Source organism: Anas platyrhynchos, chromosome 3, assembly GCF_047663525.1.
Source record: "Anas platyrhynchos isolate ZD024472 breed Pekin duck chromosome 3, IASCAAS_PekinDuck_T2T, whole genome shotgun sequence".
Lineage (NCBI taxonomy): Eukaryota > Metazoa > Chordata > Aves > Anseriformes > Anatidae > Anas > Anas platyrhynchos.
Genome location: NC_092589.1, coordinates 24,430,971 through 24,489,525, shown reverse-complemented (window position 1 = coordinate 24,489,525; position 58,555 = coordinate 24,430,971). Strand labels below are relative to the sequence as shown.

The 58,555-nt window shown below is 41.4% G+C and overlaps 2 protein-coding genes and 1 long non-coding RNA gene across 7 annotated transcripts in view; 2 read left to right on the top strand and 1 right to left on the bottom strand.

Moving 5' to 3' along the window:
• LOC106015715 (uncharacterized) overlaps window positions 1-888 on the top strand; it is a 906-nt gene extending 18 nt beyond the window's left edge. The window contains exons 1-3 of the long non-coding RNA XR_001187926.5: window positions 1-239; window positions 493-564; window positions 643-888. The exon at window positions 1-239 is cut by the window's left edge and continues 18 nt beyond it. This is a non-coding gene — a long non-coding RNA (uncharacterized lncRNA). The remainder of the gene's footprint in view (window positions 240-492; window positions 565-642) is intronic.
• A 13,578-nt stretch (window positions 889-14,466) lies between these two features.
• Window positions 14,467-29,374, bottom strand: BROX (BRO1 domain and CAAX motif containing). The gene is made up of 13 exons (XM_027453087.3): window positions 29,229-29,374; window positions 28,143-28,298; window positions 27,263-27,369; window positions 25,595-25,691; window positions 24,130-24,225; window positions 23,375-23,447; window positions 22,915-23,020; window positions 22,279-22,368; window positions 21,527-21,612; window positions 20,108-20,189; window positions 18,752-18,902; window positions 17,458-17,617; window positions 14,467-16,978 (listed from the first exon to the last, which is right to left on the bottom strand). The coding sequence occupies exons 2-13, from the start codon at window positions 28,241-28,243 to the stop codon at window positions 16,892-16,894; spliced, it is 1,236 nt and encodes a 411-aa protein (XP_027308888.1). The 5' UTR covers window positions 28,244-28,298; window positions 29,229-29,374; the 3' UTR covers window positions 14,467-16,891.
• Window positions 29,375-29,400: 26 nt separating this feature from the next.
• Window positions 29,401-58,333, top strand: AIDA (axin interactor, dorsalization associated). Of its 5 annotated transcripts, XM_038177619.2 has the most exons (12): window positions 29,596-29,666; window positions 32,837-32,906; window positions 39,360-39,413; window positions 39,494-39,573; window positions 40,212-40,266; window positions 45,170-45,233; window positions 45,668-45,774; window positions 47,510-47,521; window positions 50,263-50,385; window positions 53,927-54,049; window positions 54,523-54,640; window positions 55,476-58,333. In XM_038177619.2, exons 3-12 carry the CDS (start codon window positions 39,383-39,385, stop codon window positions 55,570-55,572), a joined length of 810 nt encoding a protein of 269 aa, XP_038033547.1. In that variant the 5' UTR covers window positions 29,596-29,666; window positions 32,837-32,906; window positions 39,360-39,382; the 3' UTR covers window positions 55,573-58,333. The 5 variants fall into 5 exon arrangements, with proteins under 5 accessions (XP_071891639.1, XP_038033548.1, XP_027308894.1 ...); XM_027453093.3 differs by lacking the exon at window positions 39,494-39,573 and having other exon boundaries at window positions 29,403-29,666; XM_072035538.1 differs by lacking the exons at window positions 39,494-39,573; window positions 55,476-58,333 and having other exon boundaries at window positions 29,401-29,666; window positions 54,523-54,644.
• Window positions 58,334-58,555: the final 222 nt, after the last annotated feature.

The window sequence follows — 58,555 nt, the reverse complement described above, 5'->3', positions numbered from 1 at the left end:
AGGAATTAGCATTGACTGACATCAGCATCAAAGCTCATTTATTCACCCGCCCACATCCTACCAGCCCTTCTGAGCCTGTCTGTTTATTTAGTGCTTTAATAACACCACAGTAAATAAGATTTCATTTCAGAGTCTTCATGTCTTTTTGTCAAAGCACTTAGCATAGGCTCCTTATAACATCGTGTTAGAACCCATCTTTGCAGAAAGATGAAAGAGCAGCAAGCTGTTTCCCTGAACAGGTATTTTAAATGGTTAGCAAAAGAACAAGGATGTAGACTGGGATCCCAAAATTCTTAATTTTTTTGGCAGCAACTAGAAAATCTCACTCTTTTAGCAATGTTGGGCGGGGGGGGGGGGGAATGCTAGAAATGATCTCTCACTGCTTAAGTGTAAAGATAGCTAGGTCACTAGGGTTTTGAACATGAGGGATTGTTGGAAGCTGTGGTGCACAAGACTCAGCTCTCTGTTTCATGGCTGCTGTGTCCTTGCCAGCTCATCTGGAGGCATGAACGCTGCCACACCACTTACAGGGCATGACCTTTTCTCATCTCCTATGAGCTACAGGTAGGTTCCTACTGGCAAACTATCTTTTATTTGATATTTGTGCCGCACCTCACAAAACAAAACTTGATTCCCAATTAGAGCTGCCAGAACACAGGAACGAGGTGGATGCATCATAGCTCTGCTGCCTCTTCTGGAGGCATGTACAGAATTGCCACCACATCAGACAAGACACCAGATACATCAACAACATCGATCTGCTGCCTACACTTCAACCTCAACCCGCGAGTGTTGAAAACAAGTAGTTATATTGGGGGTCCATGATTTTATTCTACAATTATCAGCAGTATGACTTGCCCATAGTCATGATCGCTCATAGATTGCCAAGAAAATACAAGAAATGATGCTACAAAAGAAGAAGCACCTTTTGATTGCTTTCATAAAAGTAGTAAAGCAAACAACTCTATTTTTCAACAAGTGGAAACCAATTGAGTTGATGTCCCATCTTCATGGGTGTGCCCCTCTCCTAAAGATTCCCTGCAGATCTCAGCCACCAGTTTCCTCTTTCTCATCCTTACCCCTACTTTGCCAATATAGATACCATCAGGTACAAACTAGAAACAGCAAAAAGAGGCAACCTGCCAAAAGCCAGAGAGGGTGGAAATGGAGCCTCCTGTGTGTATTATCCAGGCAGAAATAGCTGACTGCAATGGCTTCCTTTGTTATGCTCCCCTTACTCATGAAATCACGAGAAAGCCTTTGCTCTCTGAGCAAAGATGTGGTGTGGGCGTCTTCTGCCTTACGGTGAAACATCAGAACTGATGGTGGAAATGGCTGTTCCTTCCCCAAGGCTTATTGGACTAGTCTCCCCTAGACAGTGTTATAGGCATTGGCACCAGCTGAAAGAAAAAAGAAAAAAAAAGAAAAAAAGAAAAAAAAGAACACCTAATTTAAAAAGGTAACTGAACTTGAACAAGGAACAGCAGAGCTATATATTTTCTCTTTAGTGAGAATATTATTCTGAAAAGAAGTTAAATACATTCAGTTTAGACTGAAACACAAGTATAAATTCAATTTACTGAGTATTGACTCAAATCCTTGGTGATTATCCCTTTTATCTTCAATATGGGAGTCATGCTTTGCTATATCTGCACTGAAAGCAAAGCAAAAATCCTATAGAGAGAGCCTCTAATCATTGCCAAACCATTACTACACTTCCCAGAGCTGTGCAGGGAAGCAGACATCCACCTAAGAGGAATCTCCTGTACCAGTCTGTCAATGCCTGCCTATGGTCCAGAGGGATATTCTATGATTTGTATTAAAATAAATAAATGGTGTATAGAGGACTTACTTAAGGCACAAAGCTCTTTGCAGATGCTGAATGGGAAATGTAAATTCATAACCCACCTAATCCTTCCTCAGTTCTCCCCACAAATAGAGAGGGTACCTCTTAGCCCGTTCTGCGTTCAGTTATTCCCATATTTGTTTCACCTCTTTTCCAGAGATGCTCTGAGGAGTACTGGGGACAAGTCGCTTATGGATGCCTGCCTGGATTTTGTCTGGCAATGTTTTATCCCACTCTTCCCTCTAAAAAAAAAGTTCTACATTTGATACCAGAGGGTTTTTTTTCCTCTGCTTTGTCACTGCTGGAGTTCATGGTGTGGTGTGTGCTGGTATATTTTAGTAAGGCTGGCTGTCTTTTATGGGCAGCTTTTGCTGCTCAGCTGCTGAACCTCTGTGCAGCAAGGACAACCCAGAGGAGGGTGGACCTGCAGCTGGGGGCAGGAACCCTCCCAGCCATCCTCGTCTGTGGTCAGGCATTCCCACAAGTCCAAGGCTAAGGCACAGGATACAGGACTGAAGGGATATCCCTTGCTCTTGCATCAGGCTCAGCAAAGCCATGGGAACAGATTAACTTCATTAGCACAATTGGCTATATCTGAAGTTTAGTAAAAAGGCAAAAAAATCCTTCATGAACAGGTTCCTCTGTCATTTTCAAGGCTTGCTCTATTAGAAGCAAACACCTCCACCCCTCAAAAACAAAACAAAACTAAGAAAAAAAACAATGGGTGAGAGAACGACTGGTGGGAATAAATTCTACTGATTTGACCTTTATATTAAAATACAATATCCTGAGATCTGATACGCAGTAAAGTTATCAGAAAACAACAGAAATGTGTAATGGAAATCGTTTAGATTTCAACATTTCCTCCAGTTGCACTGACAAGCCTGCGGAGTGTGCCATTTTACCCGAGATGTTTACTGAGGCTGGTTTATAGGGCAGGAGTTGAAAGGTGAGGAATTCAACTCTCCAATTCTGAGACTGGAAAGAAACAGAAATGCCAAGGAAACAAGATACTCATCAGCCTGTGAGAAAGTGATGGAAAATTCATCGCTTTCAGTCACACACGGCACTTGTTATGCAGAAATAAGCCGAACTCTTCAGTTTTGCTCGGAGGCTGTGTCACTTCCAATCTTCCCTGTGCGACTCAAGCATGGTTTACCGTGGCAATTTGCATGCAGATGAATTAAACTTCTGCTTTCAGTGACTGTGTTTCTGATACTTAGTTTTGACTAGCTCAGAAAGAAAACAGCTTCCATGGAGGGGAATGTTATACTTATAAAAACCTTCATGCTGTAAACCATTGCGCTCAGTCTGAGCCTTTTAAAACAAATGAGAATTAAAAGGTTGGCAGGTACAACAGAGCAGCACTGATTTTCATTCTCAGCTGACAACCCAGCAACTGGTGAATTTTATATTATGTGTAGCCAGCCAGAAACCACACAGGCCCATGCAGAACCAAACTTTGTCTCAAACGCCATGAATATGTCAGGGAAAAACATAATTTAGAAATCTACTCAAAGTATTGCCCAGAAAACTCATCCTGCAGAGCGCTTTACATAATTCACTCTTCCAGATGTGCTTCTCACTTTCTTAACACATGAGAGTCATTGAAAAAGTTCAAGGCAGAGTAGCTCAGGACAATACTCCCTCCATATCTCATAAGGAGCTGAGTGAAGCAGCACATCAGCTAGAATAAGGATATTCTTTTATTAGGTTGGTTGACCTATAAAGCCAATTCCTTATGAATACCGACTGAGGTTTTAGCTTCTAGAGAAAATACGGAAGCAAGAATTCATGAAATCATGATCATTACTGTTTAACCACTTCCTTTACTGAATATTTTAGAAGGTAAATTTTACATGTTTTCAGTCAGCTAAAGGTTTCGTTGTTTTGTTTTGTTTTTCATTCTGTTACTCTGATGAATGAGAAAAAATCTTCAGCAGCCCAGAACCAAGCAGGATGGACTTTGCAGGCTGATTTAGGTGTACCAGGATATTGAAATGCACCGTACTGTCCCACGGAGTAAGTTTTCCATATTCACAAGTATCAACTAATGACAGGTCCAAGATCAGTTAAATAGGAAGCAAATGGCCAAGGGAGGAGATGTGTTATGCCACGGCCTGCTAATGATTCATTATTAGCCTGTACATTTCTTTAATCAGAGACATGTTATAATGGCAACGTTCGATATTTAGTAGTCAAGAAACTTCACAGGTCATGTTCTGAAACCTCATCAACATTTGCAAAAGCACTTTGAGCAAAATCCACTGTATCCTTAACTGACCCATATTCAACACCCTGCACCCAAGGTGGCTTTTTTCACCATGTCATTTCTCTCACAAGTCTCTCCACTATATCTGTGTTCCTGAAGATAAAAGAGTAAAACATTCATTAGATAAAAGGTAATTAGCTTTGGTATCTTATATCTGGAGCACTGACTGATGCTAGCTGTCTCCGTGCTTCCAGTTACCTTGAGAGCAGAGGCTCGACTACGTACATACATATTGCAGCTGATTTAAGGCTGTAGCTCACATGGTGAAGTAACACCGAGACATTTGCAATGCCAGAAGCTGCAAAAAGTATTTAAAACAAACCTTGAAAAGCAACAATATGAAAACATCAACTGCTAATCTGCTATTAGGTTTTAGAAATGGATTTATTTATTTTTTTCAGCAGCAAAAAATTGCAAGAAATCAATGGCAGAGATGGAGTCTCCTACGGAGACCTGGATTCTCCTCTGGCTCAGGTTTCTCTCAGGCTAGAGGTTTCTGCAAAGCCTTCTCTGTTGCCTTTCTGCTCTCAGGTTACTCCCTTCCCTATCCAAGCCTGATAAAAGGTAATTTAATACATTTGTGTATCAAATATTAAAATTAAAGACAGTCACAGAGAACTTAGAGTAGCATTTGATTAATGAGTATCAAACTCAAGCGGAAGATCACAGGAAGTATTAGTGGAGCTGAGATCTCCTTTTAAAATTCTGCTATATCACACCCAAAATTTGGAAAAGCACATTGCCTTTTTTTACAGTTTCCCCTTTTCAAAGCAGACATTCATTTTAAAAGAACAAACTGGCACAAGCTGGCAATTCAGACCTCAGGGGAAGCTGTGTTGCCCCTAAAGTGCAAGAGCTCATGCCTAATTCATTTCCAAAATTAAAATCCAGCCCTCAGCAATGCAAAACAATCTTAAAATGACAAAGCCATAAGCTTCTATTCCCCCGTGTTAAAACAAACCTGTCTCTTGTACAGAATGTTACTGTTGGAAAAACTCAACTCCATCACGATTTTCATCCATCCTTAGAGACAATTTTTCACCTGGATGATCAACTGCACAGCATTTCCTTAAGAAACACTGGGACAGGTCTTTGATGAACTAAATGTGCAGTAATATCACCATTAGCATGGCAGTCAATAACCAGTCTCTCAGCATAACAAAGCAGGGCAGGTTATTTTGTTCCTGGCAAGAATTAGTGAAGGGATAATTAGCGTTGTGGTACTTTATTCAGCTGGATTATCCAAGAGCCAAAAGCACTAACAGAACCAGGAGTGTTGGAGTGTTACAACAGAGCTATCACACTCACAGAGGCTTTCCGTGAGTTGGTGACAGCAAAAGAAAAACATTTTGTAATTTACTTTTTTAGGGGAGTGTTTTTGTATCGCCCACATTCCCAAGAGACCTTTCTGCTTAGACCAAGTTTTCTAAGGTGCTTCTCTATTTCTTTAGATTTTTCCTCATGAGATACTGCTAACACAATACCCTGACTCTAGTCCCAAAAATAGGGCCAATATTTTTCCCCAAAGCTCAGAGCAGTGTTGATTTCTGATTCTGCTACCAGAAAGTGACACTAAAATGAACAATGTGACTACACACCAGCATCACTTTTGCCATACACCCCTGCCTCATCGATCTGGGGAATAAAACCCCCTAAGGCTGTGTTGACTTCTTACTCATTCAATGTCATGTATCATTTACAGTCAAAATCAAGTATAAATACAGTAACTGCAGAGCATACCATATGAGAGGATCGGTGCATGTCATAGGACACAAACTAATAATCATGCTCAAGACTCTCCTAAAGCTTTCAAAGAGCTTTAAGTGAAAGAGTGAAAAGTTTTACAGAACCAAATTTGCTCCAACAGTAAATTGTTTAGGGCTGAAACCACTTTTTAATATCTCATGTGGCATAAATCATAGGAGTAAAGTAAAGTGCATCCTCTCCATCCTCCTGAGATACAGGTCTCATTTACCTCCTTCAGGCCCTGTAGTGTTCCGCTATTGTTGCAGATTTGTATTTAGGTTCATTGAATCCAAATAGCATGGCAAGCATTCCTCCAAGCAAACCACAAGCTGAAAAGACACACAAAAGAAATAACAACTGGAACATCATCTTCATACTCAAGGGCTTTTGGCAATGGGCATTTCATCTGATGGCAGTTAATGATACGAAGCAATCATCCATATGAGCATAAAGGATCAGCAGACAAGCTGACACAGGGCACAGTTCATTTACTTAGTGGAAACCTCCTCCTTGACTGCTTGAGAGTCTCCCCCTTACTTATCTCCTTCATAACCCAGCCCTTAAAGTTTTTTTCCAAATGGCTGGCCAGCGTTTCTGGGAGAGCCATATCTCACTTACTCCGTTTGCTGTCTAAAAAATTTCTTCCACACCATGTTTCAATTAAACTCATCTCAGTTTAATTCATTACAGGACCTTGGTACAACCTCAGAGCAATTAACCACTTCTACCTCCTTACATACATCCGCCTTCCTCTGCGGAGGGGATAAAAAATTGAACTGACATCTTTAATGTTTCTGGAAGCTGCTGATCTCCAAAGAAAATGAACTCCTTGCAACTGCTTCCAGGCCCCACCTTGTCAGGCGCAGCGCTGCCCTGCCTGCAGCGAGCTGACAAACACAGCCTGGAATAAACCTCTGGCAGCACTGCTTCGTTGTCCGGGTGCCAGCTCTCTGAGACAATGTTCTTGGCAGCAGTTGTTATTATGACCCATTTTATTTTACTTTATGCCCTCGGTTCCTGGCCCTGGGCCGGTTTCTCCTGTTTCACTGCTCCTTGCACCTTTTTTGTATTTGCACCCTGTTCTCCATCCAGTTATCTCGGTCCAGTCTCAAATGCTCAATTGCTTTTTGTAAACCTGCAGCAGAGTTAGCTCAAACCCAACTGGCTGACTACCTCCTAATTAATATACCCCATAGGTCACACTGATTGCAATACAGTAATTAATGTCACGTACTTATCAGAAACTTTATTTCCAGTCGCTGATAATCTGTTGTTAGTGCTGATGTATTTTGTGCCACATGGAGAAGAAAGGGACTTCCAAATGTTTGAAAACACGGGTAGGAGTGAAATAATGGTTTTTCTCTAGTCCATGTTAAAACGATTCTTTGTTTGTTTCACTGCTATAAACCACAGAGGAACTAGAGTGTTTCAGAGCCTTGAGATTGAACAGAGAGGGTCATAGATCCAGCTTTTGCTGTTCCTGGGAATGTTTGCCCAGGATCCAAACACGCAAAGCTGTAGAGAAGATTCATGTGTGGAAGGGACATAGGGCAATCCATAGAAGTACTTTTTCCTTTTCTTTTTTTTTTTTTTTTTTCTTTCTATTTCTATTTCTTCTTTATTTTTTCCTTCTTTTTTTTTTCTTTCTTTCTCTTTTTCCTTTTTTTAATTTTCTTCTCTTCTTCTTCTTCTTTCTCCTCTTCTTTTATTTTTTCAGTATACTTAAACTATGTGAAAGTACAACCTTAGAGTGAACTTAGTTAAAAGAAAGACGAGTGGCAGAGTTCAAATTTAGGACAAGTTTCAGAGTTTCTTTTCATTGCATTTTTTCATTAAATCCCCTACTTACATTGACTAATGGAAAAGGAGCTGTGTATCCTGTGATCATGCATCATTTTCCCCCATGAGTCACGCCTCCTTATCAGTTGGAGTTAGCAGAACCTGCCTTTGGAGCGGGTCAGCACTGCGGGGTGAGTAATGATGCTGTCCATAGGAACCCCACCCTTGATCATGGAGAGCCTAGAAGACGTGAATGAAACAGAAGACAGAGGAGCAAGGAGGAAGAAAAGATGTTTTTATAGCAGAGGCAGCTTGCGGGTGACACAGTGAGTCAGACACGATGGCAGCCTCCCATTTAATCCCCACGTCAACTTTGACAGTTCATAGTTTGCTTGATGTGTGCCTGCCAGGCTCTGGCTTGACATAATTGTAGTCCTTTGGCAGCAGTGTTGACCCTTCATAGCCACTACAGAAGCACACAATAGGAATATAATCCACGGTGCAAAATACTAAATGTCCCATGATATTTCTAGCCGGGTACTCTGAGTTAGCTGACTATGGACAATTTTGACTTCTGTGTTTGTACTGTAAAATGTACATTTGCAGAGAATGCAGTTACTTATGTGCCACTGCTCCTTGAGAACCCCAGGGGAGATGGACAGGTCCCTATTCTGTACAGCATTTCAGCATTACACAGCAAATAAAAGAGGTCTGCACAGATGTGTAAAAGACACTTAAAATACACCACGCTCTCGAGCGGGTAACTATTAGCTGCAAAAAGTCAGGCAGTGGTCCTCTGGAAAAAAAGTGGAGTATGAATTAAAGCCTGTTATGCTGCATAAGGCCAGAGGACTGAATTCAGGGTCCATACAGCTATTCATACTTCTTTGCATGACTTATTTTGCCATTTTAAGCTGCTTTATGCTGTTTAACTGTAATGTAAATCATTTTAATTTATAATTAATGCATTAAATAGTAATAAACAATAATTTATCTATGCAGCTGTCATAATGCTATATTTAGCAATGTGGTGCTTATTTAAAAAATCACTATAGCACAAAGTGTATTGAACATTAGAGGAAGGAACAGCAGTAAATAGCTTCATGTTGCTTCGAATAAAAAAGGTCAGCCATGGGTCTGATTTTTCCTAGAAAAGTTGCTTTGCAGTGAAAGAGCATACAGGGATTAGTTACCAATATTTCACTGCCAGCACAGAGGGACAGACAGCAAGGCTCTGACTATACTTAGTACATCCATTAGTGGATGGTTTGATGTAATGGATATATCTATGAATATATGAATATATTTTTGCAAACAATTGAGAGCATTGTGGAAAATAGGAATACAATGCAAAAGAATATCTGCAAAATATACTGGGAAGAAAAAAAAAACGCCACAGGATGTAAGGAAATTATTTCAGGGTTCTGCACTCAGACAAGATGGGAAACAGCTGCTTAGGTAGCAGTTATGTACTACTCCGTCTTGGTGAGCCCCAGCTGGAGGCTTCTGTTCTGTTTGGGGCATGACAACACTTGAAAAGCACGTGGACAAATTAGAGAAAGTCCAGAGGACAGCAGTAAGAATGAGTAAATATCTCTGGAAATAAAACCAAGGCAGAAAGATGCAAAGGCATGGTGTTGTTTAGTCTACAGATCGAAAAGGAGGCATGGTAACAGTCAAATACGGGAAAAGATCCTGAAAGACAAAAGGATAATTTGTTGATAGGGCAAGAGAGAAACTTGAAATGCAGATGGCATAGTCTACATTGCATGAGGAAAGAATTTTAATGAAATAATTTAAAACCACTAGAATCAATTACCTAGGGAGCTGATGCAGTAACCATGACTAGAAGTCTCTGAGAATAAATTTGACAAGCCTGTCAAGAATGACTCCATCTGTTTTGGGGCAAGAGCCAGACAAAATGGCCCATCCTTAATTAGAATCAACCCGTTCTGGTTCTTCTGCAAGTCCTTTCTGCCACATTGTTCTAATTGGCACAAAATTCACAGCATACTTAATGTACTGTATTCTGGTTGTTACCTACCTGTGTGATAATCAGTTTCTGCCATTATTTTCAAATTGCTCTTTTACTTGCACTAAGGCTGCCTCTAGGTTCCCCAAAACAGGGACAGCTCCTTTCCGGCTACTGTAAAATGTGTCCTTCTGAAAAGACCAATACGTTGATACCAAGCAATCTGGTCTGAATATTTCATTGTCAATAGTTTATATAATCTGACTGAAACAAAATAATTTTAAAAACCTTCAAGCATTTAAAACTCTGGTGATAATCCCTTGAGATAATACCAATAATCACAGTCAAGTGATGAAGAGAAGAGAAGAGAAGAGAAGAGAAGAGAAGAGAAGAGAAGAGAAGAGAAGAGAAGAGAAGAGAAGAGAAGAGAAGAGAAGAGAAGAGAAGAGAAGAGAAGAGAAGAGAAGAGAAGAGAAGAGAAGAGAAGAGAAGAGAAGAGAAGAGAAGAGAAGAGATAACATACTAGGAAATTAAGCAGTTGCAATTCAAACTGCCCAAAACTGGAGATACAGCCCCCAGGAGAACATGAAATACAGAGCAGAAACAAGAATAAATCTTTCATTTTAAACCTAAAGACAAGCTCATCCATGAAGTTGCACTAAACATTGTCTTGTACCACTCAGATTTTAATATGAAGTAATGTGCCACTTTGCAAAGAAAGCCTGTTAATGTGATAATTGATTTGAAAAACCTCACAAGCCATTATCCATGGCTAGATTCAGCTAGAAAATTATTTGCTTCACAGAATTCCACCATGAAAAGTAGATTTCATTAGGATAGTCGAGATATGCAACAGCCACCTGGAGAAAATAGCTACTTGGAAAGATTTGTCTCAGAGATGCATCACTTGGAGGCTCTTGCAGGAGTAAAGCTGCTTGAATCACTTCCAAGACCAGGACAAAACGTGAAAGTTCTGAATATACAGATGTAGATAGATAGTTGGTGAGTCTTTGGAAAGTGTTTCATCCAAGCTGCGTTGCCTTCTTCCTGTTTTTCCTGCTGGAGCCCCAAAGAAAAATAACGAGCTCATCATGTCAACAGGCTTACTGCTGCTCCTCTTCTTCCTCTTCCATGCTGTACTCTTCCATGGTATCACTATTTGCAAAATAAATGATCCTCCTTGGAGATTTTGCTTCTTTGAGGTCTTAATTGTCTCCATCTTCGTTGTTCCTCTAATTGTTTTGTAAGGTAATATCCTTCTCCTGCTCACCAAAAGATAGCCATCACGAGCACTGTTCTAGTACAGTAGATACGGAAGGTACAAGTCTCTCTCTTCTCGATGCCACCTTCCCTCGAAATTACACAGCATCCCAGGCAAAGCAGTCTTGAAAATGAAGACTCAAAGAGCTCAAGACTAACACTAGACGGGCAGGAACAATCTTGTGTACAGCTGCTTTTGAGCAGCTCTAATGATCTACATCACCTACAGGCTCCTGCATTGCTTGAGAGACTCAGCTTTTTTTTTTTTTCCCCTTTTTTTTCCTTCATTTAAGGTGAGTCAGATGAATTTCAAAATAAGAACGTTCTAAAAAAATCAAGAAGACCAAACTCTGAATCATAGAGACAAGTCAGAATCTCAGAAAATGTAATTTCACTGCCCTTCAAAAGGGCAGAGAAAGGGTGACAAACACAGCTGACAGGCATCAGAAGATCTTAACATTGATTTGTTTAAGAACATGCTTCTTTTGGTCTATTTGTTATATATATTTTTACTAATTTTGGTTGTCTAGAGACTTGAGCAAGGGCTATCAAGAGGGATTTCAGTGCTTTGGGACAATTGGTTAAAGGCAGAGGTAGTATTTGCCTCTGTCCTTCCAGTAGCAGGGAACAACATTGAAAGGCACGGGCAGCCCCCGCTGATCGACACGGGGCTGCAGGGCTGGTGCCACCAGCAGAAGTTTGGGTTCTCAGTCATGGGATGGTTTACACAACACCAGGCCTGCTGGTACCTGATAGGTTGCACCTTTCTCAGACGGGAAAAAGGATTTTTGCGTAGGAGTTCGCAAGGCTGAAGGGTAGAGATTTTTTAAAGGAGGGAAGGGATAAAGCGAGGCCCACCGGTGATCGGCTATGGGACAGCACACAGAAATCTGAGGGAACATGTGCCATTGAAATCCTTCAGTCTGCGCCATGAAGTGCAACAAAGCATATTTCAAATATTGCTACACCACTGCATGCAGTATCAGGAACAAGCAAGAGCAGCTTGAAGCCTTGACTCAGTCCCAGAGCTGTGTCACCATTGGCATAAGCGAAACCTAATGGGACGAGTCTTGTGGTGGTGTCACGATGGGTGGCTACGGGCTCTTCAGCAGGGTTGGGCTGCATGGAGCTGGCAGTTGGCAACGACACAGCTGAGAGCCTCTGGGTAGGGATTAAGGGACAAGCAAATAAAGGGGATGGTGTTGTGGGAGTCTGCTGTAGGCCATCCAGCCAGGATGATGACACTGATGAAATATTTCAAGGGATCATCCACCCTTGTCATTAGAGGTGGCTTCAAGTTGCCAGACACGAACTGGAAATTCCACACAGATGATACAAACAGCTCCAGGAGATTCCTAAAACACCTCAATGGTAACTTGTTGGTACAGGTACAGGATCTCTTCTCTCCAGGGAAAGAGGCAGGACCTGAGGGAACAGCATGGAGCTGGGACAGGGGAGGGTCAGGCTGGGGGTTAGGGAAAGGTTCTGCACCTAGAGGGTGGTCGGGCACTGGGACAGGCTGCCCAAGGCAGTGGTCACAGCCTGAAGCCTGCTGGAGTTCAAGAAGCCTTTGGACAACGCTCTCAGACACAGGGTCTGATTTTGGGGCAGTCCTGTGTGGAATCAGGAGTTGGACTTGATGATCATTACAGGTTCTTTCCAACTGAGGATATGAACAGTCATTCTATGAACATAGGAAAGCTCAGATCACATGGAACTACACATCAAAACTAGGAAATGCTTGAGAAAAGAGTATAGCATCACTGATGTTCTTGAACACGGGCGCACTCACTTTTGTGCAGTTATTATTTATTTACATTTCTCTGTCTGTAAGCCAGCTAGGGATAAAAATGTATTTTTCACTGCTTATACATGCAACTTGTTTACTGGAGGGAAGGTGAAGAAGGAAAAGTACAAAATTTACAATAAACAGATTAGGCAATGATGTTGATACTGCTGTGCTTTTTACAAGAGTAATGTCCCAGATCTCTTTACACTAACAATTCAGTGTTGAGTCACTTTATGAAGCTTCAAAAGCTACAAAAGGTCAAACATGCATTTCTGAAAAATACTTAGCATCAACAAATTAAAAAGGAAACTCACCTGTAAAAATTTGTGGGGACACCCCATGACATAAAAATAGATGCAGGAGAGTAGTATTTCCCAGGACAAATAAACGAGAGACGCTAGATTCAGTATATTTAGCGTTTTCACACAGAATCTACTCATTTAAAAACCTGCCTTGAAGCACTAGCAGCAGTACAGAGCCAGCGGGAAATCAGGAAACCCAACCCTAAAGCTACAGGATGCAAGAACTGCTTGTATTTGAACTGTGGGCAGGTCCTGCCTATTTGCAAACTTTGCATGAAGTTAAGAACAGGTAAAATGGAGAGCAGACCAAGGGGGTGGGTAGGACTAGAAATAAATAAATAAATAAATAGAGCACAAAGGCGTATGTAAATCGCTACTCTTGAAAAAATGTGGTGAGAGTTGTACTTGCAGGTTTTCAAGTATGCCACACTTGGAAGAAATAGTTAGCATTTTACCACCTTAGGCTATGGTTTTCTTCTAGAAGCTGAGCTATTTTTGTCTTCTAGAAGCTGAGCTATTTTTTAATTCCAGAAGCTGAGCTAGATCCTCAGTGGCTAAAGGGCATTAGCATGTATTTACACCAGGAAATGAAAGAGCCAGCCCTGCCTCTGAGAATGAAAAAATCTGTTCCTTATAAATTTATTTGCCACCTGCTGGCAATGTAAAGTATTGTCCAGCAATCTGCACATATGAAACTTCCTTCACATAGCATATACTATATCCTACAACATCACATACCTTTGCGAGCACTATAACTTTTTATAGGCATACCAAATCATGCCTAATGACTTACTTAATATTTTAAGTGATGAAACAACTGACACATTCAGCTTATCTTAAATGATATTCTGAAACTTGTGTTTATATATAAATTCTCCAACTATGAAGGTTAAGATTGCATGGTGACCATCTTCATAAAACAGGACTGCTTGGGCAACCTCATCATACCTGATTCCACTGAAGTTTAATCAGAGTACAGGCTTGCTTCAGACAGGCTGCAATCCACGAAGACACCAACGCCAACGAACGAAGGACTTGATACGTGAAAAGCTGATCAAGGGGCCCTCAGCTGCCATGTGACACTTGTTCGATTTGAGAGCATCGCCAGCAGAAAATGATCTGAACAAATCCAAACGTCAATGTGGAAAGGTGAACATGCTGCACACTCAAAATCTGGAGACAGATACCCACTACAGGGCCTTTTCTGTGCCAGACAAATGGTACTGCGTTTTACTCCTCACTCAACTGGGCTATACTTAAAAACAACAATAAAACCCACCAGCTCCTACTGCAGCAATAATTTGGCAATGACCTTTAAAAGATATTTTTTTTTCCTGTTTGTTTGTTTCAGGAATAAATAATGGGAACGAACAAAATTTATGTTAATGCTGAAACTTCAATTTAGATACTAGGTGCAGAGTAAAACGCATCATTCCTCAGCCAATACTGAGAAACTTAACTTCTCTGAACTCACATGGAAAACAGACAAATTACTGCCTCTTCTCATGTCCTCCAAACAGAATGGCTTCATGAGTTTATTTTATTCATAGACAATTTAAAATACATATTAGTAATGTTTCTCATAAAAATCTTACCAATAGCACAATAATGAAATCAGTGCAACCAAACTAAAAGGACAGAAAGAAATATTTACAATCATATTGTATGAAAATTGCAAGACTGGAAATTCTCAAGTGCAAAGGAGGCTGCATCCTACACAGATACAGGTATGTTTTCTTGCTTATACTATGAACCAGTACCATCATTACAGGCACGCCACACATTCATGCTAAATAGTCAGGTGACCAAATATTATCCTTAGGCTGACAGGCAAAGCTCCTCTACCAAATCCAGTGGGAGGCAGGCATCAGCATCCAAGAGCCAAACTTAGTCCTTCAGTTCCAGGAGTGTCACGTGCTGGGTGGAGATTAACTACTGTAAACCCAGAAACATGAAACATGGAAGAAGCGTATTAAAAGTATTTAAATACAAATTTTACAAAGAACTTAATAGTTTGCTTTATAGAAGATTAAAGACTATTGGTACATTTTAAAAGCACAAAATAGAGGGCCTAGTGCTCACTATTTAGCCTGAGCACAAGTTTTCAAAAGACTATTTACACCAACAACATTTGCAGATTCAGCCATGAGAGCCTCTAAAACCAGTGCCAGAAAAAACAGGCTCTTGCAGCAAAAGAATATTAAAAAGTCACCATTCAAAATACGTCATTCTTAAAAACTACAAGAAGAAATCATAATGGAAGGAACGTGGTTGTTAGGCTTCCAGATTAACCAAAACTCCCAGTCAATTCATCTATATTCTTGAGCATATTGGAAAGGCAATCTCAATAATATTTACAGTAATTCTTGCCACTACCCATCAAAACCAAAGAGAGAACTGTTCATTGACTGACAGCACTCAATGCTTCGCACACAAACAGTCTCCAGTTTCTTGGGCAAAACAATCCAGTGTTTGCCATAGGATTTTAACTACGAGTAAACAAAGTTTGACTTGAAAAGCAACACATGTTAAGTGAATTAGTTTGTTCCATTAGTCTATTTTTAAACTACTACATCATATTTACCGAAACAGCTATGGCATAAGAGGTTACACAGCTAGGCTTAAGTAATACCGCAATCTGACACAATCCACTTGGTTATGCCCTGAACTATTTACAGTGAACTTGATTCAACCAAACCGCTTGGTTCATTAAAACGTCCAAAGAATGAAGAATACAAGTCCATAAAAGAACCTTTCCTAAGAAGATTTTTTGGGAATGATTTAGTCATGGTCTGCTTAATTTAAGATATTTATATACTGAAATACACCCACAGCCAAAAGCCTCACTGGAAACAAGTCCCAGAATCTACATGTGCATTAGCAAACAAAGGTCAGCCTGTGCCTTTGGACATAGCAGATGGAAGGGAAAGTGAGGGGAGAAGGAAAGATGGAATCTAGTTGTGTAGAAAGAAAATCAATTGAGTTGAGATGTATTGACATATGCATGCAAATTCTGAAGAACAATGAGCAACTGAAAAAATCATGATTATGAACTGGAGTTAACTTTAGCTTGATCCTTAAAGGGGGCAGGCTAAGCAAATGCAGATGACTACAGCTGCAATACGTTTTTTAAGAGAATTAAAAGTCTGTATTGGCAAAATAGCTCCACATTCCATTTTGGAAAGAACTATGCTAAAACTAAAACTTTCAAGCACTTACATATTACCTGCTGCATCACTTCCATATACAATTTAATACTAAGGGATTTTAACTTAAGGACATACAAGATAAAGTACTTTACTCAATACAAATGCTCATACAGGGACCTTGATCTAGAAAGGAAAGAACAGAGGCTACGAGTTTCAGAAGAATATAAATTGTGTTCCATTTATGCAGAACTCAGGATTTTCCAAGTTCTGTGAAAGTGCTGTTAAATACCATAGGATTGTTAAATACCAAACCCAGATTTTCTTCACCCGCTACATTGAAGTGAATCAGAACATGACAGGATGCTAAGCCTGTATGACAAATGTGAATAAATATAACTGTTCCTGCAAACTTTGGTTTGCAGAATGTGACATCATAAGCATATATTTTACTGGGAAATCTTTAAAAATTACAATCATGATACTTCCGTTGCTATTTGTGGGCAGAAACTAAACCCACAAAAAGAAACTCTCTAGAGGCACAATATGAACATTTAAGCCCAATCATTCTATGATATCCCACTAAACCCAAAAATAAGTCAGATATAAACTCCTAGAAATCCATCACATGCTCAAGCAAGATAGATGCATACTAACAAAAGTAAACTAAATTAGTCTTCTAAATTAACAAAGAAGAATCAGAAAAAGGGAGATCGGAACTAAAAGCCCCAGAGTCCAATTAATACAGTTTTAAAGCGAGTTCAAAGCACTTATGACACTTAAGAAATCTGGCATCCACTGTCTTTTTGAGGCTTTATATCTGGTTCCTTCAGAGGCTTTACTTCTTCATCTGGTTTTGGTTTAGCCTGTGAACAAGAAAAAAAAAATAAATACCCCAAGTACAAACCACTGTGTCTGCACAGTATTTATGTACGGCTAACTTTACATATCCTAAACTAGCAGTCCTTTCTCTTTTCAAAGCTGTAGCCTTTGACCAAAGAGGAAGGAAAAAAGCTGAATGTTGACTATTTCAGCATCCGTAAATGAATCATTTTCTTAAAAGGATTTTTCTATAGCATTCACTCCTGTACCATCTCAGCATCTTATACACATCAGAGAACTTCCTCCTATTCAAGATTTGGAAAAGCATTACTCCTAATTTCTAGATTCCAACAGTGTGGCAGAGATTAATTGACTTGCCTCCTTGCACAGGAGAAATGTGAGCTCAGGTGGTAGCCTTGTGTTTATGCCCTTCACTGAGGTGGGAAGCATTACAAAAGAATAAAACGTTTATTAAAGACAGAATAAAGCTAATGGGAAAGAAAAACGTGTAAGGTTATCTTACAGTGTCATCCTTTGGCCTCTTGGTGAGATCAAATGCATTAAGTGTTTCAGGAGTCCAGTGTGCATTCAGTGCAGGAAATTCAAAAGGAACAGGCTCTACTAGGCCATAGTTTGCTTTTAGTTCCAGCTGGGGAGCCTCTGCTGGCACCTTCTGAAAATAGCTGTAATAGAATACAGCAGTATATTGAAAACACAATGAACTCTCTCTGCAAGTCTCGTTTGCAATTCTAAAGAAAAACAATCTGGGCTTTTACAGTGGCTACCATTGCTGCTCTCATTCCATTTCATTAAGGCACCATCCAGAATGCATTCTCTCAGCAAGATTTGAAACAAAAGCAATTCCTTCTTGGTATTGTTCATACCCAGTTAGGTGGGTTCTTTCCTACTTGGTAACCATTATTCCCAAGGCTTCAATGAGAAGACCACCTCTTGTGGTCTTGTCTAGAAAGATGTTTAGAGAAACAGACAAACCCCAAAATATGTCCCAAGAAAAAGGATACAGACAGTGCTTTGCTTTGCTACTGCATGATCAATCTTAATGCGCCACACTGCGTAATAGAGATGACATTGCAACACCCACAAAGTCTTGCTCCAACACAATCCTTTGTGTTTAGTCAATTCTCCTACTACACAGGTCTTCAAATATTATACAAATGGGAAATAAACGTATTATGGAATACTAAGTCATGAGGAGAAGGGAGAAGGGAATCAGCAAAGGATTTCTAAAGACAAAATAATCTTGCTATTTCAAACCTTTTTGAAACTCTTTTTTGGAAAGGACAGTAACGGAAATCCCTACTCTTAGCATTAATTATATGTAGACTGGTAAAGCTCTTAGCACCCTAAGCATGTTATTCACAGAAGGCATGACTTTAGATTTCTCTGGTAGCAAAGCAGAACCAGCTATCAGTCTTCTCCGTTTCCCCTCCATCCTCTTTTGTCTACTACATCCCAGCAGCAGGGAAAAGGTCATTAATGCAACCCAGCAGCCTCTGCAGGACTTTCTCTTGTGTAGAAGAGAAAATAGCTGAGGAACGAGGGAAGGAAACAGCTTAAGCTCTCCAGCACATCACTCCAACCTACACAGCTGAACTGGCATAGAACAGAGGGTGACAGCACAGACCCACAGCAAATCTGATAAGAGAAAAAACAAAGCCATTTGTAATTCCAAGTTACATCTCATACCCTAAAGAAATACAAGAACTGAAGAATAATTTACCATCCCACCCTGAAATAAAAGCAAATGAGGTATTAACAGTCCACACAGAGTACTGCACCAACCCCAAATTACTTACATGAACCCATTCTCTCTCTGGCATTTTTCTAGTGTGTTCTTGATCAAAGTTCCTAGTTTCCTAAAGAAGAGATGTCCAGAAGGTTTGGCAGTAGTCCCAGGCCCTTTGGTTTCTCCATATTCTTTGCACAATGCTTCAGCCTTGGCAAAAACTTTGCAAGAAAGGAACGTAATAAAAATCAGTTACATGAGTCTGTTAAAGGACAGTTCTGATCTACAGCCTGAGCTATAAGAGACATCAGAATCCATTCAGGCTTCTTACTTCTTAGAAACAAAAATAAACTAGCTAAAAGGCAGCAGCACTTCCAGCCAAGATTTTCTGCATCCAAAAAGTAGACTAGGAACAGGAAGAAAAAAAAAAAAAAAGATCGCTTTCTGAGCAGAGAGAATCACAAAAGCATTCTTACTATGGGGGCAAAATGCAACAGTAAGCCTGAAAACTGTGCAGCACAATAGGGAACAAGAATGGGTATGAAGGTATCCATGCAGAGCTGCTGTACAAAAATAAACAGCACTTAATATGGAGTGGGAAAACAAGCACTCTTCTTTGAACAGCAGGCATAGTAAAAAACACAATATTTGTTTTACTGCAAGTAATCCAATTTAGTTTGTTCCTACTTAATTCTTTTCAGATATTTTTAAAATTATAAATTTCAAATAAGATGATTTGAGCATTTTTACACGTTGTGGTAAAGTTACGCAGTGCGAGCCACCGGGGTAAAACAGAAAACGCTGCCTGTCTTTACACAATACAGTAGGAACAATATATTTCCACATGAGCAATAGTTTTGAAGGAGAAGGCTATTCAGAAGTCCTTGAACTACTCCAAACATATACATAGCTCTGCTAATCTACCTTTCAAACTAATAGGAAGGAAATGAACTACTGAAATCTGTTAAAAAAAAATGAACAAAACCAAAACAAAACTTTGAGACATGAGTGATAGTCCAGATTTACTGTTTAATCTAAGACAAAGCCAACTCCAAAGCAGAAAATATTGCAGTAACTTAACACACAGACCAGAAAATATGCTGACCAATCAGTTCATTTTTTTTTTTATGTGTATTGTAGGCAGTTCGGAGCCAGCCTTTAACAGGCTGAGAAATGAAGAAGAAATTTTCTGCAGTCCCTTTATGAAAGACAGCCTTTGGGATGACAGATCCTTCCCTCCCTCCTCCTCCCTCCCCCCGCAAAAAATAAAAAAATAAAAAGTATTCTGTCTATTTAAAAGTGTACTGGATTATTACCAGGCGAGAGATAAAAATCTTCAGTTTGTAAGAGACAAATAAACACAACACAACAAAATAGAACAGGTATGTCATCATCAGATACATAATCCCATCTCAGTCACACTTACATTTCTCTGATTCTTGGAGAGATCTAATTGCTTCCCCACATTTATCACTGGCCAGCAAAGTTTGACCATGGTAACAGTACGCCTAATGAGAGAGGACAAAATCATTACCATTATCAGTGGGTACTTCCCACGTCAACTCATTTCGCTCTTCCTTACATCAGCTGTCTTTGAAGCTGCCATTCTCTGCAGATGGCTGACAATTCGGGAATGGAAGTCAAAGCAGCACACACTGACAACAAAGGTACATTTATTCTGAACAATGAAGTTCAACACAAACACTTGAGCTGGGTCTAAAGCAATCTGCCTCAAGTCTAGCCAAGAGTAACTTGGAGCTTCATGAAGGCTTTTGCACCAAAAGCATCAGTACATAGTCCAGTTCCAACCTCTGTCTCACAGTCTCAGTGTGCAGCATTAAACCCTATCATAGAATGACAATGAACATCTGTCAAAGCAAAGCAAAGACTAAAAACTAAACCACCTTAACACTCAAAAACTGAGCCTGCAACAAACATCACAGAATCCAGAAGAGAGACCAATTCTACTGCCTGAGATATCTTGCTGTGGTCTAACAACTTTTCCTCTCCAAGAAGCCCCATTCCTGCACACTTATGCTCAAAGACAGTACTGTATTGCAGTGAGAACTGAGGCCTTTTTGCTATTAATCAGGAGACATTGAGTTTGAATACTTAGCTACTACATACTGTAAGTTAAGGAAGAAGGTCATGAACTAATGTATACCTTGCATATCTTCCTCTAATATCCTATCTCACAGTATATCAAGCATCAATCTTCATTGCCCATATTACAGAAATTAAAAAGTAAAAGACAGTCAACTACTACAGCTCTGACCACCTCTTACTCTGAAGCTTGCTAATAAGACTTGAAGCTTTTAATTACAGGTTTAAAGTAAGAGAAAGACAACTGTTTTAACTGTGTAGTTTGGGCCCTTTTTTTTCCCCACTATGAAATAACCACATCACATACTGTGACAGGATACAAGAAGTAACCAGCAATCAGCAAACAGAGCAGCTGATAATCCCAAGAGTGCCATTGCACCAGAGATCAGTCATGAAAAAAGGGACAGGACTTGGAATTGCACTTAACATTTGATGCAGCTTCACTCAAGGCTTTCATAAAAAAGATGAGCAGCTCTGAATTATGCCTAGAATCAGACTTTGATAAAGATAATGGAAAACAAGTATTACGCTCAACCTGATTGGCTTCACTTAAAGATAGGTGATCACAGTAAATTCCACACTGCAGAAATTTCACCTGGCTCAACAAAAACACCTCAAATACCCTGATATTGCAGTGTCTCTTCACAGCATGGAAAGAAAGTCAAGGCAATACATAACTCCCATTCCCTATGCAGCCTTAGATAACATTAAGAATTGTGACTGTTATTAATCAAGTACTTACATAGGCCATATAGAAACAGGTCTTCAAGTTTAAATACTTCCTCCATTTACCTGCATAGGCTGGATCCAAACTGGATAACGTTTGATCTGTGAATACATCTAATGTTACTCTTCAAGACTTTTTGAAAAAGAAAATCCCCCACACACACACTCAAAGACTAGAATTATTAAACTTAACATGGGATCTTAACTACAAAGTAGCTAGAAACAAGTGACATAAATTACTCCTGCAAATAGGTAAAGAAACCATGAGAAAACCAAAAATATGCAGCTTATTGAGCTGTTGTGCAGTTGTTCCTAGAATCCCTGAAAGAGCTGACCACTACATTTGGAAGGCTAATTTTCCTAAGTGTTTTTAGGCAGCATTTCAAAGTTGGATCCTAGCTTAATTTCAAGCAGCAACTTATGAAAATACTATGCCTGTTACCATATTATCTCTCATATTTATTCACGTACTTGTGCACTTTTCCCACTTGCCTTTGCAAAGCTACAGATCAGCTTGCCCAGCTGTGAGGACACAGAGAATTAAACTACTGCACAGCTTACTTGTCTGCATCACACTGCTGCCCAAAGACAGCCAAACACACTCCACTTATACCAACCACGTCTGTTGCGGTTGCTCATTACTGTCTTGTCTTCTCTCACCAGCATTTCCTACCACTAACTACCCACTGAGAAGCAGCATTAATATTGCAGTGAAGTATGTCTGCTGGTAATAAACAGGTCACTGAGGATAAAAAACAAGACACTCACCAGCTTTTTGGTAAAAGTTAGCTGTTTCATAAGCAAGAGCAGCTATTAGACCTGGATTGTGTTTCAGCTCAATAGCCCGAGCAATTGTCACTGAAAAACAAAACAAAACAAAACACTTTCCACACCACAGTACTAAAGCTTAATTGAAAACGTCACACTAAATTAGCAGAGACATTTTAAAACCTTTACATTAGCAGAAAACAAATATGTTCTCACAAGTCAAGCAAACTGCAGAATGAAGACAGACTGTTTCTTGAATAATTTCAAATTAATAGGAAAGCTGAAAGACTGTTAGTCTGAAGAGTAAGCAGTACACAGAAGCTGCAAATATTTTAAAGGAAAGGAACTGGGAATTTACGTTAGGCAAGTATGGAATATATTGATATTTACTGCATGAAAGTAAAGAAGAGGACACATATTTCTCCAAAGTAGTTAAATTTATAGTATCAGACTGATTTGGGGCATTTTTCTCCTAAAATTTTAACTTAGGTTTCATTAAAAGCAACCATCTCCACCAAGCCACAGTACTTCAGAAGAAAAAGCTGGCATTGCTGCAAAGCAGACTTCACAAGACACCACAGAAGTGACAAAGACTAGCATTTCCCAGCCCCAACAAACGGGTAGATTTGAGGATACCTTCTTGAGCTTCTGCTTGGCACTGTATGATGTAAGAGTCTATAAGTCGAGCTTCCAAATCTCTTCCTTTTTCTACAGGTGTAATCAATTTTGGAATATGGCTTTCCTAAGCATAAAGCAAGTCTGAAGTCAGTTTAGGTTTAATATCACCGTCACCAATGCAAAACACATCCCTTATTCCTAAATGGATGGAACACTCAGTGAAGGTCCCAAGACAGCTGGCCACACTGTTGCAGGTACTAGTAGGTAGACAGACTGATTACTCTTCCACTGCCAGTGAGAAAAACGGATCACATGGTTAACAACATATATATATAACAATACTCCTCTTCCCTGTATCACTCAGGTAGTCTAAAGCATTGTTTTATTCTGTGATCTCATCAGGAAAGCAAAGGCTTTTCTAAGACAAAAAGTCAAGTACTCAGAGACAAATACCAGACAGCAAAGACAGTTTTACTACCTTCAAATGTTTAAAGATCCCAGCTGCTATCTTCAGACTTCTGTGAACATCTTTTGCTTCATCTTCTGTTATACTAAGGAAGGACAGAATATGGAGTGAATCACAGAAATTTTTGTTGGAAAGGACCTCTAAGTGTCATTTACTGAAACATCCAGCTTTGGAGCAGGACCAAGGCCAACAGTTGATCAGGTCAGTTATGGCTTTGTCTAGCTGAATCTTGAAATCCTTCAAGAATGGAGATACCCCCCCCTCTCTCTCTCCCTCTCTAAGTAATCTGTCCCAGTTCTGTGCTACCTTCATAGTAAAAACTTTCTTGTCATGTTCAATCATTAAATAATCAAATAGAACTCACTTGAAAAACGAAACACAAGACCTTGTAATGACTTTTAAGTAAATAGGACCCTCGATGTTAAAAGTCAAAGCTTTAGAAATCTGCAGGGATAAACATCAGCAGAATTGTGATTTTAAGAATCTGAACTTTGTACTTAAGATGTCTAGAGCAGGAAATAGGAAGGCTTTACTCACAACTGACACTTTCTCTATACCATAGCCAGATGGTATCAGTACTCTTCTTTCACAAACAGAAGAGGGGACTGAAGTGCACTTGCACATTAAAAACATAAATGAAGGCCAACTGCTCCCTTGAACATCTAATGTCTCAGATGGACATGAACTATAGCAGTCAAAATTCAGAACCTATGATTTTTGGTGGAATATTGCTGCAAAGGAATTACTATGAAAATAAAAATACTTACTCTTCTTTTCCAGCAAGTCTTGATGCATATTTTGTGTACCACAGAGCTACATTAAAACCCATGGAAACCAGTTCAAATACTGCATCCTGCTGGGCACTAAAGAAAAACAAACAAAAAAACACCACCCTAAACAATTTAGTATTTTCAGTTTTGTTCTGACAAACTCTCTGCTGATAGTTCTGCAGCATAAGCAGGCATTTCTCTTCATAAGGCACTTTTCTTGAACAAGTCAACAATTCCCAATTCAAACATTCTTCCTTGCGGAACTGACTAAAAGATTTCTGTTTTTACTTATTCCCTTTAAGAGTTCATAATTTTAATTTCCCACATTCAAATGCCTACCCTTCCCATTTGGGAACTTTTATTTTAAAACAGTAACTTGAGATTTGTTTAGCTTTGGGTGTGGCTGACATTTTTCCATTTTTTTTTTTTTTTAAATTGCACATTTTGTGGAAAGCCTTGCTCTGGAACGTCTGCTTTAAAAGTTGTAGCTGTTAAGTTAGTAAGTCAGAGCCTATTACATCTCCCTCAAATGAATGCTATTGCAAGTATTTATATAACTGCAGTCAAATGGCATGGGCAAATAGCAGGAAGTTTCCTAAGCTAAAAACATGCCTTTTGAAAAGACTGCAACTCATAAGGACAAGTTCAGTATAGCCTAGCAGCTCATTATCTTTAAAAAGAACGGCGTGAGAGTGAGGAGAATAATGCTGGCACCAGAACAAATGTTCACACCCATGACAAAATCAGAAGAGAGTCCTAATCAGCAGGTCATCTTCTAAGGGGAATAAAAGCTTTGAGGAAGTCGAGCCCTGCTTCTAGATTAAGTATGCTAAATGTGTAAGCATGGTTATACAACGCAGTTACCTACAATATAAAGAGACAATTGAATAATCCAGAAGGTTCCCTTCAGAGCTGTACTCCTACATAAAGCAGAAGCTTTGTTTGTTTGTACTAGGAGTGCACATAGTAGGAGTTTCAGAAGAAATCAACAAAATCAGACCTTGAGAAACATCTGGACTTCAAAAAAGAAGTCAGAAGGTAGTATTGCCAAAAGGGAAAGTTTTAAAATGCAGTAATCTATGCTTTCACATTCAATTCACAAATGTTCTCTAGGTTCTTTTTTGCACTGTTCTAGCCAACTGTAGGTCTAGCTTGTAGATCAACTTAAAAACAATGAGTCCTCCTACCACTAACATGCATTACCACCTCTTTTTATATAAATGTGGCACATGCTTCAGTACGTACACCTTAGTACATGTCAGTACACCTAACACAGTATGGCAACTATCAAAAACACAATGCAACAAATTTTTGAAAACTACTCCATGTGTAACATTTGCTGTATACTTTGTAGCGTTTGCTACATTTTCAAGTTTTCCTTCACATGTTCATTCCATATATGCACAGGTGACAGCACAAAAGGGAACAGCTGCATACCCTATAATCATAAAAGCATGCATACCTTGGAACATGCCCTTGTAATGTATCTGTCCACTTAAAGTTCTGAATATATCGCAACTTGCATTCTTGGGAAGAGCCATCCAGTGAGAGGATAAAACCTACGGAACAAGGAAAATAAAAAGTCCTGCCAGACAATATCAAAGAAAGGAATGGAAACTAGTAACAAATAAATGGGGATCAATGAGAATACAAATAAAGAAATGTTTCTTGTTGTACCACTCAAAAATCCATGTTACTTTCTGGGACTTTTATTCCTCAGTATCTTGAGAGGAAGACTTGCAAAAAGACAAACTGGCTGTGATTAAAAACAAAGTGTGATTAAAAACGAAGTGTACCACTGTGGAGTGGTAGCCCAGCAGGCTTTTCCCTGACTATGGCAGGCCCCTTCCAATCCTAGCCACTCTACGATTTTAAGTCTTGATTGCTTAAGGAAAACCTTGCAGCTGTCTCCCTGTCTCATGTGGTGACTAGCTGGGAGTTTGACAGAGTTGGGTACAGGATGGCTGTGGCTGCTCACAAGGAGTGCCTGTCCCTGCTACTGTAACGATGATAGGGAAATTCCAGGGAAAGCTGCCTGGTCAACAGGAAGAAGAAAAAAGGCTTACACGCATGGACTCAGCTAGTCGTCAGGGCTACGCTACAGGAAATTGCTTCTGCATGTCCAGCTGCCCAGAAAGCAGCAGTCAGTAGGATGGAGCTCATGCTATGGAATGTTCAAATGTCAGCATATGCAAGGCTAAGAAAGATTTTTTCAGGGAGGAAGAAGACTGGTTTGGGCCTAGTCAGGTCTTACAGACTTCAAGAACTTGAGACTTGCAACACCATCTATTTGGGCTACAGTTTTCATTTCTGACACATTTATAAAACATTTATAAAGACAGAAAATACTTGTTTCTTTCACGTGCAAGAGATTTTAGTGACCAAACACAGTGCTTTCCTGAAGAAACTCTCCAACTCTTATCTGGAGTAACTTTGACTGTTATCTTATTTTTCTAAAATGTTTCATTAGCTTACACCCCTGCAAAGACTGAGGGAACTACATCAACTTGAGCTGCTTCACTTTCCGGACTGAAGGGTAACATATTTTTCATCAGTCATCTGATTCCTGTAAACCTGATCCTCAGTAACTTGTCTGAGCATCTGACTGCTACAGAGAGAGTCATAAAAATATCGTCAGAAGGAAGATTTCAAGGGAATGCTCCTGCACCTGCTGAAAATACAGATGCTACACTAATGAGAAACTGTATATACCCAAGCAGCAGAAGTGTAAACTTGCAGTAAGTTCTATTATCTAGTAATAGACAAACCAGGAGTTTACACTGAAGAGGGACTCCTAACAACTACGTAACAGATTCAGTTTATACCTGAGCAATTCACCACAATGGTAAGAGACAGTTCTCCTCCTCCAGCAAGGAGAATGAGGTTAAAAGCAAGAGGGCAAGACTGCCAACGCTTTCTGCTATCAGGTCACAAAGGACACTGAAACTTGCAGAAAGGGCCTCACAAGTGCCCATGACTGGTATCAAGCACAAAAGCCATGAAGATACCTGGCTTCCTGAGAACTGCAGAGCTTCTTACAATAAGGTTAGCTCAACGGACAATCTGAGAAGTGTCATTAAAACACAAACTATATACTTCTTGTTTTATTAGCAGTTTTGTGTGTTCTTACCTTGTAAGAGTGAGAAGTACAAATCAGTTGCGTTCTTCATCATTTCTGGATTACAACTCGAGTCTGTAAATAGCTCCAATAGTCGCGTTCGAGACAATCGCAGATCACTGTATGGGGTGGAGAAAAAGAAAAAAAATATAGAAAACCACTAAGTTTAACCTGAAAACATTAAAAAAACCATTAAACTCACCCATGTCTACCACCACTCTTCTGGCTAAGGAAGCTAAGCATGCAATTTAGCTACCTTAACACAAGGAAAGCTGCTTTGAAAGAAAGATGCCAATCAATACAGAAAAATCTTCCTTTCACCTCTGGATACAAAAGGTAGATTTTCTTAGTTTAAAGTGTAAACCATTGTGGACAGATAGCAATGGGTAACCAGCACTTATTATTTTAGTTTGTGATAGAACTATAGATTAATAAATGTTCCCTTATCTCCAAGAGGCTGGGGGCAAGAGAAGGAAAGAAGCATTCTTCAACATTAGAATAGGACAAGCATATGAAGAGATAAGAATAGATCTACGAAAACTGAGATCTCTTCCCATTATATTCCTAGCTACAATCGAACATTCATGTCTTACTTAGGGAAATTACTTCAACCAATCTTTTGCAGAAGAATGCACAGTCATCAGAAAGACAATGAAATGCTCAGTCTTTTGCCTCTGAATTATTGTAATAGGTCTTGCTGCGTACTAAGAAACTTTAAAACTGGATAATTCATTCTTTGTAAGTAAATGTTTGGCGTTATCACTGTTTCATTGTCTCCCAGCCCACACATTTCTAGCTATCTTCAGAACAAAAACTGAAGAATAACCATCATTTTTCAAGAGGTCCTCCAAACTGCCAGAGACAGACTCAAGCTAATGACAGGCACACTTACTTGCAGATCTTTGATGCAGCTGGAGTGGTGGCTACCCCGTAAAAATTGAAGGGGACGGGAGCTGTAGCCTTCAAAGGGTTGCGATGGAACCAGTGAGTCATTTTCGCTCTGTAGTGTTGTTTGCGTCAAGTCTGAAGTGTGGAAAGAAGAGAGTGCCTGTAGAAACAGAGACAATTGGGTGCTCCTCAGCTCACAAAAAAAAACCACCACCAACAAAAAAACAACAACAACAAAATCCAAATGTAAACAATAGGAAAAGAAATGAATGTGAGCAGTTAAATATATAATTACAGTAAATAATGTTTTCCACTTGAAACACTAAGCTTTCATGGGCCTTGTCCTCATCGTCCACATTAGTTTTAGAATTTCATTCTGTTAAAATATGTATTTTTTATGAGGTAACTATTTTAGGTGGGACAAAAAGCTCTGCCTTCTTTATTCTATGTCCCTGCACACCTCCTTACTTAAAAAAATAAATAAATAAATAAAAATTGTTCTCTCTTGTGTAAGGCTGAATATTCCTATGTCATTTACAGGCATATCTCGGTTCATTACTATCATTACATTGTGTCTGATCGATGCGTTATTAGCCGTTATTGAGGCCTATTGATACCGATGAAGGTAATTGTGTAATAACCCTTAAAAAAAACCCTGGATGTGTTTACAACAGAGCTGGAGGTGTGGTGGAGCTCGGCCAGAAGGGCCTATCCTTCCTCCTCGCCTTCAGCTCCAGGACACATAGCTACGACGGGCACCCTGACGAGGGCTTTCCACAGGCTTCCCGCAGCGATGCCCGGCTAGAGGCCGGCTTATAACAAGCCCAGGAAGCCGTGCGGGCTGTACGGAGCCACAGCAGCAGCCTCCTCGCGGCGGGGACACACAAAGGCTGCCCGGGACAAAGCCCGGAGGGGCCCGGCCCGGCCGCGGAGGCTCTGTGAGGCGGGCAGGGGCCGGCCCGGGCGCCCTCCCCCGGCCGCAGCGAGGCCGCTGCGGGACCCAGCACCGCGCCCGGCCGCAGGCAGCGCCCGCGGAGCTCCGCTGCCCCCCTCCGCCCCTCCAGACCCCCCCATGGGCAGCGCTGCTCACCTGGGGGCCCTGCGGTGGCGGGGAGGAGCGGAGCGGAGCGGTCCCCGCCCGGGCTGGGGCTGGGGCTCGGTGACGGTGGCGGCCGGGGGCGGCGCTCCCCCAGCCGCGGGCGGGCGCTGCCGCCCCGGTAGCGATGTCGCGGGCGCGGCCGGCGCAGCCGCCCTCGCTGGGCGGCGCTGGCGGGAGGCGGCCGCCGCGTTTGGTTGTCGCCGCGGCGGGGCTGGGCCGTGCCGGGCCGTGCCGGGCTGGGCTGTGCCGTGCCGGCGGTGTCGGTGCCCAGTCCCGGTGCCCCGTCCCGGGGTGAGCATGGTGCCCTAGTGCTGGGGCTATGTCGGAGGCGGCCCGGAGCCTCCTGCAGCGCTGGGGCGCCAGCTTCAGGAAGGGCACCGACTTCGACTCCTGGGGGCAGCTGGTGGAGGCCATCGACGAGTACCAGATGTGAGTGCGGGCACGCAGCGCGCGGCTCCCCGCACAGGGGCCCCGGGCCGGGGCGGGGGGGGGCAGGTGGCCGCGGGGCCTAGGCCTTGTGCCCCGGGTCCCCCCCGCTCCGGGGCTGGCCCCGGTGCCGTTATGCAACGCGGGGGGGGGCGGAGCGGGGCGCCCCGGCACCGCCGGACCCCTCCCGGGGCTGTGTGAGGGGGCGCCCGGCCGCGGCCAGCCATGGCGCCCGGCCCGCCGGGACGCAGCCGGCAGCGCAGGGCGGCGCCGGGCGGGGACCCCCGGCGGCAGCGAGGGGCCCGGCGGGCTCGGAGTTTGTCCCGGGGGCTCCCAAGGCGGCTTGTGCGGGTGGGATTGTGCTGGGGGGGGGGGCAGGGGGCTCGCACTTGTTGCCCAGAGCGTCCCGGTGCTAACGGCTGAGGTGCCGTGAGGTACCGGCAGCCCTGAGGTGCCCTCAGCCCTGAGGTGCCCGCAGCCCTGAGGTGCCCCGGCCTTGTCAGCTCGTGGTTAGGATGCTGTGGGTTCAGGGATCTGCAGTCCGCTGGTGGGATCCGTATCAGGGCCAGGCCGTTACTGCAAACCTTGCCACGGGGATCTTCTCCAGATCCGTGTCTCAGGTGACAAAAACTTCCTTTGGAAAGTAAAGGAAGGAAAAACATCCCTCAAAAAGTTTGTGTCCTTATATGCGGGCACTTACAAGGAGCGGAGTAGGATCCTAATGCTTCAGACCACCTTGGCAGTGCCAGCAGTCACTTCCATTTGACAACTTTCCCTCAGAACGGAAAGCATAAAGGCTTCTCAGTCTGAGCCTGCTTCGCTAAGAAGGGTCACTAAATGTCTGCAGGCAGCCCAGTTCAAGAGATGAAGCATGGTGTATATTGCCTGCCTCCCAGCATCACTCGTGGCTGACGAGAACTGAGGTGATCTCCGCGCCCTGGCTTTATTCTGGCTTTGTAGCAGTGTGAGATCTTTGTTAGAAAGCTCCTCTTGGTAGTCACACTGTAAGTTACTCTCGCAAGCTTGATCAGTGACTTTTGTCTGAACAGAGAAGTCAGTAGATGAACTCTGCTGCTTCCAGAGGAAGAAGAAAGGGGGGAGATCAAAGGATTGCAGGGATTTCCTGGGAAGGAGCAGAACCTTTTCAGCGTGCGTATCCACCTCCTTTAGGTACAGCAGGTGGATTCATGACCACTTCAATCTCTAGAGTAGAAGCTGCCAGCAAGCAGCACAGAGCAAGATACTTCCACATAGCTCTGGAGATATAACAGCATGGTTTTGTGCTGTCACCTTTTCAAAGGGCAACCGGAGATGGGAGTAATGAGCATGCTGGTGGGCTGGCTGGATGCTGCTGGCGTTGCCAAGGTCGGTACAGATCAGTGTAGGAAGGCTGGGCATAAACTGGTTATGATGAGCTCGCTGACACTGAAAAAGATCTTCCTGAGTTGCAGTTAGTCTCTTTCAGGGGTTTAATGGCTGCTGACTTAGAACACAGGCGTAGAACACTTGCCTCCCGTGTCCAGGGGGACCTACATCTGCTCAGGTCGATGATCTGGGAGGTTTGTTGCAAGTATCAGCCCTTACTCATTTGGGTGCTTAATTCCATGAGAGCCCCCTGAGCCCCCAGCAGCATCTTCTGTGTCAAACACTCCAGTCTGTGGAACTTGGTCTGATCCAGCTTCGAACAAGCTTGAAGTGGGACACCAGATGCATTGATGTGGATTAGGGTGTGTGGTGTTTCTTTTTTTTTTTTCCATTGGTGACAAATGGAAAGAGCATTGTGTCACTAGTGCTTGCAGAATTGTTCGTACTGTGATGCTGTCTGTTGTGGGTGGTGTATCGCTGCCATGGTGATGTGTTTTTCTTAAATTGTTGGTTTTAAATGCCCGATGTGGTGCACATACACAGCTTGCTGTTTATCACCTGCGTTATACCGCCAGGGCAGCACCGAGGGACTGACTGTGTGTTTGGGTTCCAGCATGTTTGCGCTTTGTGACTTTACTCTGCCACCGTCTTTTCCCCATTACGAACAAAGGTTATGGCACTGAGCTGTGAAGTTACGTTGTCCCCTTTGACTGCTGCTTTGCTACTGCTAGCTGAAAGCTGCAGTAGCTTCAATCCTTGTGTCTTTTTAATAGGGCTTATTTTTAGGGAAACAGCAAAGAAATAGTTGAGGTCTGGTGTCTGTTCCTGCTGCAGGCTTTGGCAGCAGCCTCTTGTTGTGTACATGTCTGTTTTAACCTTCCCTCCCCACCCCCAAACTGACTGGTGCCCACCGCACCCATGGTGAGGAGCTGAATTCCCCTAATAGTATAGCAGTACAAGGTGGAAGTACACTGGGGTGTCCCAAATGCTGCTGTTTTGCCTGAGTTTTCCCCTCAACACCCCTCTGCACTGCCTTTAAATAAATATCTATGTATACATACGTATATTTTTGCAGAGAATGACAGCAATTGCTCAGTTTTGCTTGTTTAATTTTCCCCTTCCTCCCCAAACGGAAGCCGTGACTCTTCCCATAGATTCCCTCTCTGGCTTCCTTTCGCTTTCTCCAGCTGGTTGCTGACTGTTACTTCCCAAACCCCTCGGTACTCCGGTCTCTGTGCTGGTAACGGGTGGAGGCTGGGCACTGTGTATGATGCTGATGGGGGCAGATGGGAGCTAATGCACCCTGAGGGCAGCAGCCAAGGTGCCCCCGACTCTCGTGGTGGGAGGGTGTGTGGCCAGTACCTGGGGACCAGTTCTTTATGCCTACAGCCTCTTCTCCTGGCCATCAAATTCTCTATGAGAAACACGTGGGCTTGTTTTCATAAGCAGTATACTTTATGTAAAAAAAAACACAAAACATGCAAAAAAGGGATGGAGAGAGGGAAAAAGGTCAGTGCTTATAAAAGGGGCTGTTGGTTAGAAGATCGTTCATACCTGTTCTTTCTTCATGACACATTATATATGTGGTCTTTCCTGCCTAATGTAGGTACTTACCGTGTCTGACTTGTGTTTTGTTTGTTTTGTTTTTCTGTATGGCCTGCCATACATGTGAAAAAGAAACCCTTTGGAGCAGCAGTCTGTGAACCTTTCTGCTGGCACACTTGCAGGAGATGGTGGTGGTGGTGGCGGCGGCAGGGTTCTGTGTTGTGTTGTGTTCTCACTCTTCGATTTTCTCCCCCTTTCCCCAGATTAGCGAGACATCTACAAAAGGAGGCACAGTCTCAGCACAACAACTCAGAATTCACAGAAGATCAAAAGGTAAGTGTTACCGTTTGCTCAGTCAAGGAACTTGAGTCAGGGGTGTTGATGTGGTGTATTGTTCTTTCTGTCTTGCAGACCAGAGCCTTATGACACCTTTTTTTCCTCCCATAATATGCAAAAACACAAGCAGAGCCCAGTGTGGCTGAAACAGTTGTTGTCATTAGATGTGACAGATGCCCTGCTGTGTAATACTGAAAGTCTCACGTGCCAGAGCCCTTCATAACCTGGGTGTTTCTTTTTGTGGGTGACCTTTTGATAACTTGCTTATAAAACATTAGCACAATTTATGTTGTGAAGCCTCAACACAAATTGTCTTGAGCCGCAGCCATCGAGGGTGTGTGCGGACAATCTTAGTTTAACATGTAACACCTGACTGGGAAGAGTCCTGGCAGAATACTCCCTACTAGTCTCAATGTTCCTTGTTTATAATCTTTCAAAATATTGAGCTGATTTTACTCCTTCCTCTCTCCTCTCGGATGAAAAGGCTGTTTCTTGTCTGAGCATCATATTGATGCAATTCGATGGCAGGATTTAACAAGAAAATGCTAGCTAAGGTCCAACAAACTCAAACATGTTCAGCAAAATAAAAGGAAATATTTTGGAATATGAGGTCTTGCTAAACTTTAGTACCTTGTATAAAACCATGTTTTTATTAGGAATACTGAATCAGAGAATGCCTGTATTCCCAGACTTCCAGATGATAAGATCACTTGTTTGTGCAACAGCATTGCCTGAGCAGTGACATTTCCTAGCCCAGAATCCAATGTATGGTTAAAGGGTGCTGGAGTAGTGGGATCTGTGCTTGGAAATGTTAGTCCTGACAACAGGTCTTGGCTACAGAAATTGGAGATGAACTTGATGTGTTTAAAAAAAAAACAAACACCACCTCATTTATCACAAAGAAATACAGCTTTACATAGAGTCTGTCAGTGGCTTATAAATGTTTCTTTGACATGTACCAATAAAAGAAAGCAAAGAGCTGGCCTCCATTTCTATTTACCTTCTGTGAAGAAGAGGATAAGGCTCATGCTAGTCCTAAACTGAGTCAGAATCTTGGAGAAGGGTTGGAACCACCTTTCATGATCTGAAGGATCCTTGTTAACGTTGGACAGATGTTTTTTCCTTTATCAGTTCTGCTCTGTATCCCTTGCTGGTATCTTTCTCTATTGCTCTCAGCTATAGTCGTCTTTACTGCATGTTTCCCCTTTACTACGTGTTTCCCCTCGGTGGTTGCTTTTGAAAATATGGTTATTTTGTGCAGGAGAAACTGTTAACACCACTTCAGAGGTACTATCTCCTGAGGGTATAGAGCCGTAATGACACAGGACTTTGTTTCCAGATGTTCCCTGAATTGTAGAGAAAGGACCTAATGGTGGAAATGAGTGAGATCAGCCACAAGGAAAGGCCTGAGAGGTTGAGGAGGCAGAGATAAATGACCTCAGATGCAAGTTGTACCACTGCAATCATGTTCTAAGGAAAGAGTCTTCCAAAAAGAAAAAATTAGGAGTGGCTGTTCTGAATCCTTGCACAATGATACCTGTATTTATCTCTCTGCTTTCCTCTCTTGTCATCAGCTGATGCACTTGAATTTTGAGCCTTGTTCTCAAATTGTGATGCCTATTTCATTAGCAACATGCATGTAGCCAAGTTCTCCAACATTCTGTGTAGTCTTTCAGTAAGAACATTCTCTTTTGCTCCTCTATCACAAGTGATGCTAGTCACAACAAATGAGACGGCTGCCTTCTGCTTTCCTTTAGGTATTTCATTGTCCTTCAGGCTCAATCATTTTAAGAATGGGTTTATTTTATTTTTAATAAAAAAATTACAGTAACAATTTTTAAATCACTTTAAAGTTTTTAAAAATATTTACATTTTATATTTTTAGTTATTTGTATTTATTTATTTATTTTTAATATTTATGCTATTGCTTTCAGTGAAACTCTGTACAGCAAAATCTTGTAGTCTGACAGCTCCTTGCTCTCCTGGTGTTCCCTATCTCTGCGGGAGCTTTGTTGGTATAACTTAGCGACTATGAGCAATTACTGTCATCACTGCTACCATTCACTCAGTGTCTAGGAGTAGAGTTTAGCATGCTTCTAGGCTTTCGAGCAGCTTAATTAACTAGAAGTATATCTTCTCTCTTGCCACCCCTCAAAAATGTCCATGGCTAAACAGCAAATTTTGCTGAAATGTTCCTGCTGAGGCATCCACCAGTGTGCTCTTTCTTCTGGGTTTTGGAAAGTTTCTTTTATTCCCTAATATCTTGTCTTTTCCAGGTACTGTATGTCATGTAGGAGCATGACATACATGATGTCATTTATCTGAATGCGTATCTTTATTTATCTGAAAGCATATTTGTATTCACTTCAAGGTTTATCTATCTGATCTCACAAACCCAGGCTGCAGATGGCATTTCATAGATTGGAGAAGGCGAGTTTGTGAAGCTAGTTATGACTTCCAGTTGCTTGGTCTACCCTCATTCCAATCTTTGTGTGGATTTACAGCTAGGTGTTCTTTTAAAGGACTGTAAATATTGATGAGAATTCCTGTGAGATTGTTACTGTGTCTTGTTACACGTGAAGAAGACGGATTTCAGCAGTGATTCTTCTGTACAGGGGGAAAACTACTAGCTTTGCCACTACAAGGAAAGGGCATGACTAGTTTCAAATTCTCAGTCCTGTCTGTCTGTATAAACTTTTAACGTGTTTGGGTTTACTTCATGCATCACAGGTGGTGGTACAGTGCAGCTATGGCTATGTTGTAATTGATGGCATGTTACTTGCTAACGTGATCATTCAGTCTGGTAATCTAACAGCACTTGGTAGATAGTACCAATTTATTTCTTAGATGTAGTGTGAGTCAGTTATTATTTACTTTACAGTAAATGTAGAATTTATGATAAGGATTTAGACATTTCAAGATTTGTACAGCTTGCCTTTTTGCTATCAATCCAGAATCTGTTTTGAAAGATTCCATCGTCTTGCGCCTTCATTTTGTTGAGGACTATAGAAAAATACAGTAAACAACAAATCATTGTGTTTAAATCTAGTTACTCTGCAACAGTTTTAAGGAGGCTGTGCAGCAATTTCATCACCTAGAAGCTGCGAATATGGGATATTAACATACTCTTACCGATGGACTTAACCTCAGTCTTAACATCTGCATCCTGCTGTTGTTTATTTTACCTTCATTCTCTAAAATGATGCCTTCACTCATGATTAATCACTGTGTTTTGCTACATGAGTTGATGCAGTTCGGTTTGGCCGTAGCTGTCAGCTTTTCTTCGGCTATAGCTATCGTCACCCAGTTCTCTGTGCAGTAAATTTGACCTTTAAAGCCCTCTGCTAACCGCAATTGTTGTTTCTTGTGTAGCTTTTTTTTTTTTCTTTTGTGCTAGGCTGGGTTTTGTGCAGTATTGGAAAATCATGCTTTTTGTGCAATGGTAACTTGCTGAAATACGAGCACTGTTGCACAGTCTTAGCATGATTCATTGAACTACTGGTCTCCTAACAGCCTAGACCTCTCTTTAAAGCCAAACTCTGCTCTGGCTCCGTATTTATGCAAACATCTTTGACTGCTTTACAGTTAGCACAGTCATTACTCACACAACTACACTGAAGAAACCTTGACTACGAGATCAACTGACATTTTCCTTTCTAATCACCAGTTTACATTAAACTGTTTCTTAACCACTTTAATCTAGCAAAATTAATTATGACTTCAGCCTTTCTAATGAGATGCAGAATGTTTTCTCTGCTGCAAAAATGAGCTTTTGCATGGGATAGTTGCAGCTGAAAATGATAGCAGTGTTTAGCTGCATTTTTAACTTTTGGGTTGGGTGTGGTTCCTTAAAAAAATAGTTATGAATAATGCCTGCTGGGAGCTTGCCATATTTCAATAGATTCCATATAAAACCTATTCTTTACTATTTTAAGACTCCCAAACTCTCTTCAATTAATCTGTTTCTAGGGATATTATTGCCCTTCAGCCCCCTGGAGCCAGAAGAAACACATTTTATACAGCTGTTTGTCCTGTCACGAGTTACCTAGTTCAGGCAGTTCTAAGAATATTGAGTTAAGAATCTGCAGGATTGGGAATGGTGCTGTTGCTGAGCTTATCAGTGAGCTAACTAACGAGGCTGGAGATGAGAAGTCTTTCTTGAGACCTAACTTATAGTGTGGGTTTCGTGGTCTGTGTACAAGATGGTGAGAAGGAGAGCAGTGTGAAAATCTATTCACAAGTTTTGATTCCATAGTGGGGCACTGAGACTGTGCTGACACCCTGCAAACTTACTCAAAGCTCTCCCTCTCTGGTGCATTTGGAAGGGGGTTTGATCTAACGTGGAACTGGCATGCTCTTTGCTCAGCCATGAACACTCGAGCCATAGGAACAGCTGGGTTTTTGCAAATCATGCAGTTGCAGGCAAGCCTCAGAGATTTCCCCTCCCTTCCCCAGGGAACTTCTTTGCATTCCTTTCTTTTATCCATTACTTCACACCTTCCTCTTTGAGATTGTACCTTTGCAACCATATCTTTCCAGATGTTCTCATATAAAAAGGAATTCCTTATGTTACACTGCAGCTGATGAGAAGGATGCAGTGTGTGCTCTGCCTAGGGACTGACAATCTGCTTCTGTAGTACTGCCTGATGTCCTCACACCAAGCCTGAATATGTATGTACACCTACAAAAACAGTGTGTGGACATTCATATGTGCTCCTTTCCTTTTCAGAAATCTGTTTCCCTAATCTGTGCTGGAAACGCAGCTGTAAATCTCTGTTATGTGGCAGAATTTATTTCAGAGAGGTAAAAGTTTGTTGACTGAACCTAGGCTGTGGAATTAAGCTCCACAGAAATGATGAGCCATAATACTTCTACTTTGCCATGTTGCATGCAAGCATGCAGTCAGGTTGCCCAATGTTAAAATTCCCAAACAAGACACCACTGCATATCCTAGGCAGAGGAAAGAACAATGAATGCCCCATGCTAATAATGCATGTGTCACTCGCTGCTTTCCTGGAAGGTGCTCAAAAGAACTTTTAAAGATTCTGTTACGATGGGCAGTAACATAAACTGCAAGGATGTAAAGAGCGGATTAATGCTGTGTTGTAACAGAGCACTTAGAAGAGAGAACCAGCTGGGGAGAAATGGCTTTGGAAGCTTTGAGCCCGTGGTGGCTGACAAAAATCAGCTATCTGAGGCTTTTACACAGTCCGTCTGTTGGCTCTGCCCGTGAGGTAGAGTGATGTCCGATCTGCTTACAGATCAGCTCCTTTGCTCTTTCAGCATGGCATACAGCAAACAGACACTGGAGCTGCTTAGCTGTCAGCCCAGGGTACTGAGCTGGTGGTGGCTTAGGAGCAGATTTAGAAGCAGCTGATATCCCCCTGCAGAAGTCAGGGCAAAAGTAGCTGTGAAAGCATGCCCAGTTCTTGCCTGCTGCTCCAAGTCTCTTGTAGTCCTAAAACACATCCCTAAAACATAACCCTCCTTTAAAGGGAAGTTCTGGCTTCCGACTGATACCATATAACTTGCCAGATGCTCCTGCCCTTGAAGTTCTTTGCTACAGTTGTATTCTAGGAAATCTTTGCCCCCCTCCCCCCCCCCTTGCATCTAGCTTAAGGGGAGGACTATTTTTTGATACTGTCTGATTTAAAAGGAGAGAACGAGTCTCTCGTGCATATTTCAAGTTTTATCTTACTTCTGGGGGAAAACTTTGAAAATGAACTACTTTTCTTTATAGCTTCACTGTTGCTGTTTCTCTTGTCCTATAAATGTTCCACAGACTGTTTGGAATTGTATTTTATCTCTGCATATAGACTTAGTTTTTCTTCACTAAAGTCTTTTGGTTAACGAACAAACTTGTGTGGTCAAAAACAGTAAAATAAACCACGCAGGTGTGTCCATTTGATGCCAGTTACATTGTTTGAATTCCTCTTGATGTTTTTCATCTGCTAGTAATAGAAACAAATGTGACCGCTGCTCCTCAAGCTTCTTTTTTTTGTGAAGCATAAAAGCTTCAGTAGCACTGTCTTAAAAGTCAGACTGCTAGTGAAGGATGGTTATGAAGCTCTTTCTTTCCTTCTACATTTTAAAATAAAGATGAGAAATTACTTCACAGTTTTGCTCAGAGGTATTTTAGCTGGCAAGTTTGAATCCAAGAAAGTCTATTTCATGCTTCTGTCAGACTTTAAGTGTCTTAGCAAATTACAAAAACAAAAACTCAGAAACATACTCTACCTTTATACTTCATTTTGCACCAAAACCTGCAAAAGTGGACCATGCTTTTTCAGTGCTGAGATACTGAGCATTTGTCAACTCTGAGGGGGGCTGACTTGGTCTGTTGGGATTGTACCCTACAATTCCCTAAAAGGGAAAATTTTTACAAGAAGAATTAAAGAAGAATGTGAATATGGAAGAACACAATTTCAATATTTTCTTTCTTCTTTTCAGAAAACCATAGCTAAAATTGCAACATGCTTGGAACTGAGAAGTGCAGCTTTACAGGTATAGTTCTCTTTCCCATGTGATTTCATATTTTGGTGATAGGTAATTAATGCTGGTTTTAGACAGCTTTGTGTCTTCAGGCATAGCTAAAGCTTCTGGAAACAGAACGAACAGCTCCTTGAACATTTGGACTTTCCAGGTTGTCTACACGATGCCCCAGGTGATAAAACCTTTTCTGTTGAGTTAGTAAGTTGAATAGGCTTGCTCAGAGAAGCAGATGTGCTACTAGACAGAAGAAGCTTCATCATCAGGGTTGGTAGAGATGAGAATCACTGTGGTGAACTCTTAGGCTTAACAAAATACTGACATATCCTGTATACTGTAACTTCTGCTAGTGTTAACAATGCTGGAGTTATGCCTTGAACAATGTGGGCTCCTGTGGGAGCATCACTTTTGCAGTCTTAGAGGTGATATTACTTCAGAACAACTTGACTGGGAAAGAGTTAAAGTAAGTCCCTCTGTCCAAATGTTCCTGTGCATGGTAAGTATGAAAAATCAACTAGCTCATTTAAATCTTTTTATCTTGTATTAGAACTTGGAACATGGGATACGGTTTTGTTGATAAATGAGGAGTAGCTAACTTTCTGCCTCATCTGTGAACCTAGCCTCAGTCAGGGAGGTTTTGTTTGGTTGTTTCGTTGTTGTTGTAGTTTGCTTTGTTTTTTTAAGACGTAGCTTTGAAGTAACTTGGTATGCTTGAATAAAGGGAACAGCTTGCATGCTTATTATGAGATGTGATAGCTTTGTCTGAGGGGAACGGGCATACCCAGATTTAACACTCTCTTTGTAATGTCCTAGTCCACCCAGTCGCAGGATGAATTTAAGCTTGAGGATCTGAAGAAGTTGGAACCAAGTAAGTAGTATCTTTGTATTTCAAGTGAGTGACATTCACCAGTGGAAAATATGACAGCGGGATGAATACTGACTGACCACAGTGTGGTTTGACAGTAATGTTGTTTTTAGATAGTTCTTCCAAGTATCTGTTACCACATAGGCAGAATTTGATGTGTATTAAGGAATTTAATGTGGGTACCTTCAAAGTATAGTAGCCCTAATGTTTCAGATAATGTATTAGTCTTTTTGTCTCAAGTAATTCTTTGGGTACTGCTGACTCCACACAGAATCATAATTTAGGCTATCAGTTGTGCTTTATGTAATCAGATGGAAAATTTACCTGCACATAACTTACTTGAACTGAATTTCAACACTCTGTGGTCTTCCAACTTACAGTATTGAATGTATTTTTCTTCCGAAAATATTTAACTTGTACTCATGGTAGTCGATCCCCTGCCACTTAACACAGTAATGTTATGAGGCTAACAAAATTAGGAGTCAAAGTGAGGATGAGAGTCAGTCTTTGAAGCGTTTCATGTTGTGGCTGTTTTTTTCAATCTGATCCTGGGTCAATTTTTGGTATGTCAATCCAGAAGTAACTTTTTCATGTAGGAAATATCTGTTTATCTGCTATGTTTTCCTTCCAGTAACACTGGTCGCTTTTTTCACAAAGTATCCTTATGATCAGAGCTTCCACATCTAAGCAGTGTCATCCTGGATACTGACATTTGTTGTTCTTGGGGAACAGGAGACGTGGAAGAGTTTCTTTCATGATGGGAAAAAAAGGGGGTTATTTTGCTCTTTTCACAACGGTATCATTTAGGGAGATGTTGGGGATAAAAATGATGTGCAGGCAGTGTTGCCACTTGATGAATAAGCAGTTTCTCTGTTCCCGTTCTCTAAGTAACTAACACAGCATCCTACAGAGAAGGTTGTGGAGAAGCAGGACATTGAACTGAGAGGTTCCTAAGGTCTGTACAAAAATATTGAGTCCAGATGCTTTTAAACTGTTCCCAGAAAAAAAGAAAGTGGAGGTACGCTACAGGACTGCTAGGTCCATGAAAACCATAAACTCAGGAAAGTCTTAACCATGTGTTAAAAGTATGAGTTTTTTCTCACTCTGTATATTGCATGTTTTGCCTCTGCATCGTCTGATTTGGGATTATTTCATAGGTACACATTCTGTTTACGAAGTATTTTAATTGGTGAAGTAGTTTAATGACTGTAGATCTTAGACTCCATTAGGTAAATGGCCTTTGAGTGACTAAATGATGGAAGAAGACTCATTTACAAATCCAAGGAAATGAATATTGAAGGGTAAAGCTTCCCTCGAAATGCCTCCTTTTCTTAAAAGCCAGTATTTCAGTTACAGTGCAACAGTCCCCTTCCTCAGAGAATTGATTTCTAGCTGTCAAAAAAATGTTCACCAGCATGAAGTGCATTCAACCCGCGCTTCATGCAACAAGCGACTATATTAAAACTGAAGAAGAGTGTGTGGCCATCAGTCTTCAAAGACACTGAGTTATTTTCCTTGGAGGAGAACGGGTGCTTCTGCAACAACAATTCACCATTGATGTCCTTGATGTTGCTCTCTGGCTTGGATTGTTCTTTCCTTCTGAATTGTGCCTTTGTTTTATGGTTTATAAGTATATCTTGAACAGGGTAAATCTTAATCAGGCCAACACAAGTCATTTCAAAAAACACCCCGTGAAGTGTTTTAATTTTTCTGTTGTCATTTTTTTCTTACATTCCAGAAGAAAAAGCTTTTTTAAATAAAAATAAAAGGACTGGCAATGCAAATAAGCAATTCCTTTGTTAGGTCAAAACGTTTTGTTAGGGTGGAATGAAAACAGCTATTCATACAATTTCAGTTGATTTAATTAGTTTTGTGCCTGAAGTGGTCAAAATGGCTGAGAAATTTATTTTTGGTGTTGTTCTAACAACCAGGGCCCTTAGATTTACTTTTTTTTTTTTTTTCCCTGTGTTGTCAGGTTCTAACTTTTCTTAATTGTTAAGGTTGCATTTTGCACTGAAGCTGTTGGCTGGCTTTGTTTGTAGGATTTGTCACTGAATCTCTTGTGCTAGGATAATGCTACCGGAGAGTCCATACATACAAACAGTTCTTTTGAGATTATGCTGTGTGAAATCATTGCCCACATGCTGCATCTTGCAGATCTTTTTCTGGTTAAGGCTTATGCCAGTGTTATAACATACTTTAGAATTAGACAGGCTGTGTGCCAGTACTGGCATCTGTGTGTAAATGAGATGAAGTGGATCCAGAAATGCTCTAGCTGAAAACCATGTGTTTTGGTGGGTCAGTTCGGTGACCTCCTTGGGCATGAGAGTAACACTGGCAAGAAGGTGTATTTGGGAAGGCGCAGAACAGTCTTTAAAAAAGATTTCTGTTGTAAAAGCAGCATAAATACAAGGCACGTTGCTGGGGATCTGCCCTTTAGTTACACAAACTGCGAGCTTTCTGTGAATCATTTTCTAAGCAGCAGCATTACAGAGGGGAAGTCCTCTTTACTCCAGAAGACATGCACACTTGAAAATAAATAAATAAATAAAAGTAGCTCTGAAGTGTGAGTGTCTTATGCAGTGTTGCAAAGGAGATTCCTACTCGTTATAACCTAATATATTTCCTGTTATCTGATTACTTTGATTTAAATCAACTGAAACTGTAGCTTGTGAGAGGTGTAAAGAGGATTTTCCTTTTCCTCGAAGGGTGGATGTTGCATTGCTTCTGCATATTTCATCAGACTGAGAGCTGCAGATCCGGTTCTTATCCTGATGATGTGTTTTAAAGGGGTGTGTGTAGTAAATCGCAGTATTGTGACTTTGCAAAATGACTTGCTATCAGTGGTTAGACAGAGTTGAATGCATTCTAAAAACTTGATCCTCAGTGCTCTGCTGCAAAAAGGCAAGAGATTTTGGGTGGTATTGCCAGAAGTGTTTCTGATCTGAACACTTAACATCATTTTTGTTAATACTGTCTCCAGGAATTTGGAAAGCACTGAACTGCCAGAAGCAGGTTTGATGCCAACACATGTGTAGGTGCAGCTCTGCGGTAGGAGTGTGTATGCCTACCTGTGCATTGCAGGTGCTGTAAAGCTGTTCACCTTTTTCTCATGGTGCTCATATTGCTGGAGTACTTTGTGCCCTCTAGTGATAACTGAGATTATTTCTGAGAAAGCTTTTTTAGGGGATGTTCATTTGTGTCGTGGGAGAAGCCAGTTACGGGAAGAGGGCAGAACCTAGTGCATACCAAACTTTGGAAGAGGGAAGGAGAACTACTGCAATTTCTGTCACTTCTGTATGCCGTGCCTCTGAGCTGTATGAGATACTACTTTACTGACGTTTTTCTGTTTGGGGCAGTTTCGCTTTCTGTCTTGGTATGATAGAGCTTTCCAAGAGCAGGGGAATTCAGAGGGAGATAAAATCCCTTCTTTTCCTGAACCTGAGCTGTGCTGGGAGGCTGTTGTCTGCTGATAATCAGCCACTTTCCTGTTGGGAAGCGGCTGCGATTCTTTGCCACCCTGTTGAGATCTGCCTTGCTGATCCCTCAGGGCAGACGCCTTGAGAGAAGGAGAGACTTGGTGTCAGTTTTGTCTGTCACACATCTGACAGCAGACAACTTAAAGCTCTCTCTGTATGTATGTATTGGGTCCCCCTAGAATCAGATAGCATCCACCTTCTCAGGTCATGGTAAAGAAATCAGAAAAAAATGATGAGCAAAGACTGGGAAGGTTTTTTGTTTGTCTCTGTATAGTTTACTGAGGGGTTCTTTATTCACGGTAGTGTTTGGATGTCTGGTAGCTAACGATGGAGCCCACACGGAGTGATGTGACTATGAAGAAAGACAGAGAAGCTCTCCTGCTATACTGGCTGAGTTATAACACACAGAGACAGAAAGGGCCTAGCAGTGGTTCTTTAAACATAGCTGGTGTTTAAGTACGTCTGGGATTTTGTGTTATGTTAGCACTGCTTTAACACAGTTTTGTTCTCCTCCAAAAGTTCCAAGGGGAGATTTCAAAAATGTGCTTTGAGAGGGCTTACTGCAAAGTGAGACCAGTGAGAGGACTTGTTCTTAATACCTCCTGTCTCCCCTGCCCAGGCCAGGATCCTCATTTTCTGATAGGGGACTGCCTCTCTCTGCAAGCTTTCTTCTCTTTTTAGGCCTTTTAGCCATTGTGAAATGCTTATTTCATTTATACACTTTTGGAAATACAACTTTTACTAGTTAATGCTTTCAGAAATAAAAGCTAAAGTTGTGATTATTAAAATTTGAGTAAGGTCCTAATACAAATGGCAAAGCTGTGGTATTACAGTGAATGTTGGAAGGTATAGCCAACGTTTCTGGATCTAATGCTCAGATATTGCTCTGTGTCTCTTTTGAACTTTGCAAATCTACCCTCCACATGCAGGAGGAAGTAGGAAATCTCAACTAAGTTGTGTTACCAGCATTCTTGGACTCCCACGGTGGCTCTCTGAATGTGCAGGGTAGGTACATGTATGCTTAAGCATGTCAGTTCTGGAGACTTCAGACTGTTTGGAGCCGATTCCAGTAACAACATCACCCTTGCTTCAATAGCTACCCAAGATTGCTACCATTACCTCAGGGGCCTGTAGCTTTTCCTCATGGTGCTTTTAGTTCTTGCTATGTTTATCTTCCCTGCCTGTATAAATGTGGTGATTAAGTACTGCAGTCACAGTTACCCAGTATGAAAGTTGTAGTGATATGACTCATCAGGTCTGTATTGATGTTTAAAGTATGAGAATTTTTTTTTTTGGCCATGATCTGATCCTTTTAAAATTGTATTTATTTTGTGAAGTTGCAATGAGGATGGACCTAGTTGTGCAAAGTAGTAGAATTAATACTTATTCAGGAAAATAGATTCTTACTGTTTTTTTTTTCTCTGCAGTCTTAAAGAATATCCTCACTTACAATAAGGAGTTCCCCTTTGATGTTCAGCCTGTCCCACTCAGGTAAGAGAGAGAACTGTGTTACTGTGTGTTACGCATAGGTATCTGAACGGGCATGGTCTGGGAACTGCTGTATATGAGACACACGAGAACTTCTAGAGCCATTGCTTTAGGTAAACTGGTTAAAAAGAACTTCTGAATTCAGGTTTTCTAGGTACTACTAAAACCAAAGCCCTTGCTTTTGGTAAAATCAGTATTTGGTAGGCCCTACATCTCTCTGGAATTGTCAGTATTTTCTCTTGTTTTTAGACGTTGTGCTTTATGTGTAGCAGAAAGCTTTCTACAGCAGTTAGCTAAGCTTTCTACAGTAGTAGCTAATGAGAAAAGTGAAATGACATTAAAGTGTGTGCTCCTGTTCTATACTCAGTTGCTGATGTGCAAGTTGAAAGCGAGATGATGAGTGATCTTTGGTCTCGCCCTTTTTTCATATTTCACAGGAAGATTTTAGCACCAGGAGAAGAGGAACACTTGGAGTTTGAGGAAGATGATGAGGAAGGAGGAGCTGGAGCAGGGTCTCCAGACTCGTTTCCTGCTAGAGTTCCAGGTAGGGGCACCAACTTTGCCGTACCAACCTATACAGCATGTGTAAGTTCTGTCTCTTTCTCCACCTGTGATTTTAAAAGTTTGGATGAGGAGCACCAGGCTGTATTGGAAACTCTAGTGGTGTATTGGAAAACCACAAAAGTGACCTGTGGACTTTTTTCCTCAGCAAACTATCTTCTATTCCAAATAGTTGTACCCATAATCTGTGAGGTGGTACCAGCAACTTCATATAATTTGTGCATTCCATGCACTTTCTTAACCGTATTATGTGAAGTGTTCCAAATACATACAGGTAGAAACTGTGGCAATGTTTGCTCCTTCAAGGAGCATCACATCCTGCTAGAGATGTGGGGAGTTGTTGCTGGTTAGTTTTCTGTTATGTCATCTGGTGAGACAATAGCTTGGACTAAAGTCAAGCTTGGGGAGGAGAAAGAAGAGTAGCTTTGGCTTGCTAACTTTAGTGCTTGTCCACACAAAGGCTTTTTATAAGTGGATATACCTACTGATTCTGGAGAAGGTCGTCTTGGAGCCTCAACTTTTGACAATTTAATAGGTGAAGAAGTAGAAAGTTACAACAAAAGTTTTGTTGTTGCTGTTGTTTTTTGTTATTATTTTGTTTTGTTCCTGATGTTTATTTGCAGTAAAAACAAGTTTCTGGTTTCAGAGCAGGCCAGCAACCTTCTTATTTCAAGAAGGAGATAACAACTAGGGAAACTAGAACTGGAATTATGGTTGAAAGAAATAGTATAACACCTATTGGAAAATTCACTTAAGGCTTCCTCTGAGTATGTGTTTGTGTGAATGTCAAACTCTAAAGTCTTTTTGATTATGTTAATGTGCATAATTCCATTTTTTTCCTGCATGGTATTAAGTATTAATTTTTTTTTCTTTGACAACTCTAGGTAGGTAGATAGATGTCAAGTTCAAGGAAAAGGGAGATGCATACTTCTGGTTCTGGTTCTTTTTCTGTACTTTTCAGCACACTGGTTATTTAAGGTGTAAGCTGGGGGAAAAGTGAGAGATATCTTGAGTAGCTCGTGATATGCTTGTGAATCAATCAGGTTGTGACTATTACCATAGTTACCTCTGTGCACCCTGTTGGCACTGTATGCATATAATGGATGTAGAGATGGTGTGTGTGCTTAAGAAAGAATTCTTTCTAAGCTGACTGTAGGCAGATTTTGTCTACAGTTAAATTATTCTCAAAAAGTAGGGTAACTAAATCTGAAAGAAGGGAGGTTTGAAGTATATATTTTCTCACGGAACTATTCCTTGGTAAAATCATGCTTTTAAGAAGAGTTGCTCACACCTCTTCTTACTGATGTTTTACATTGTCATCTACTTCATGAACTGTCTGTCTGACTTCTCTGAACCTTTTTGCATTAAGGTAAACCTCCCTGTAGCTATGATAATCTGAACCCCTAGGGTGTTTCTGTATGAGTTGAAAGCAGATCTTGTTTCCCTGTTGAATGTAAATTTGTGTGGCATTTCTGACCTTATGGGATGTTAGTTGGTTGCTCTTTCGGTGGGTGACGAGGTTTAAGCGAAAGCAACTTGCAGCCATCTGAGGTGAGCCTGGTAAATGGACTTTCCATATCGATTTGAGAGAAGTGTTGCACTCTTTGCTTCAATATGCCTTTAATCCGTAGTGCATAACTGTTGTCTAACTGACCATTGTCTTGTCTTCTACATGCATGGCTTCATCGTTATCACATTGCACCATTCATCTAACCCAGGAGCCAATGAAGGTATGATGATAACATTTTAGTACATACTGTTATGTCTCTGATCACGGTCATGTAGCTGTAATGTTTGTCATTCAGCTGTTGCTTCCAAAGCTCAAAATACAGCCTTCAGTAACACGGCACTAGGCATCTAGGTGTTGGTTTTATCTCCCTTCAGTTGCAGGAAAAGGGAAACTCTTATTTGGTGACAGATGTTACATTGCTCTCCAGAAGTCTTAATGTGCTAATAAAGATGTGCTGACTTGTAGAGTAGCCAAAGCAGGGGTAGCTAGATTTTCTTCAGTGGAATAAGCATTCGATGAGAAATCTTACATTTAAAAAAAAAAAAAAAAAGTAGACGTAGTTACACTTCTGTTCTGTGTGAAGATGAATTGACCAGGGTCTTGCTGTCCCTGCCAGCTGAGGTTTCCCATCTGCCTTTCTCCTGGTTATATGCTACTTTATTCCACTGCTGTGCTGACAAGAGATTCTTCTGTGGTCCATTTCTGTTTGTGAACCCAGCAGGAGACCCGTCACCTTTTCCCCTTTCTCTGAACTGGGGGCTGGGTCTGGAGAGACCGGGCACCTCTGTCTTGCTGGCAGTGAGCTATTAGGTTGGCTCACCTTCATGCATCTGAAACATACCTGTAGGAGGACACTAACAACAGATAATAAAATAACATGTAGATGCTCTCTTCCCTCTCTGGCGATGACTTCCTGCAGTTGTGCTGGAAATGGCTGGTACTATCCTCATGGAAAACCTCAGAATTAGCCTGCTGAAGACTTACGGGCTCAAGCTGTGGCAGAAGACTGGCAGTGTGATGGGTGATTGTGGCTCATGTGGGACAGGTTATAGTCAGCTGCTTTAGCCCATTGCTGGTTTAGATGTGACTCTAGCTGAGGCAGCAAGGAGAACACATTCCTTAAGGACCTTCTATCACAATGTGCCCTTACCTGCTGGAAGTGGGCTTGACTTTTTGTTCATTGCAATTCTGGAATTTCATACATTCTGGAAAGCATTTTTCAAGAACAGAAGAATTTTTCTCAAACCAGAATTTTTATAGTTAGTGCCAGAGTCTGATGCATCTCATAGATGATTTTGGTGTGTCAATTATCCCGTCACTTAGCATATTTCAGAGATGGATAGGAAAACTGGAAGTTACAGTTCGTGGCTCTTGGCAGGGCATGCTGCTTTTTGGAGACAACTGAAAGGCGGTAGACCAAAGTTTTGTGCTGAAGAGAAGGCCCTTATCTGCCTTCCATTAGATTGTAATAAAAACTTTGGCTTTTAACAGCTGTTCAAGTGATATAGCAAGATGAACTAGATTGTGTATGCTTCTTGGCAGAAAGGGATGCTGTCGAATAAATTCACTTTTCAAGATATCATATACTACGGTCAGAAGTCTGTCCCGTTACTTTAGAAGAGTGGGTCAAATTCGGCCATGATGTGTTGTAAAGTGTCCACAGAGGTGGTACCTTGGAGGTCATGGCTCTGCTGGTAGCCAAGGCAGGGAGTTACAGATACGTGGTGTCTCACAGATGGGAATTCAGACCTTGATGGTGGTCCTGAATGGGGGACTTAGTGCAGAAGTGCTCATAAGATCTTGCTGAGGCTGTAGTGCTAGAACTGGATACACTGCTCCCTCCTTTAAAGCTAGTCCCTCTAATGTGATGAAAACTCCTCAGTTCTCCAGCTCTTCAAGCCTTGATCGGGGGAAAAAAAAGGATCAAAGAAAACCCAGATTGGACTTGCCAAAGGAAACTATTACTTTGTTTAGATCTCAAGCCTTGGGATAACATTTTATTTTTTAATTAGAAAAACAAAACTTTAATTTAAACTTGCTCATGAGTCTGAGCATTTCTTGTCTTGGTGCTTATTCATCTAGTACCAGAGACAGGCCTGAAGCCTGTCAGTTTTCTTTAAAATCCACATGAAGAAGCTGTCCGTCTACTGATTGCAGAATCTCTTTATTTTTATTTTTTTTTTACAGCTTTTAGTAAGTTTGGGTAATTTTGTTTTCTTGTCATTTCCATTGTCTTCCTCAACTCTACAAGGATTCTGCTACATCGTCCACAGTGTGTGACCACAAAGATTACCTGATCCTAAATTTTCTTGATGAAGAGCTAGGAACTACTTCCTTAATGCATCAGGAAACTTGAGGGATTCAAACACTTTTTTTTTACTCCTCTGTTTAAGTACAGATCAATACAACTTGGATAATTAAGAATGTCTCTTTTGATTCCCTTGCACCCAGTGGGATTCGCAACAATGCCATTTTCTTCCTTGTTCTCCCAGACTAAATGTTCAGCATGAAGCCAAGTCATGTTCAGTGGGGTGGGTACTCTTGATTATGTGTCTGAACTTCCTGCAGCTGCAGATTGAATCCAGCTTCCCAAATTTAATCCTGAAAAACTATATAAATTGAATTCCATGCATGAGTTACTCTGCATGAGAGCAAGAAGGAACACTTTAAGCAAAGCTTTTCTCTGTTCTTAGGACATTTTTTTAGTTTTTGTTTTGTTTTACAAATTCATTTAACCTGAGGCAGTCCTGATTTTTTTTGGTTTGCTTGTTTGCTTTTTTGATGTGGACTTAGAAATATGTCATTTAATGTGTAGACACACACTGTGTGCTGGTGGGATAAGAAACCTTGGGCTTGGCACTCCTATTGGAAAACAGCCTCTTCCATGAGAGGTGATGGGGTGAGCAAGGCCTCTACTGTAAAATGACTCAAAGGATTAATGATGTGCTTTACTCTTTTCAGGTACTTTATTACCCAGATTGCCATCTGAACCCGGGATGACATTACTCACCATCAACATAGAGAAAATTGGTCTGAAAGATGCTGGGCAGTGCATTGATCCTTACATCACAGTCAGTGTAAAGGGTAATGATTTCTGTTCCTGGCTCCTCGTTTCTAGTTTGCAGAAAGTATTTTCTGAAAGTAGCATTTCTTATTTATTCAACCTGCAGGGAAAAGTGTTTGTTTGGGCTTGCATTTATTGTTGTGGTCTTAAGGCTTCTGCTTTTTTGAGGGTGGAAAAATCCTGTATTTGGGAGATACTGGGAGGTGAACCACTGCAGGAGAAGCGCTCAGCTGTGCCTTCCCCAAGCTGGCGGACGAGTATTAGTGACTTGGCAGACTGTACTTCTCTATTTCACTTTCGTTAGCTGACTCTTAAGTACAGATCTGTTTGGACTGCTTGTACTCCCCAGCGCATATTGGTCTCTGGGCTTCCTGGAGACAGCAAACCACAGCCCACTGGCTCCATTCTTGCCCTATCATTAGGCCAACTTATTAGTAAAACAAAGATCTTCTTACCAAAAGGAATGGGTATGAAGTTGAGAAGCAAAGCTTTAAAGTGCCAGCCTTGGCACCGAAATATTTCAGCCCATGTGTTGGGCTAACTGTCCCCTCCTCAAGAGTCTCCGTGAGTCTGGAAGAACCTGTGTCTCTGTCAGCTGTGGATATGTGAGGTGAGGTTTTCTCACTGTTTCAGATAACAACGTGGTTGATGGCTTTTGCTTGAGGCTGAGATTTTTGGTATTCAGTCTTTCTGGCAGGAGCATCTGTCTTGTCCCCTTTTCTTAGAAGGAAGCCACTGTAGTCAGAGTTGCGTACCTTTACCCATCCTGCTTGACTTGTGCTCATCTTTACAATCTTTTGAGGCGTATGACTTTTCTTTATCAGATAAAAACTTGCAGCTGAGCTCTGTTCTGTTGGTGGCAGCCTCTATTCAGTTGTGACAGTGACCTTCTCTATATCCTGTTTTGACATGCTATTAGTCCCAAGTGTAGGGATGCGATGCCTGCGTTACCAGGCTGCTTCACCTGCTGGATAAGTTCTGTGTCAGAAGTGGGGGTCACGGCGCTGAATCCCTGAGATGTTCTCAGATGTTACCTGCCAGCGTACATACACAGGGAGCCTTACCTAATCCTGCTTCCTGGGATCATTTTTCAGCAGTGAAGCTGGAGCATGACTCTGGCCTTCCTCAGCTGATACAACTGCCTTTTTGTGTTCTCAGTCTTAGAAATGCACAGTATTTGTGTTTATGGTGTTGCCTTAAGTTTGCAGCATTATTTTTAGCTTATGTAACTATTTGTCAGGCTCCGTTTCTCTAGTCACTTTTGGATCTTTCTTTGCCTCCGCTATGCCAGAAAGCTGAGGGACGGGTGACTTCAGTGGTGAGGCTAGCTGGATGGATGTGGGTTTAATCAAACTTAATTCTTTCATGCTGAGTTTTTCTTGGCCAACAGGGAAATACCAGTGCTAACAGGGTTCTAACGTTGGATCCTGGAACTTATCAGAATTTGTAAAGCAAACATTCGTTGTTCCTTTCCACCAAAGTGTTTGTCAGTCCTAACTTACTGCATATTGTTAAAATTGTTGCTTGCCTTCAGAGCTAGCTTTCATTTCCTTTCTGGAGCTGAGGGAGGCTGTATTTCTAGGCTTGCTTTCCCAACCACTCATTCTGTTAACGTGTGGCACTTTATTAGCAAACAGCGGCTGCCAAGTAATGATGTAGGAAACTAGGGTCAAAAGGTGTGTGTGTAGGGGGTGTATCACCTCTTCTAGTAATGGTGACCTTAAACTTTATTTTTTAAGATTTTTGTTGAGTAAAAGTGACTCAAAAAGGTCATTTTGTCCATATTATAAGGAGTCTTAGGGTGATTAGTTGTTGGTTTTCCTTGGTGTTTTTGTTTTGTTTTGGGGTGTTTTTGTTGCATGTGGGTCTGTGCGTGTGTTTTTGTTCTGTTTTGTTTTTAATTAGGCTGCTCTCCTGCAGATCAGCAGAGAGATGTTCCTGCTGCCACATTGGTGATCCCTTTCCATTCCCTGAAAGAAGTGTGTTCAGCAGTGTTTCAGGGCCCCAACCTCAGCAGAAAGAGTGTTGTCTCTGGTGGCTTGTGCCTGAGCAGCGCAACTGGTGCTGACAGCTGGGGTCCAACCTGTGGCCCCCTGTGCCTCTGACTGTAAAAAACAGGAGAGAGAATGCATGGTGACCCAAGGAATTGTGGTGAATGGAGTTAAATCCAGCTGGAGGCTGGTCACTAGTGGTATCCCCCAGGGCTCAGTACTGGGACCAGTCCTCTTTAATATCTTTATCGATGATTTGGATGAGGGGATAGAGCGCACCCTCAGTAAGTTTGCAGATGACACCAAGTTGTGTGGGAGTGTTGATCTGCTTGAGGGTAGGAGAGGGATTTGGACAGGCTGGACTGAAGGGCTGAGGACAATGGGGTGAGGTTCAACAAGGCCAAGTGCCGGGTCCTGCACTTGGGGCACAACAACCCCACGTAGTGCTGCAGGCTGGGGGAAGAGCGGCTGGAAAGCTGCCTGGCAGAAAGGGCTCTGGGTATACTGGTCGATAGCCAGCTGAACATGAGCCAGCAGTGTGCCCAGGTGGCCAAGGAGGCCAACAGCATCCTGGTTGTGTCAGGAATGGTGCAGCCAGCAGGAGCAGGGAGGTGATTGTCCCCCTGTACTCGGCTCTGGTGAGGCCGCACCTCGAGTGCTGTGTTCAGTTTTGGGTCCCTCACTACAAGAAGGGCCATGAAGATGGTGTAGGGTCTAGAGAACAAGTCATATGAGGAGCAGCTGAGGGAACTGGGGTTATTTAGCCTGGAGAAAAGGAGGCTCAGGGGAGACCTTACCACTCTCTACAGTTAAGTTACTTCTCAAAGGAAGTTGTAGCAGGGTTGGGGTCAGTCTCTTCTCCCAAGCAACAAGTGATAGGACAAGAGGAAATGGCCTCAAGTTGTGCCAGGGGAGGTTTAGTTTTGGTATTAGGAAAAAAATCTTCAAAGGGTTGTGAAGCACTGGAACAGACTGCCCAAGGAAGTAATTCAGTCACCATTCCCTGGAGGTATTCAAAAAACATGTAGAAGTGTTTCTTAGGGACAAGGTCTAGCGGTAGACTTGGCAGTGCTAGGTTAACCATTGGACTCGATGATCCTAGAGGTCTTTTCCAACCTAAATGATTCTATGATTTTGTTGCATCAAGGCAACAAAGCAGGGGGGCCTGCAGTGATTGCAGCTTGTATGAGCCGTGCCAGCTTTGACCTGCACAGAGGGGCACCTTCGGTGCATAAAACTCTCTGCTGGTTCTGCTGGCAGTTCTGAAGCCCTGCAGACATCCTGCCTGCAGAGGGAACGGAATCATTTGTTGGCAGCAGACAGAAATGTCCCCTTAAAAATGGGAATCACTCCAAATTCTCATCTTAAACTGTCAGAACTCTACCTGCTTTCACGTTGCTGTAAAAGATAAAACTCACTGACTCTGAAGGGGTATGATTACCCCTCTCCGTCCAGGTGGACATTAACTTTTTGTGAGAGTATGAGGATTGATTCATAAGCATCTTAAAGGAAGCAGAACCTTAAAGTCTGAGAAGCTTCTCCCAATTCTCGTGCCATTTCTTTCCTGCAGATTTGAATGGGATAGATCTGACTCCTGTGCAAGATACTCCTGTGGCTTTGAGGAAAGAGGACACGTATGTCCATTTTAATGTGGACATCGAGATTCAGAAACATGTTGAAAAACTAACAAAAGGTACGTGGTATGAAGTACCAGAAGCGGGGCCCAGGAGCTTTGGAAGTGTGGGTAGTAGGTTGCTCCTATCTAATGAACAGGCCATGCCCGAGCTGCTGCACGGCTCAAGATCCAGACAAGGATAAAAATAGATGTTTGTATCCTATCTTTTCCAAATTGGTCACTGTGATGACTTGCAGACAAGGGAGGAATGGATGAAAACAAAAATGCAGCAGTCTGCTCTGCAGCACAGGTATTGAGTTTCTTTGTGATGCTTTTAGTTACCTGGATGTGAATAACTGAGTGAAGAGTACAAGCTCTTGCGAGTGTGATGACGAGCATTGTAAGAACATGGTGTATCTTTTAAGTAAATTGCTAAAGTGTTGGAAATAATTTAATCCAATATATGTAGAGCATCTTAAATTGCAGATAAGTATTAGGATAACTGTTGGTCATAATTGCTAACTTTACTATTAACCCATTTTCCGTTTTAGGTGCAGCTATTTTCTTTGAATTCAAACACTACAAGCCTAAGAAAAGGTTTACTAGCACCAAGTGCTTTGCTTTCATGGAGATGGATGAAATTAAACCCGGGGCAATTGTTATAGAACTGTAAGTGACTTGCAATTATTAGATGCCGATGACAGAGGAACTGAACTATCCTTCTGTTAGGATGTGTAGCTTGTATCGTGGAAGGTTTAATGAACTCATTGGATTAAGTTACAGAAGGACTATTCTATTTTTAATAAAGAAGGGAAGATAAAATGCTTTTAGACAAACAAAATAGCTATAAATCTTTCTTTTATATATATATATATATATATATATATATCCAAATAAAATGCTGGTGTTTGTAACTGAATTTTGTATCAATTCAACAAATTCTGTAGGGGAGATTTTCATTTTGATATCCTCTTGAATGTCAGATCAGCTGTACTTAAAAAATTTTTTTTGAACTCCCATACTCCCATCATCTTCTGATACAGGACTTCTGTGCAGGAAATATGAATTGAGACATGGGATTCTGATTTGAAATAGATTTTTATGAACACTTCAAAGCAGTTAGGTGGTGTGTTTTTTTTTTCACTCTATGTAAAGAAATGGATCAGCCAGTTTTAGTGCAGTGGTTATTATGTGCATCCTAACCTTACTGCATGGGTGAAAGTCTGTCAAGTGAGGGTTTTGAGTTTTTGTTTTCTCTTTCCAGGAAGGAGTGAACCTTGCAGGTGAGGACAGTTGTAGGAAGAGTGCTTAACTTAATCTTTGCTAGCTGGAGTACTTCTTTGAGTTTCTTCCTGTAAATCCATTTATTGTTGTTCCAGTAAATCTCATCTGATGTATTTAAAGATTATGGTAATAGGATCAGGACAGGACAGGCTTCCTAGTGTGCTTTCATCTTCCTCATAGCCAGTAGGACTTGCAGTAATTTACTTTCTTGTGCTTACAGGTACAAAAAACCCACTGACTTTAAAAGGAAGAAATTACAACTGTTGACCAAGAAACCACTTTACCTTCACCTCCATCAAACGTTGCACAAGGAATGACCCTATTTGTGAGACTTCTGTGAACTGAACCACAAGTCATGGTAGCTGTGTGTAGTAGCCTTAGGCTTCAAGTGGCAGGAGAACGACTGTGTCCATGCCAGTAGGTCAAACGGGACCATCACATCCTGCACAGCACTCCTTCAGGGTCAGAGGCAAGCCTACCAGCCAAGTGCAAGTTTTTTTTTCAGTACCTTCCAGATACAGGTTTTTCTGAGAGCCCTGAAATATTTTGACTGCTTTTCCTAATTTTGCTGTTCATCACTTTTTATCGTAACCATTATTATCCTTTTGCCTCAAACTCCACCGAAGGTTGGAGACTGCCCCTTTGCCAAACCTGTAGCAATAAAGATGTGGCAGGCCTACTAACCTGTTTACACTCGCTGTGCTATTGTAGTTCCTCTCATCTGCATTTCAGAGTCCTCTGCAGGGGGCTGGGTGCCAGAAGATGGAGGGGAGGGATGAGGTGGGGTGGGAAGGAGCTTGAGCTACTGCAAGTGATTATAAGGTGAGGGAGGAGGATGTGGGGTCAAGTGGCCACGAAAGAGCTCCTCAGTCAGCTGTTCCGCTTTAGTCAGGCCAGGAGGAGGACGACTGCAGATGAGAAAACTGAACTATGATGTTAACAGCTGAATCTTAGTTCTTAGCCGTGCCTGATCCACTCTTACTGAGTTTTGGATACAATAGATATGGGTCAGTCCTTTCAATCACAAGTACTCCCTAACAGAACTAATTTTTGTGCATCTCCTCATAGAATGATTTGCGAAGATGGGTGGGGAAAGGAGAGAGGCTTTCTTCAGGGCTTCATCCTCACGGCGATGGGTATTTCACCATTTCAGTGACAGGACAGGCCCCTCCGTGTTCAACAGGATTGATTTTCCAGAGCTTTTGATACAATAGATCTGGCTAGCAGGTTGGCCCATCTTTTACAAGAAACTGCTGTTCTTATGGAAACTGATTGTATGCAGTTTTCTGCATATTTTGTGCGAGTCTGGAAACTTACTCCAAAAATGACCTTTTTATGTAAGTTGATAGGATTATCATTTTCTGTATTTTTGAGTCAGTGTATAATAAGCTGCAGGACATGGGCTTATTATGACACTCTTGCATTTACCTTTTGACCTAATAAAGGGACAGAAGTAGAACCCAGTCAAATCTTTCATATATTTAATACAATACTTTAAGGTTTGATGTATTTCTTGCATATCTAATTAGTGCCTAAATACTCTGCTATGCTAACAGAAGACCCAGCACCCAAACTAGCGTCAACTATTAAGTTTATTTTAAACAGTCTGGATGCAGATCTATCACTAGTCTTTTTTTTTTTTAATGTCATGTAGCCCCCCAGATGTTGCAGTGTGCTTTAAATGGAAAGGATGTTACGTCTTCTCATGATAGTTGTCTGCCTGTAGACAGGCATTCAACATTTTTTGTTGTACCATACTGATGAGGATAAAAAACAGCTTTGTTTTTGTTTTGTCCTCACCTTTGAATCTTCTTTTTTGTTTGTTGTTGTCTTGTCCTAGCCTTAGCACCTTTCCTCTGTTCTGGTGTAACTAGGAATAAATTTTCCTTGCTGAGTAACTAATAGGCTAATATGATAAAAGCCAGCAATGCTTCTTCCAAATTCTACCAATAATTGGAGTTTAAAAAAAAAAAAAGTACTTGAATGTGCCTGTTTACAGGTCTTTGAAGTGCATATTCCAATGGTTTGGGATGTTGACAATATCAGAATATAAAGCCCTGAAAAGATATCCCTATGAGTTACAAAAAAATACCTCTGAATGAAGCATTTTGAATAACATACAAAAAGAGGATTTCTAAATTCTAAAAAAAAAACCAAATAAATAATAATTGCTAATCCTTCAAACTCTACTAAAGGATAGAGCAAAGTGTTAGTTTAACTTCTACAGCTGCAAATAAATCTAAGCTAGGGCAACAGCTGTGTTGCCAACAGCCCTGGGCTAGCTCAGGTCTCTTTCTGACCTAGGAATCTGTAGCACCAAGCTTCTGTGCAACGTGTACAGGCTGTCGCACTCAGCAAGTGACAGTTGTGTGGCTGTCCCCACTCTGCCATCCTGCCATTGCTTTTGGGAATCAGTCAATGCCCGGTGAAAGCACTGAAGTAAGTTACATGCTCTGCCTGGGACTCAGCACGCTCGCTGCCATCCCGTTGCTCCCAGAAGATGATTCCTTCCAGCTTTAAGTTAATCCCAGCTGGGGTGGGGAAGGGAAGAGATGTTCAGCATCATAAAGCTTGGTGTTGGGGAAAGGAAGATTCTGAACTTGGAGGACCTGACTTTCAAATACAAATATTCATCTATGTATATGGAATTCGCCGCCATTCAAATTGAACATTTTCACTTGAATTACAAACCCGTTGTTTCAGCTGCTTACCTTGACTCTTCCCCAGCTTGTAGATGTCTGTATGAACTTGTTATATGAAATGTCAACTTTGAAGTATTTTTGTTAAATACACAAGTAGAGCTTTGTATTTAACTAATTGTGAATTAATGTCTGTCAAGTGTGAAATACCATTTTTATGCTTCTATCCTTTTACTTTTTTTTCTGTGAACTGTCTTTCATTGAACGGACTACTACTTCTCCCTCCACAAGCACTTGTATTATTTTATGCTTTAGTAATGTTCTATCTTGTCCTTCATCTTAACTCTGAAGTTTAGTACTTGTACTGTAAGACTGTAACACCTACATGGCAAGTTTAATGGCTGCTTGTACTCTGGCAGTAAAGCTGTAATGGCCTTCATTAGATTTTTTATTATTCCTAGTTTTCTCTTCCCTTTATTTTTTTTAACCTCCCTAAGTACTTATGTGCAAGCCTAGTATTTTTGTTTCTCTTTTTTTTTTTTTTTAATATAAATGAATAATCTAATGAAGTATAGACTTAGTATTGAAGAACAATTTGGCTTCCTTGCCACTAAGATGCAAACTCACCTCTCAAACCTTGCTTAATGCTCCCAAGCCAATC

Bases quoted from the DNA above. Each gene is read 5' to 3' on its own strand.
- BROX (XM_027453087.3), bottom strand. From the start codon at position 28,243: ATGACTCACTGGTTCCATCGCAACCCTTTGAAGGCTACAGCTCCCGTC. The intron at 20,190-21,526 runs GTAAGTACTTGA...CTCTCTCATTAG, and splicing joins CCTGTTTCTATATGGCCTAT to GCGTACTGTTACCATGGTCA. The intron at 18,903-20,107 runs GTAAGTGTGACT...TTTCTTGCAAAG, and splicing joins TCTCCAAGAATCAGAGAAAT to TTTTTGCCAAGGCTGAAGCA.
- AIDA (XM_027453093.3), top strand. From the start codon at position 29,557: ATGTCGGAGGCGGCCCGGAGCCTCCTGCAGCGCTGGGGCGCCAGCTTC. The intron at 39,414-40,211 runs GTATAGTTCTCT...GTAATGTCCTAG, and splicing joins TGAGAAGTGCAGCTTTACAG to TCCACCCAGTCGCAGGATGA. The intron at 50,386-53,926 runs GTAATGATTTCT...TCTTTCCTGCAG, and splicing joins CATCACAGTCAGTGTAAAGG to ATTTGAATGGGATAGATCTG.